The sequence below is a fragment of the Mobula birostris genome, chromosome 2 (assembly GCF_030028105.1).
Source record: "Mobula birostris isolate sMobBir1 chromosome 2, sMobBir1.hap1, whole genome shotgun sequence".
Classification (NCBI taxonomy): Eukaryota; Metazoa; Chordata; class Chondrichthyes; order Myliobatiformes; family Myliobatidae; genus Mobula; species Mobula birostris.
The window spans coordinates 41,521,961-41,594,049 of record NC_092371.1 but is presented as its reverse complement, the minus strand read 5'-3'; the positions used below and the strand labels follow the sequence as shown (position 1 = coordinate 41,594,049).

The 72,089-nt window shown below is 41.0% G+C and overlaps 1 protein-coding gene across 1 annotated transcript; it reads right to left on the bottom strand.

The window, feature by feature from the left end:
- Positions 1-35,179: 35,179 nt before the first annotated feature.
- kcng1 (potassium voltage-gated channel, subfamily G, member 1) lies at positions 35,180-61,339 on the bottom strand. The gene is made up of 3 exons (XM_072276845.1): positions 61,251-61,339; positions 58,532-59,329; positions 35,180-35,890 (listed from the first exon to the last, which is right to left on the bottom strand). Exons 2-3 carry the CDS (start codon positions 59,288-59,290, stop codon positions 35,180-35,182), a joined length of 1,470 nt encoding a protein of 489 aa, XP_072132946.1. The 5' UTR covers positions 59,291-59,329; positions 61,251-61,339.
- Positions 61,340-72,089: the final 10,750 nt, after the last annotated feature.

Here is a 72,089-nt window from a genome sequence, read left to right as displayed (position 1 = left end):
AGTGCATGAAAAATTTGCCCCTCCAGTCCCTTTTAAATTTAAGCACAGAACTTAACAGGGACCAAGCTTTGGCTGCTGTCCATGCCAGCCTAAAACCCAGAAAAAAAGCATGTCTATCCTCATCTATACATTGCCAAGAAGGTGTCAGTAATTAAAAAGCTGCTGTGATGAAAGATTATCAACCTGAAATGTTGACTCTATTTCTTTCTTCATTGATGCTGCTTGACCTGCTGAATATTTCAAACATTTTCTACTTTCATTTCGGACAGCACTCGTTCTCTTAAGATGTCAAGAAAAAAATCTGTACAGGTCATGTTTTTTTAAGACAGAATCCTCCTGTAACTTTTTAAAGGATTATCAGCTTGGCTGTGTACTTGTTGATGCATCCAGATGACTGGAATGCAGGAGGGACATATGAATTGGTGAGGAGCTTGGTGTGCATAAACAATTAGTCAAATAACTGGTTCAGATTGACACTAAGAAATCAATCAGATGGTCAAAATGTCATATACTTCCATTATATTTTTGACTGCTCTATATATGCTTTGTGGATATCAAACCAGCAGCACCTCAACATCACTTATGTCAATGAGCCTATCAAGAATTTGATGAAGAGGTAAGGAAACTGGATACAATGTATAAAGCAACACACATCAAAGTTGCTGGTGAACGCAGCAGGCCAGGCAGCATCTCTAGGAAGAGGTACAGTCGACATTTCAGGCCGAGACACTTTGTCAGGACTAACTGAAGGAAGAGCTAGTAAGAGATCTCTTACTAGCTCTTCCTTCAGTTAGTCCTGACGAAGGGTCTTGGCCTGAAACGTCGACTGTACCTCTTCCTAGAGATGCTGCGATCACCAGCAACTTTGATGTGTGTTGCTTGAATTTCCAGCATCTGCAGAAGTCCTCGTGTTTACAATGTATAAACTTATAAATTGTAGCATAGGGGTCAAATTGACTACTGATTCACAAATGGCCAATACAATACTCATTGTTCTTTTCCTTCAAGTTTTTTTTTGATGTCCTGGATTTCTATTATAGTAAATGTGAAGGAAGTCCTAACTCACACAGCTGAAAACTTCTAAATGCATCTAATTGCTTAGAGAATCAGAAGGCCTAATCCTTGTTTGTAGATAACATTGATTGGTTTCAATTGAATCTTTGTGATACTATAGACCAATGTCATTTAGATCTTCCTGTCTTCTAAATAAACCGAGAAATATTTTTCTGTCAATTATTTTCAGCTGTGGAATGACTCAATGAAGAAATACTGTAATAAGATGAAATGATAAATTAAAACTTATGATAAATACCTTGCAGATTTACTTGTGATATTGCCCCTGTACATTACCTTATACTGTCCAACTGTGTGTATGATGCAAATTTCTTTAATTAGACAACTTCTAAACCCATGTACGGTTTTTCAAACTATATGCAAGAGTCATTTTTGGAAAAGTGAACTATTCTTATTGAATAAATTGGAAGTGAAATTGTACAATATTTCATACTCCTGATTTGATAACAACACTATTTGTAGCCATGTTCCAGACTGCGACAAATGTTGGTACAATCATTTCTACTGATGTCTTAAAATGTTTGCTTGAGTCCTCCAATTTAGAAAACATATTGATTCTTGTTTGCTGTAGGGGTGGGTGTGAAATTGTTACTAAAATAAATTTAATGCATTTTTAAAGAAAGGTATTGATTTATTTTAGATATTTCCATAGCAGCATCTTTAGCTTTTCTCTTTCTAAAAATCTATTCTACTACCTTTAAAAATAAAATCAGGCAATGTCACTTTAAGTTAGTTACAATTGAATATCACAACCAACCTTAAGAGCCAGTCTTTATTTATTGTTAAAAGCTGTGTTCATTTACAGCACTGAGTGTACTTAAAATGGTTCTGTATTTTAGAGAATTAATGCACTTACTTGGCAATATGATTGTTGCTGAATTACATAACACATGAAAAGGCATCTCAATTGACCAAATTTCTTCCTGCGAGAGGACTAGGTGGGGCTGGTCTAGGATGAGCTGAGCAGGTATAACCCACCCTTTGAATGTTGCCAAAATAAACCTTTCATGAATCAAGGCCAACGTCACAGTGTCATCCATGTATAACATATTGTGACTCTTTACCTCTGTTCTCTGTAACACACATTTACCAATTCTCTGCATAAAAGACAATTGGTAAAAATGCAAGTTAGTCAGCAGAATTAACAAATTCATTCATTAAAAACTTTTTCATCATAAATTGTGATTTATTTTAGGGTTTTTTGGCTTAAATTTCTCAGAAATAATGATTCTATTTAGAAATGCTCGACCTATTCCACTAAGTTATTTTTAGTTGAATCTATTCCTCTACAAATAAATCCATTACAACTATCATATTATGTTTTACATAAGTTATTTTTCAATTAAATTTGATACCTGATATTTGGCAAAAAATAATATATCCTACCAATATATTTTCAGGATTTCAAATGGTTTTCTGTAGATTTTTACTGTAGGTCACTCTGCTGCACATAATCTCTAAGCAACAGTGTGAAAGAGGGAAAGATATGTAACCAATAATTTACAATTTGGTTGTAATTTGAAAAAAATCTAGAGAACAAAATAGTTTCATTAGATTGTTGGATTATGGTCTCAAAATATTTAAATTCGAAATTCGAGCCTGTAAGAATAAAAGATTATTCAGAGAGGACTTAGTGGTGGAAGGAACTTAGAGTGAGAAGGTGTAAGTCAGTCATTATTTTACTATTTTGCCTTGTACTCTACTTACAATCACTGTGTATGAATATGTCTATTTGTTTTAATCTCTGCTGTGAGTTTCATCTTTTTTCATGCTTTCATGTTGCCTCTGTAGCAAACGCTGTTTGCGTACTACATGATTGATTTCCAAAGTACTCTGCATTATTATGTGCGAATATATGTTGTGTTAGCTATACTGTCTGTCCTTATGAGAAGAGTGGAAGTGTGGAAGATGATTGTGTGTGCCAGAAGAATTCATATTAGGCAGAATGTAGCTTCAGTTCTCGTGCAATACTGATTTGATAACAGTGTTTCCAAGATGCATAATAATGAAACAGTTATTTGATTTCACATACCACAGAGGATCCAGAACTTAGCTGCAGCATGATCTCTCATATGGAAGAGCTGATGACTTGGTGACTTGGTGTTTTGTTGTGTGTTGGTTACTGGAAGCCAAGGGTTAGCTTTTTCCCACACTTTCTGCAGCTTTGGTACACTGCAGTACATTGACCTGTTATGCAGGAGGAATTGATTGTGTGTGCTGATTTCAACAGAATGCCAGCCCTCCCACTCTGTACTTAGGGTACTCAGAGACGCTTTCCATTCCAGGAGAGCTCAGTGCATTTCCTTTTTCTTTGTCAAACAACAGCAGCCAAGAAAACCATGCAGCACTAGGGGCTTCCTAATGGGACAGGCTGCCTTTTACTGTGCTCACATGGCAATAATGGTACCACAGTTAAATGCCAACATATTCTTTCAATGCAAAGGCTTCCCTTTCTGAGCCTGCAGTTGGCCTGTAACCAAACCTAGGCCATTCAATCAGGATCATTTAATGTTGTGCTAATCCACTAACCACGGCCTTTTGAGCTACTGTGCCAGACCAAAGGGAACCTACAGTGAGATATCAATTATCCCTTTAACACATTGCTTATGACTCTGGTACACTATCCACATGAAAGCACAATATGTTCAGACAGAAAGCCATGCTGCTGCCCTTGACCTCACTGTAAAGACTGCAAGCATATTTAGACAATGCTTCCTTTGCCTGGAACTGTTGGAGTGTACATACCAATTTGCCATACTTGTAGCCCTTTGTTGTCTGCTGAACAAGTTGGCAAGTTGTGAGAGCACAGCCTTTGCTGCTTGTTTTAGGGGAGGAAAAGTAGGCAACTTCAAGAGCTGATCTCTGGCCAGGCAGTTAGAATCTCCATTACAATACATTTCCCATTTTATCTTTGCTCTGTTACTGATCTTTACAAAACACAATTAATAACAAAGACAGATTATACAGATTCATAATGAAATGGTGCCATGAATAGCATATGCAATGAATAAGCAGCCCATATAAATCAGACATTATTAAATAAAGATAAAAGTACTGAATAATAAGTTAAAACATGAATCACAAAGTAGATTTTGATGTAATTGAAGAAGGAGACAAAGCCTAAAGTAAATATTTGATCACAGGTTGCATAGAAAGTAAATTGCACATAAAATAAGATGGATTGTGAAGATTTATTTGTTGTCCATATTCATTTATTCCTGGAAAAGTCCCGAATTAAAGGTCCAAAAAGGTGTAGCTTTAATGAAAATCTGATCATTTTGGATCGATTACACATGGGATAACAGCTAAACTCAACAGTCTATGATTTGGGGCCCTTAAATCCATTGAGGCATGTTAAGCTAAATGAATAGATTCCTGTTGGAGTATGGGACAGAATATCCACAGAACCAAGCTCAGTCACAAACACGAGGAAATCTGCAGAGTGATTGAATTAAAAGCAAGGTGAAGTCTGAAAGAAAATACAGTGCAAATAACTGAACGAAGAACAGAATTAGAGTACTATAAAATTGTTTTCAGAGATGAAAATAGTTGGGGTCAAAATGGTCAACTTTTATACCATTATACAATATCATTCAGCAAAATCCTGTAAACCAGAAAGCATTTTACAAAATTATGGGTTTGAATATGTTGAATAAATGATGTGAGTTATCTTTCATTGTAAAAGTTTACTCCCGAGATCATGGTAACCTCATGTTGATTTATGTTTATTATGCTAAGAATATACTGTACTGCTTCTGCAAAAAGCTAATTTTCGTGGTATTTATACCCTCTGTATGTACATCTATGATACCAATAAACTTGAACTTGAACGGGAAGATATAACTTGTGTGGTAAAATTATTCATCCAGAAATTCATTGTTCGAGTTAATTTTGTAATTTCTTACCAGTTATCATTTGCCTCCTTCTTGATGTTCCAACCATAGTTTCTGCAATATCCAGAATTTTATTTTTCTAAGTGAAAGCTAGACAAAAAATCAATAGAGCACTATTGATATATGTATTTGATGTGAGCCATGAAATCGATAAATATGTTTATTATTGTCACATGTACTGAGGTACAGTGAAATCATTGTGTTGCATGCCATCCATACAGATCATTTCATTTCAACAGTGCATTTGGGTAGGATATGGGAAAACAATAATCAAATGCGGATAAAGTGTTCCAGTTACAGAGAAAGTGCATTGTAGGCAGGCAATAAGACGCAAGGCCATAACAAGGTGGATTTAGAGGTCACAAGTCCACTTTTTTTGTACCAGTGAATGGCTTAATAGTCTTGTCACAGTGGGAGGGAAGCTGTCCTTGAGCCTGGTGGTATGTGCTTTCAGGATTTTGTATCTTGTGTCTGATGGGACGGGGTAGATGAGAGAATGTCAGGAGTGGGTGAGGTCTTTGATTATGTTGGTTGCTTTACCCTGTTGAGCAGAGCAGTTGCTGCAACATGCTGTGATGCATCTGAATAGGATGCTTTTGATAGTGCATTGATAACAATTGGTGAGGGTCAAAGCGGACATGCCAAATTTCTTCAGCCTCCTAAGGAAGCAGAGGTGCTGGTGTGCCTTCTTGGCTAAGATATCTCTGTGTTTGGATCAGGACAGGCTGTTGGTAATGTTCACTCCTACGAACGAGAAGCTTTTAACCCTCTCAGCTCTCTTAACTGTTGTAAGTGGGAGTGTGTGCACTACTTCCCTTCCTGAACTCAACAACCAGCTCTTTTGTTTTACTGATATTGAGGGAAAGTTTGCTGTAATGTCACCATATCACTGGACTGTGTAGTCCGACAATATTATTTGAGATTCAGCCCACTACGGTGGTATCAGCTGCAAACTTATAGATGGAGTTAAAGCCCAAGAGTTAGATGGTGAGTGCAGGGGGACTTGAGTCGGGGGCTGAGATGGCAACCTTGTGGGTCACCAGTGTCGAGGATACTCATGGCAGATGTGTTGCTGATTATTCTCACTAATTGCAATCTGTTGGGTAGGAAGTCAAACATCCAGTTGCAAAGGGAAATGTTGGGTACCAGGCCTAAGAGCTTGGAGATGAGTTTGCTTGGAATTTCTATGTTCAATAGTTATTGAAGATTGAGCTGCAGTTGAAAAACAATAGTCTAACGTGGGTATCTTTACTCTTCAAAAGCTCTGGAGATAAGTGCAAGGCCAGGGATATGTTGTCAGTCTTGTTTGGACAGCAGGTGGATTGCAGTGGGTTGAGGTTGCCTGGGAGGCTGAAGTTAATACACGCCATGACCAGCTTCTCAAAGAACTTCATGATGGTGGATGTCAGAGTGAATCGGCAGCAGTCATTAAGGTACATTACCTTATTTTTCTTGGGTATTGGAATTATAGTGGCCTTCGTAAAGAAAGTGGGAACCTCAGATTCAAGTAGAGAGAGGTTAAAAATGCCCGCAACACTCCTGTCAGCTGATCTGCACAGGGTCTGAGGACATGGCCAGGGTCTCCATCTAACCAGACGCTTTCCGCATGTTCACTTACTGGAAGACTGACCTTACATCTGCGATGGTTGCTGTGGATTCCTGTGCATTGGAGGTGGTGGCAATCTATTCCCCTTCTGCTAAAACATGCATCTAAGGCATTAAGCTCATCAGGAAAGGGTGCACCATTGTCAGCTTGGATTTTAATGCTGATTGCTTGTGAGGAACTCATTCACATTGTGCTGAAATTTATGGCATTCAAAGGAGGGAAGGAGAGAGGTGATTCACCGAGAGACAGCACCAACTATCATGTAAAGGAGGACCTATGACAATATATTTGATAATTAACTGGCATGTCCCATTCTGGTGTTCCCTGTCAGCCACTCAGGCTTCTTTATGACAGTGCAAGATTTAAAATAATCACTCTTGCAATGTGAAATTCATAGAGGACATATCAGACAACATGAGGACCATGATTTAGTGACCATAGTGAGGATGAAGATAAGGAGGAGGAGAAAATGAAGGTGGCTTTCTTCTCCTTGGATAATTGGGGAAACAGGGAGTTGTAGATAACTACTCTCAGTAATTGCTCCAGACAGCAGTGGAGGCCAAGTCATTGGAGGCATTTGAAGTAGAGACTACCAGGTTCTTGGCTAGTGAGGATGTCAAATGTAACAGGGAGAAGACAGAAGAATGATGCTGAGAGGGAAAATAAATCTGCCATGATTGAATGTCAACACAGACTCGATGGGCTGAATGGCTTTATTCTGCTCCTAGTGTATGATGGTCTTATGGTAATTTCCAGATGGAGATTTAACTGCAGCTTAGCTGATACCTTCCAACCCTAATTTATTTCCTTATTTGGCCCATCTCACTGTGAGGTTTACTATTAATGAGAAATACAAAATCTTTCAAATTTATTAGCTGATACTTAAATAATGATGTGCTCTTGCAATCAACTTAAATAAAGACGTGCTCTTGCAGTCAACCACCATGTGACCCATTTCACAAATTTTGAACTGCTCGCTCTGTTACATCTTCAAAAGGTGGAGAAGCCAGCTCTAAGCCAAATTCCAAATTGCTATTTTCCAATATAGAGCTAGACCATAAGACCATAAGACTCAGGAGCAAATTTAGGCCATTCAGCCCATTGAGTCCATTCTGTCCATTCTGTCATTCCATCATGGCTGATTTATTATCCCTCTCAACACCATTCTTCTGCCTTCTCCATGTAACCTTTGACCCTCCTCACTAATCAAGAACTTATCAACCTCTGCTTTTAATATACTTCTTAATTTGGCTTCCACAGCCGCCTGTGCCAATGAATTCCACAGATTCATTACCCTCTGGCTAAAGAAATCCCTCTTCATCTCTGTTCTGAGACTGTGCCCTCTGGTTCTAAACTCAGCCACTATAGGAAACATCCTCCCTACATCCACTCTATCCAGACCTTTCAACAGTCAATAGGTTTCAATAAGCTCACCACTCGTTCTTCTAAGCTCCAGCAAGTACAAGCCTAGAGCCATGAAATGCTCTTCATACCTTAACTCTTTCATTGCTGTAATCATTCTTGTGAACATCCTCTGGACCCTGTCCAATGCCAGCACATCTTTCCTTAGATAAGGGGTCCAAAACTACTCACAATACCCTGTGTGTGCTTTGTGCGCTGTGCTCTGTCCAAGTCTCGACAAGCACTACGACGACAAGTATGGAGTTAAATATTATCATGATTAAGTAATAATTTGCTGACAAGTGCAAATTCACAAGCACAATTGTCATACCTACTGCGCTACCGAATCCATGGTTGCGACACTTTCAGATATATAAAGAGTAAAAGAGAGGTAAGAGTGAATATCTGACTGTTGGAAAATGATGCTGGAGAGGTAGTAATGGGGGACAAAGAAATGGCAGATGAACTTAATAAGTATTTTGCATCAGTCTTCACTGTGGAAGACACCAGTAATATGTCAGCAATTTGAGAGTGTCGAGGGCAGAAGTGAGTGTAGTTGCTATTTCTAAGGAGATGGCACTTGGGAAGCTGAAAGATCTGAAGGTATATCAGTCACCTGGACCAGATGAACTACACCTCAGGGTTCTGAAGAAGACAGCCGAAGAGATTGTGGAAGCAATAGTAATGACCTTTCAAGAAACACTACATTTTAAAATGGTTCTGGAGGACTGGAACATTTCAATTGTCACTCCACTCAAAGAGAGGAAGGGAAAAGAAAATAAATTATAGGCCAGTTAACCTGACTTGGACACCACTGTAATGTAGCAGTTAGCATGACACTATTACAGCTCGGAGTATTAAAGTTCAGAGTTCAGCCCCAGTATTCTCTGTAAGGGGTGTCTCTACGTCCTCCCCATGGAATGCATAGATTTTCTCCAGGTGCTCTGGTTTCCTCCCACATAGTAAAGACGTGGCAGATAGGTTAATTGGTCATTGTAAATTGTCTCGTGATTAACCTTGGGCTAAATTGGGTTGTTGGAGTTTGCTGGGTAGTACAGCACAAAAGGCCAGAAGGACTTGTCTCTAAATAAATAAAAATAAAAAATAATCAAAATGTCAGTGGTTGGGAAGATTTCCATTATTAAGGATGCATTTCTGGCTTTCTGCTAGTATATTTCACAGTGAAGACTGGCACAAAATACTTATTAAATTCATCCGCAATTTATTAGTCCTCCATTGCTATCTTTCCAGTGTCATTTTCCAGCGGTCTAATACACACTCCTGTCTCTCTTCTACTCTATGTATAATCTGAAAAAAATGTTGTATCGTCTTTTATATTATTGGCTAGCTTACCATCTTTCCTCTCTTTATGACTTTTTTAGTTGCTTCATGTTGGTTTTCAAAAGTTTCCCAATCCTCTAATTTCCCACTAATTTTTGCAATATTATATGCCCTCTTGTTTACTTTTATGCTGCTTTTGACTTCCCTTGTCAGCCATGGTTGCCTCATTCTCTCTTTAGAGTACTTCTTCATTTTTGGGATGAACCTTTTCTGCACCTTCCAAATTTCTAGCCATTGCTAGTGCCCCCTTCCAATCAACTTTGGCCAGCTCCTCTCCAGTTCCCCTTTAAAGTTCAAAGTTCGAAGTAAATTTATTATCAAAGTATATATATGTCACCATATACAACTCTGAGATTCACTTTCTTGCAGACATACTCAATAAATCGGAGCAAGAAGGCTGCGAGTGGAACGGCTAAGGATTTCTGGAGCGAAGTCATTTTACTACACAGGGTAAAAGAGAGGTAAGAACGTGCAGGCACGTGACGTCAGCCAGTAGAGCGGAAAAGGTTTAAAGAGAAGACCGCCATATCCAGTGGGCAGCGGAGTGAGAGGTAGCAGAGTGGTAGGGCTTTGGCTCAACAGGCTAAGGTGGCAATGAGGCGAGGTAAGTTTACCTGTGTTAATTGTGAAAAGGAAGTATGTGTGTGAGGCCGGTGTTCTGTGCTCAGTGTCAGATGTGGGAGGTCCTGGAGTCTCCCAGCCTCCCGGACGGCCATATTTGCACCCGGTGTGTCGAGCTGCAGCTCCTAATGGACCGCGTTAGGGAACTGGAGATGCAGCTCGATGACCTTCGTCTGGTCAAGGAGAGCGAGGAGATGATAGAAAGGAGTTATAGGCAGGTGGTCACACCGGGGCCATGGGAGACAGAGAAGTGGGCCACAGTCAGGAGAGGGAAGGGGAAGAGTCAGGAACTAGAGAGTACCCCTGAACAATAAGTACTCCTGTTTGAGTACTGTTGGGGGGGGGACAGCCTACATGGGGGAAGCAACAGTGGCCGTGCCTCTGGCACAGAGTCTGGCCCTGTGGCTCTGAAGGGTAGGGAAAGGAAGAGGAAGGCAGTAGCTATAGTTAGGGGGTCAGACAGGCAATTCTGTAGACGCAAGAAAAAAACTCGCATGGTAGTTTGCCTCCCAGGTGCCAGGGTCCGGGATGTTTCAGATCTTGACCAAGATATCCTGCAGTGGGAGGGAGAACAGCCAGAGGTCGTGGTACATATTGGTACCAATGACAGGTAGGAAAAGGGAAGAGGTCCTGAAAAAAGAGAACAGGGAGTTAGGAAGGAAGTTGAGAAGCAGGACCGCAAAGGTAATAATCTTGGGATTACTGCCTGTGCCACGCGACACTGAGTTTAGGAATAGAAGGAGGTGGAGAATAAATGCGTGGCTGAGGGATTGGAGCAGGAGGCAGGGATTCAGATTTCTGGATCATTGGGACCTCTTTTGGGGCAGGTGTGACCTGTACAAAAAGGACGGGTTGCACTTGAATCCCAGGGGCACCAATATCCTGGCGGGGAGGTTTGCGAGGGCTACTGAGGAGAGTTTAAACTAGAAGTGTTGGGAGTGGAAACCGAACTGAAGAGGTGGTTGGCTCACAAATAGAGAAAGCTTGGAGACAGTGAGAGAGGGAGGATAAGCAGGTGATAGAGAAAGGATGCGCTCTGATGGTTTGAGATGTGTCTATTTTAATGCAAGGAGTATTGTGAACAAAGCAGATGAGCTTAGAGTGTGGATCAGTACTTGGAGCTATGATGTAGTGGCCATTACAGATACTTGGATGGCTCAAGGACAGGAATGGTTATTTCAAGAGCAGGGTTTTAGATGTTTCAGAAAGGACAGGGAGGGAGGCAAAAGAGGTGGGGGCGTGGCATTGTTGATCAGATATAGTGTCACGGCTGCAGAAAAGGTGGACGCCATGGAGGGATTGTCTACGGAGTCTATGTGGGTGGAGGTTAGGAACAGGAAGGGGTCAATAACTTTACTGGGTGTTTTTTATAGGTTGCTCAATAGTAACAGGGACATCAAGGAGCAGATAGGGAAACAGATCCTGGAAAGGTGTAATAATAACAGAGTTGTCATGATGGGAGATTTTAACTTCCCAAATATTGATTGGTATCTCCCAAAAGCAAGGGGTTTAGATGGGGTGGAGTTTGTTAGGTGTGTTCAGGAAGGTTTCTTGACACAATATGTAGATAAGCCTACAAGTGGAGAGACTGTACTTGATTTGGTATTGGGAAATGAACCTGGTCAGGGGTCAGATCTCTCAGTGGGAGAGCATTTTGGAGATAGCGATCATAATTCTATCTGTTTTACAATAGCATTGGAGAGAGATAGGAACAGACAAGTTAGAAAAGCTTTTAATTGGAATAAGGGGAATTATGAGACTATCAGGCAGGAAATTGGGAGCTTAAATTGGGAACAGATGTTCTCAGGGAAAAGTACGGAAGAAATGTGACAAATGTTCAGGGGATATTTGTGTGGAGTTCTGCATAAGTACGTTCCAATGAGACAGGGAAGTTATGGTAGGGTACAGGAACCGTGGTGTACAAAGGCTGTAATAATTCTAGTCAAAAAGAAAAGAAAAGCTTACAAAAGATTCAGAGAGCTAGGTAATGTTAGAGATGTAGATGATTATAAGGCTAACAGGAAGGAGCTTAAAAAGGAAATTAGGAGAGCCAGAAGGGGCCATGAGAAGGCCTTGGTGGGCAGGATTAAGGAAAACCCCAAGGCATTCTACAAGTATGTGAAGAGCAAGAGGATAAGACGTGAAAGAATAGGACCTATCAAGTGTGACAGTGGGAAAGCGTGTATGGAACCGGAGGAAACAGCAGAGGTACTTAATGAATACTTTACTTCAGAATTCACTATGGAAAAGGATCTTGGTGATTGTAGTGATGACTTGCAGCAGACTGAAAAGCTTGATCATGTAGATATTAAGAAAGAGGATGTGCTGGTGCTTTTAGAAAGCATCAAGTTGGATAAGTCGCCAGGACTGGATGAGATGTACCCCAGTCTACTGTGGGAGGTGAGGGAGGAGATTACTGAGCCTCTGGTGATGATCCTTGAATCATCAATGGGGACGGGAAAGGTTCCGGAGGATTGGAGGGTTGTGGATGTTGTTCCTTTATTCAAGAAAGGGAGTAGAGATAGCCCAGGAAATTATAGACCAGTGAGTCTTACTTCAGTGGTTGGTAAGTTGATGAAGAAGATCCTGAGAGGCAGGATTTATGAACATTTGGAGAGGTATAATATGATTATGAATAGTCAGCATGGCTTTGTCAAGGGCAAGTCATACCTTACGAGCCTAATTGAATTTTTTGAGGATGTGACTTAACACATTGATGAAGGAAGAGCAGTCGATGTAGGGTATATGGATTTCAGCAAGGCATTTGATAAGGTACCCCATCGCAGGCTTATTGAGAGGCATGGGATCCAAGGTGGTATTGCTTTGTTGATCCAGAACTGGCTTGCCCACAGAAGGCAAAGAGTGGTTGTAGACGGGTCATATTCTGCATGGAGGTAGGTGACCAGTGGTGTGCCTCAGGGATCTGTTCTGGGACCCTTACTCTTTGTGATTTTTATAAATGACCTGGACGAGGAAGTGGATGGATGGATTAGTAAGTTTGCTGATGACACAAAGGTTGGGGGTGTTGTGGATAGTGTGGAGGGCTGTCAGAGGTTGCAGTGGGACATTGATAGGATGCAAAACTGGGCTGAGAAGTGGCAGATGGACTTCAACCCAGATAAGTGTGAGATGGCTTATTTTGGTAGGTCAAATATGATGGCAGAATATAGTATTAATGGTAAGATTCTTGGCAGTGTGAAGGATCAGAGGGATCTTGGGGTCCAAGTCCATAGGGCACTCAAAGCAGCTGCGCAGGTTGACTCTGTGGTTAGGAAGGCATACGGTGTATTGGCCTTCATTAATCGTGTAATTGAATTTAGGAGCCAAGAGGTAATGTTGCAGCTATATAGGACCTTGGTCAGACCCCACTTGGAGTGCTGTGCTCATTTCTGGTCGCCTCACTACAGGAAGGATGTGGAAGCCATAGAAAGGGTGCAGAGGAGATTTACAAGGATGTTGCCTGGATTGGGGAGCATGCCTTATGAGAATAGGTTGAGTGAACTCGGCCTTTTGTCCTTGGAGTGACGGAGGATGAGAGGTGACCTGATAGAGGTGTATAAGATGATGAGGGGCATTGATCGTGTGGATAGTCAGAGACTTCTTCCCAGGGCTGAAATGGTTGCCACAAGAGGACACAGTTTTAAGGTGCTGGGGAGTAGGTACAGAAGAGATGTCAGGGGTAAGTTGTTTTACGCAGAGAGTGGTGAGTGCGTGGAATGGGCTGCCGGCAACAGTGGTGGAGGCGGATTTGATAGGGTCTTTCATGAGACTCTTGGATAGGTACATGGAGCTTAGAAAAATAGAGGCCTAGTAATTTCTAAGGTAGGGACATGTTCGGCACAACTTTGTGGGCCGAAGGGTCTGTATTGTGCTGTAGGTTGTCTTTGTTTCTATGTTTCTATAAATCCATAATAGAATAACAACAGAAATAGAATCAAAGAAAGACCTCACCAACTTGACGTTCAACCAGTGTGTAAAAGACAACTAACTGTGTAAATAGAAAAAGAAAGAAATATTAATATTATTAATAATAAATAAGCAATAATTATCAAGAACATGAGATGAAGAGTCCCTGCAGGTGAGTTCTTAGGCTGTGGGAACATTTCAATAATGGGGTAAGTGAAATTAGCTCAAGAGCCTGATGGTTGAGAGCAAATGACTGTTCCTGAGCCTGGTGGTGTGAGTGCTAAGGCTTCCTGAACCTACTTTCTGATGGCAGCAGTGAGGAGAGAGCATGACCTGGGTGCCAAGGGAGACGGGTGGTCCTTGATGATGGATGCTGTTTTCCTGCGACGTTCAATGTAGACGCGCTCAATGGTGAGGAGAGCTTTACCTATGATGGGCTAGGCTGCGTCCATTTCTTGTTGTATGATTTTCCAGTCAAGGTCATTGGTAGTTCCATGCCAGGCCGTGATGCAGCCAGTCAATATACTCTCTACCACACATCTATAGCAGTTTATTAAAATTTTGCATCTCATGCCCAATCTTTGCAAACTCCTAAGCAGAGGTACTGCCATGCTCCCTTTGTAATTGCACTTACGTGCTAAGTCCATGACAGGTCGTCCGAAATAATAACACCGAAGAATTTTAAGTTGCTGACCCTCTCTACCTCTGATCCACCAATATATACCGACTCATGGACCTCTGGTTTCCTCCACAGGTTGTTGTAGTGGCACTACTCAGCTAGATTTTCAGTCTCCCTCCTATATATTATTTGTCACCACCTTTAATTCAGCCTACGACAGAGGTGTCAGCAAACTTGAATCTGGCATTGGAGCTGTACACACAATCAGTACACTACTGTAATACTGATACATCCAATTTTAGCTTCTCTTTCTCAAACTGCAGAGTGAATTCTATCATATTATGATTACTGTCTCCTAAGGGTTCCTTTACCTTAAGCTTCCTAATCAAATCTGGGTCATTACATAACTCCCAATCCAGAATTGCTGTTCCCCTAGAGGGCTCAACTACAAGTTGCTTTAGAAAGCCATCTCATAGGCATTTTTTTTTTTACTATGGAATACACTATCACTACTACCTGCTTCTCTCCCCTTTCCTTCTGAGCCACAGAGCCAGATTCGGTGTCAGAGGCCTGGTTGTTGCAGCCTCCCCTGGTTGGTTGACACCACCATCAGTATCCAAAGTGGTATACTTATTATTGAGGGGAACGGCCACAGGGAAACCCTGCACTGACTGCCTATTCCTCTTCCCTCTCCTGACAGTCACTCAGGTACCTGCCTCTGGCAACCTAGAGGTGACCCATAGCTCCCTGTAGCTCTCATCTATCACTTCCTCATTTTTCTGTATGAGCTGAAGTGTGTCATGCTGCAGCTCCAATTCCTTCAATTGGAACTGCAGCTCTTTTGGGGCACTTACTGCAGATGTAGTTATCAGGCCATCCTGAATGTTCCTCTTTTCTTTTACGTGATTATGGACTAAGGATACATGAGTTAGTTGGCAGTTATGATGAAGACTTTGAGGTGCCTACTGTAGGTACTTCACATCTCCAAAGCATACATGACTTTGACTATGGTAGCATCTATGGTAGTTAAGCTCCAAAGGCTTTTCGGTGTACCTCCCACAGTTCCACTCTCCATCACCGTGAAGAATAAGTATCTTCACCTATGTTCTCTTGAAGCTGCATATGATCCTAATTTGGTCATTGTTGCTGGGTCAATTGTACATTTCTCAACCAACAGCACTGTGGCTTTCCTGGCTATAAATTTATAATTTCACAATAACATTGTGTATTTTTAAAGCACTTTGATTTACTTTGAAATTCATACTTAATAATGAGAAAAACATTCACATTTATACCAGTAATAAACTTCAGGAAGGTAGCTCTTTGATGTCTGAGCAAAAGAAATGTAAGTGAGGCATGAACAACATTCTGCTCTATATTTTTGTGCCAATTTTTTTCAATGAAACAGAACATTTTAACTATATCTCATCAAACAACAAAGCAGTTTTTATATGAATTTATGATCTCATAAAAATACAGAACATTCATATTTGAAGGATTACAAAATTTGTTTTGACTCTCTTTCTCTCATTATAGTTGTTTTGCAATTTATTAATATGAAGTCTAATGGTCTACCAAAAGCATAGGTCAATTTATTTACATGGGGGAACATTATTCTCATGCTCCCTCAAGTAATAAAACCAAAATGCTCCTGGGATAAAGAGGGAAAAAAGGCCACCATCCAGTGACATTTGATGGATATGCAACTGAGGTGTGTGTGGTGGATTCAGCTTTGTTTTTTAAATGATCCAGGGGCGTAGCCTAAAAGATCATCAATCTTTTATCTTTGTGTCCAAGTTCACAGATCTAATTCTGTTTTCACATCCTCCACTAGCTTGACCCATTCTATCCAAAGGAAGTTTCTCATGTATTTATCCAGTAGCTCATTCATGTGTTGGGCACGTGGCCAAGTGGTTAAGGCGTTCGTTTAGTTACCTCAAGGTCGCTAGTTCGAGCCTCAGCTGTGGCAGTGTGTTTGTGCCCTTGAACAAGGCACTTAATCACACATTGCTCTAGTCCGTGCAAGGAGTGTCGCTCCACATAGACTTCCAATCCGCGCCTTGTAAGGCATGAAAATGCCCGACACAGGCCTCTCATGGTCTGAGTTGACGTCCCCTCCCCCTCCCCATTCATTTTATGTCTCAAATGGACATTCTTATTAGTTTTGTTCTGATTTTGTCTGAATTCCAAACTCTTCTTCATACAAAGCAACACATGAAAAGCTCTAATTTTATATCGTCTGCAATGTTACATACCAAACAATCTATTGGTTAGTCATTGTGAAAGAATAGATTAGGGAGGGATTAAAGGAGGAGGAATGGCGTTACTAGTCAGGGAAAATGTCACGGCAAAGCTCTGTCAGAACAGACTGGAGAACTCAACCAGTAAGGCGTTATGGGTGGAACTGAGAAATAAGAAAGTTATGAACATGTTAATGGGGCTATATTACAGACCACCCAACAGTGCTAGGGATTTTGAGGAACAAATTGTAAAGAGACCGCAGACTGTTGCAGGAAACATAAGGTTGTTATAGTAAACGACTTTAACTTTCCACATATTGAGTGGGAATCCACTCAAGGACTAGATGTGATAGGGTTTGTCAAATGCATTCAGGAAAATTTCCTTCATCAATATGTAGAAGTCCCAACGAGAGAGCATGCGATACTGGATCTGTTATTAGGAAATGAGACAGGGCGGGTGACAGAGGTTTGTATAGGGTAACACTTTGCATCCAGTGACCACAATGCTATTAGTTTCAAAGTAAATATGCTAAAAGGAGGGTCTGGTCTGCAGGTTGAGATTCTGAATTGGAGAAAGGCCAGTTTCGATGATATCAGGAATGATCTGTCAAGTGTGGATTGGGACAAGCTTTATTTTGGCAAAGGTGCACTTGGAAAGTGGGAGGCCTTCAAAAACAAAATTTTGAGGGCACCAAGCTTGTACGTGCCAGTCAGAATAAAAGGTAAAAATAAAAAAGTGTAGGGAACCTTGGTTTTCAAGAGATATTGAAGCCCTGGTTAAGAGAAAAAAAAGAGGTGCATAGTAGGAATAGACAAGAACAAACAAAAGAGGTGCTTATGGAGTACAAGAAATGCAAGAGAGCACTTAACAAAGAATTCAAGAAGTCTAAACAAAGGCATGAAGTTGCTTTAGCAGACAGGTGAAGGAGAATCCAAAGGGATTCGACAGATATGTCAAGAGCAAAAGGATTCCAGGGACAAAATTAGTCCTCTGGAAGACCGAATGGTAATCTATGTGTGCAGCCAAAACAGAGGGGGGATATCTTAAATGCATTCTTTGCATCTGTATTTACTTGGGAGATGGACACAGAGTCTATAGAAGTGAAGCAGAACAGCATCAACTTCCTGGACCCTGTACAGATGGCAGAGGAGGAGCTGTTTGCTACTCTGAGGCAAATCAGGGTGGATAAATTCCCAGGGCCTGACAAAGTGTTTCCTCGGATCCTAAGAGAGGTAAGTGCAGAAATTGCCAGGGCCCTAGCAGAGATATTTTAGCATACTTCCCAACAGAAAGGTACCCAAAGATTGGAGGATTGCCAGTGTTGTTCCACTGTTAAAAAAATGCTCTAAACAGAAACCATGAAATTATAGGCCAGTGAGTCTGACATCAATTATGGGAAGGAAATTGGAAGGTATTCAAAGAGACCGAGTGTATAAGTATTTCGAATGACTTGGACTGATGAAGGATAGTCAGCATGGCTTTGTGTATGGTAGGTCATGTCTAACCAATCTTATGGATTTTTTTAGGAAGTTACCAGGAGATTGGATGAAGGCCAGATATTGGTTTTGTCTACATGGACTTTAGTAAGGCATTTGACAAGGTCTAGCAGGTTCAGTCGCTCAGTATTCAGGATGAAGCAGTAAATTGGATTAGACATTGACTTTATGCAGGAAGCCAGAGTATGGTCTTAGAGGTTTGTCTCTCTGACCGGAGGCCTGTGACTAGAGGTGTGCTGTAGGGATCGGTGCAGGGTCCTTTGTTGTTTGTCACCTTTGTCAATGATCTGGATGATAATGTGGTTAACAGGATCAGCAAGTTTGTGAACGACATCAAGATTGGGGGCATAGTGGATAGTGAGGAAGGCTATCATGGCTTGAAGAGGGATCTGCATCAGCTGCAAAAATGGCATATGGAATTTAATGCAGACAAGTTCAAGGTTTGCACTTTGGTAGGACCAACTGGGGAGGTCTTACACAATGAATGGTGGGGCACTGAGGAATGTGGTAGAACAAAGGTATCTGGGAAGTACCTTGAAATTTATTGAAAGTGGCGTCACAGGTAGATAGGGTCGTAAGGAAAGCTTTTGGCACATTGGCCTTCATAAATCAATGTATTGAGTACAAGAGATGGGATGTTACGCTGAAGTTGTATAAGGTGTAGGTGAGGCCTAATTTAGAGTATTCTGTGCAGTTTTGGTCACCTACCTACAAGAAAGATGTAAACAAGGTTGAAAGAGTACTGAGAAAATTTACAAGGACATTGTCAGTTCAGGAGGACCTGAATTATAAGGAAAGATTGAATAGGTTAAGAGCATATTCTTTAGAATGTAGAACGTTAGAAGGCCTGAACAGATTAGATATGACAAAATTATTTTCCATGGTGGGGGAGTCTAGGATAAGAGCGCACAATTTCAGGATTGAAGGATGTCCATTTAGAACTGAGATGCGGAGAAATTACTTTAGTCAGAGGATGCTAAAACTATGGAATTTGTTGCCACGAGCAGCTGTGGAGGCCAAGTCATTGGGCGCATTTAAGGCAGAGATAAATGGGTTCTTGATTAGCCAGGGCATCAAAGGGTATGGGGAGAAGGCATGGGAGTGGGGAAGACTGGAAGAATTGGATCAGCCCATGATTGAATGGCGGAGCAGACTCAATGGGCCAAATGGCCTACTTCTGCTCCTATGTCTTATGGTCTTATGGTCTTATAGAAGATTGAGAGGAGATTTGATTGAGGTATACAAAATTATGAGAGTATAGATAAGGTAAGTGCAAGCAGGCTTTTTCCACCGAGGTTGGTGTGGGACTACAATCAGAGGTCATGGGTTATGGGTGAAAGGTGAGAATTCTAACGGGAACATGAGAGGAAACTTCTTTACTCAGAGAGTCATGACAGTGTGTGGAATGAGCTGCTAGCACAAATGGTGCATGCAAGCTCGATTTCAATGTTTAAGAGAAGTTTGGATAGGTACATGGATGGTAGGGAGGTGGAGTGCTACGGTCCCAGAACAAGTCAATGGGAGTTTAAATAGTTTAGGCATGGACCAGACAGGCCAAATGACCTGCTTCTGTGCTGTTATTCTTTATGACTCTATGACTCTATATATAGTACATCTTTCTTTGAAAGCGATTTAATAAAAACTTAAAAACAGAAAATGGTTTAAATTTGTTTTAGGGCATTATAGTCACAAATCACATGTTGCAATACTTTAGGCACAAGGTTTCTTGTTACCTTATAAAGTGCTTGATATGGAAAATTGAAAATAAAAAAATGCTATCTTTTCGTCCTCATCAAGGAAGCAGAGGGGTTAACATACATATGTTTCAGATACCCAGCAGTTGAGTGAATCACATTGAGCAATATTGTGCCTCTTTCCTCTTGCTATAACCGCTCACAACTTCAGCATTATTCTGGAGATGGAACATTTCTTTTTTCAATGGCAAACTTCTACATATGCCTCATATCTAGAGTAAAATAATGATTGAGATTGTCCTATCAGCTGCATGTACGTCTATTCATTATTTAAGCCCATAAAGACAAACTCCCCACCCTCAAGTAGCAGTGATCCTTGCATGTGTTTTCTCTCCTGTCATCCCTTTTCCAAACAAATCTTGTGATTTGTGTTTTTGCACAGCTGTACGTACTGACTAGTGCTGGATTTGTTTTTAAATTCTCCCAGCTTCCTAAGAACTGTATCCTACTATTTGAAAATAGTCATTTGCTCTTCTTTGGAAGGTGTTTAAAAGGCCAACTGCACAGGTATATTCCAATAAGAAGGAAGGATAAGGATGCCAAGATCAGCAAAATTGAATGTCAAAAGAGGTGGTGAACTTAGTCAAGAAGGAAACGGAAATATATGTAAGGTTTAGGAATCTAAAAAACAAACAGAGCCTTTAAGAATTATAAAGAAAGCAGAAAATAATTCAAGAAGGGAATTAGAAAAGCCAGAAGGGACCATGAACAGCCCTTGGCAAGCAGGATTAAAGAGAATCCTAAGGCATTCCATGCATACATCAAGAGCGAGAGGATAATTAGGTAGTGTGTATGACCACTCAAGGATAAAAGTGGAAATGTTTAGAAGCAGAGATTATGGGTGAAGTCCTAAATAAGTACTTTGCATCTGTATTTATCAAGAAGAAGGACATGGAGGATAAGGAGATTAGTGTTAATTTGTTAGGGGATTTCAAGATTAAAAAAGGAGATAGTGTTAATGTCTCTTAAGAAACATTATGATGGATAAGTCACTAGAGCCTGATGGAATATATACTTAGGTTGTGAAAGAGGGAAGAGATGAGATTGCTGAGGCCTTGTCCAATATCTTTGTGTCCTCTCTAGCCACAGACAAGGTCCTGGAGGACTGGCATGTTGTTACATTATTCAAGAAGGGAAACAGGGGCAACCCTAGAAACAATGAACTGGTGAATATCACATCAGTAGTAAGGAAGTTACTGGAGATGAATCTTATGGATAGGATTTATTAGCATTTGGAAAACCAAGACCTATTTAGGGACAGTCGGTGCCTTTATGCGAGACATGATATGTGTTAGTAACTTGTTTGAGTTTTTTGAGGAAGTGACAAAGGTGAGTGGTGAAGGTAGACTGCAGATATTGTCTACATGAATTTTAATATCTACATATGTATACGTAAGTATGATCTGGCTGCAAAGGTAGATGGGTGGGTTAGTAAATTTGCAGACCATATGAAGATTCCTGGTGTTGTGGATAGTGTAGAAGACGGGCTATGGATTACAGATATAGATCAAATTCAGATAAGGGCAGAAAAATGGAAGATGGAGATGAAACCAACCAAATGTTAAGTGTTGCACTTCAGGAAATCAAATATAAGGAGACAATAATGCTAATGACAAGACCTGTAACAGTGCTGATGAGCAGAGGGATCTTGAGGTCAAAGTTTATTGCCCCCGAAAGTGGCTATACATGTTGAAAGGGCTGTTAAGAAAGCATACATCAAGCTTAACTTTACTAGTTGAGGAACTGAGCTCAAGAGTCGGGAAGTTATGTTGAAGCTTTATAAACTCTAGTTAGGGTGCATCTGGAGGCTGTTGAGACTTTGGAGAGAGTGCAGAAGATGTTTGCCAGGATGTTGACTGGCTTAGAGGGAACATGCTATAAGGAGAGGTTAGACAGACTTGGATTATTTTGTCTGGATTGGCAGAGGCTGAAGGGATATCTGATGGAGTTTATTTGGAAATTTGATTACAATTTAATTAGTTCAGCATTGCATTGTGAGCTGAAGGGCCTGGTGCTGTACTGTACTGCTCTATCTGTTCTATATTTTAAATACTTATCCTTATAAACTCCTGCGAATTTTTGATCTCATTTTCGTAGTCATGCTGCTTCCTATATCTTTGTCAATCATTCCTCAACTCCAGGTTATAATTGCTTCAATTGAGTTTGTGTCAATACCATGATACTAAAACTGTTCTAAGGACGAACTATTCTACACATGGAGCTCTTCTAGGTGTCTTAAAATGGTCCACAGTTTGTAACACATTTAAGCAAGTAGTCCTACTTCATCATTTCAACATCACTGCTCAATTTAGCAATATAGGAAAAGCTTAATTTGATTTTAATGCTTTATCGAGTCATAAACAATCGGTTTCAGCTTTGGCTTTACGTCCCACCTTCACCTTGTGAAATGCAGCCCCCTTGCACCACCTCCTGCCTGCTGCTTTCATTGATTCTGGGTTGGCCCTGCTTCATAGAGATCATCATTCATAGAGTTGGAGGTCAACTTCCACACACACTGAAAACATCAATAATTCCATCTTTTTTATCTTTCTTCAGTCCTCTGTTGCATTGAGATTGTCAGACTGATTACCCAAAATCTAATCTTGGATGAACTGCAATTTTCTCCACTTGGGAAGACTGAACTCATGATTTGCTGTCAACAACAGTGATATTGTATTGGCTTTTAATTATGTATAAATTATACAGCGATTTCAGGCAGGGAGTTGTAGTCAAAAGTTGTGTCCCTCAGCCATTACGATGCCAGTTCTCTAAGTGCCTCATCATTTAGTATTCAACTGGCAGATTTGTCCTAAAATCTAGCAGTTTCTTTTAAACACTTAAACTGATAAATCAATCTTCTTGAAATTAAAAATGATTGCAAACATGGAGATACATTCCTTCCAAGTTTAATTAATGCTGGAGATTTCAAAAGGTCGATATTGTCTTCTTAAGTTTAGATCTCTTTCCTGAATTAATTCATTTACAGATTCACAGTATAATTCAGAATCCTTATTGACACCATCAGTCAGGTGAATTGGCAGTGGGATAGGGCATACAATTCAGATCAAATAGCCCCTTCTGCTGAAAACCAGGTTAATTAACTCAGAAAACATGGAGCAGAGAGGAAAAAGCACAGCAAACATTTTATATAAACAGTATTATACAAATGTCCCTAAGATCAGTGCAGTCACAAACTTTGATTGAGAGTGGAAGTACCATATCATCTTCACTTCAATACTGCATTGTCCCTATATGTAGCTTCTAACATTCTAATTTTCCTGTTTATATCCTCTGTCACCAAATAATTCTACACTGGCCTTGTGAGCATCTTCCCACTAACACTTTAACTCCTTCATCTCGTCCATGGATGAAATCCTTACTGTTCACACCTGGCATCTCTCCCTGTGCAAAATCCATGTCTCCTCTTCAGGCTCAATAATCATTTTGATTTGATCGCACCTCAGAGGTCACTTCTGACATCTGTAAGCTTAAAGCTTTCAAATCAGCTTTCGAAAATTAGCTTTGAAAATGGGAAAAATATATAAGAATTAAATTGGAACTTAAATATTCACCTTACAACTGCTGGCAATCTGCAGTAACGCAAAACAATTGTATTTGCTGAGCATAACAACTTAGTTTTGGAGTTATACTGATACCAACATTAGATATTTATTCCACTTCTTTTCAAGGATAAACTGCTGCTTAATACATGAGTCAGCTTGGAGGAGGAGCCAGCATCCACAGCTTTCCACTGAAATTGTAGGGTACTTCAGTTGGAACTACTCACATACAATTGCAACATTATTTAATGTAAAAAGAGTCCAGCAATTAATTGACTCCCACTCTTGACCTTTTGTTCCTTAGGAATGTGTTTTACCCAAGCACAAGTTTTGAAAATTGCCAATAATTTCTAATCTATAATCATAAATGTTGCCAAAGTTTGCTCTGTTTTACTAGAAATGATATTCTGCAGTATACAACCATTCTTAGAAAGTACGTGGAAAGCTTAATACTAGAAGATCATTCATTTTCATTGGGTTTATTTTAAGTTCCAGCGGCACAATTACAAGAACAAGTCATGTAGAATAGGTACGCAGCTCACTCTTTTGCATGCATCATTTACAGCATTGCAACAGTTTATCCATTGGCAAATAAAAAAAATTGTGCGCACAAACTATACACTTCACCTTTGAATATTAACTTTACAGTTTGTCAGTCAATCTTGAATATGAACTTGATTCATCGTTCACATAAAAAATAAGTTTAGCATTTGTGTAATCTATTATTTTGCTGGTTACCTACTGTACCTACAAAAAATGTAGGTCTGTAAGTGCTCCACAAAATATAAACTAATAATTAAGATTAAAGCTTTTGTGTTTTAAATTACGTTTACTTTCAAGCATACACAATGTGCAAATGCAATGGTTGCTCAGCAGATACATTCTTCAGCTCAAGAACCTTCACTCTATCACTATCAAAGCCGATTAAAGAGATTATATCCTTTTTGCTGTCAAAATAAAAAGGTTTAGATCTCTTGACCTAAACATGTTACAGACAAAGAACAGAAAATAATTGACTGCCTTTTTATATCTCTTGTGTGTGAGAACTACATACATTTTTTTAAAAATAGCAATATTGTAAGATTTAGATTTGGTCTTCCATAAAATGAATGAGCAGGAATTTGTTATCAATGTTATGTTATTTACAACATTACAGAACAACAATGTTAACTCTAGGCATTGTATCTGAGGAATAATTTAGTTCAGGTTAAATTCTCCTTAGTTGGAAGCTGAAAAAGTACTGAAGCTAGGTTTTAAGCTTAACAGCTTTGTGTTGTGAAAATGGAATAAATGACTGTATTGTAAATTTGTAATGTGGAGAGCCTCATGTACCTAGAAAATGCTTCATTTCATCTTGATTTATATATACGTGTTACACACTGAGCGCCTAAAATTGATACCGCTTTTCATAAAATCTCCCAGGGTGCATGTCACGTTGAAACTATTAACTAGCATTACTGAAGCACCTTCAATTACTCCAAAAGACTGAGGTTTGGTAAAATACTGAAAGGCTTTTATTCGCTGTACAATACAACCTCCACAGTGAGTGTCTGCCCCCCGACTGAGGGGGAGGGGCAAGGCGAACACCTTTATACAGGACTCTGTTGGAGGAGCCACAGGGGCAGTCAGCAGAGGGATGTGTCCAGACAGGTAACCGAGTTACAACATATATACATGGTTTACCACATTCACCCCTCCTTTTTTTAAAAAGAGTCCCGCGGGGTGAAGTGACTGACAATATTTACAAGAAGTATATTTACAGGTCAAGTCTATCAGGCGGTCGAGTCCGTCGCTGTGATCTACGTAGCACCGGCGGTGATTGCACCGGCGATGGTGGTTGTGCTGGCTCCGGCCTGACTTCAGGTGCCAGCACGTTAGGCGTCGGTAATCCCTCGTGCGTGTGCGTCGCGCCCGGTATGGGAGTGTCGTGTGGTGTCTGTGTAGGGTTTGGGGTGCACGGTGTCTCGTAGGTACATACATTGGTGAGTACGGGGTCAATAGTCACCACGGAGTGTTCAGGGTAGGGGCCTGGAGCTCCTGCGGGCGCCAGGTCGCGGATGGAGACCGTGTCCTCCCGCCCATCAGGTAAAACCACGTAGGCATACTGGGGGTTCGCATGAAGTAAGTGAACCCTCTCGACTAACGGGGAGTATTTATTGCTCCTCGCATGTTTTCAGAGCAGCACTGGCCCCGGGGACGTCAGCCAAGATGGTAGGGTGGTTCCAGTGGTCGATTTTCTGGGAAAAGAAAAGAGCCGCTCATGAGGGGTGGCATTGGTGGCTGTACATAACAGGGAGCGGATGGAGTGGAGTGCCTCGGGAAGGACCTCCTGCCAGTGGGAGACCGGCAGTCCCTTTGACCTGAGGGCTAAGAGTGTGGCTTTCCACACTGTGCCATTCTCCTTCTCTACCTGTCCATTCCCCCAGGGATTATAGCTCGTGGTCCTACTGGTTGCAATTCCCCTAGCCAGTAGATATTGGCGCAGCTCGTCACTCATAAACGAGGACCCTCATGATGTCATAGTTGTAGGTGGAGAGTTCGATTCTCCACCTCAGAATTTTATAATTTTTGATTTTGCTCCGCTGCTGAGTATTAAACATGAATGTGACTGAGCGCTGGTCAGTTAGCAGGGTGAACCCTTTGCCGGCAAGATAGTGCCTCCAGTGCCTTATAGCTTCCACTATGGCCTGGGCCTCTTTCTCTACCGCAGAGTGCCGAATTTCAGGGCCTTGAAGGGTACGGGAGAAGAACGCCACTGGTCTTCCTGCCTGGTTGAGGGTAGCAGCCAGCGCAAAGTTGGAGGCGTCACTCTCTACTTGGAAGGGAATGGCCTCATCCACCGCATGCATTGCTGCTTTGGCAATGTCCCCTTTAATGTGGCTGAAGGCCGCGTGGGCCTCGGCAGAGAGGGGGAATGTGGTGGACTTGACCAGGGGGCGGGCCTTGTCTGCATAGTTAGAGACCCATTGGGCATAATATGAAAAGAAGCCCAGGCACCTTTTGAGGGCTCTGAGGGTATTGGGAAGAGGGAGTTCCAACAAGGGGCGCATACGGTCGGGGTCAGGGCCAATGACTCTATTCTCCACGATACACCCAAGGACAGCAAGTTGGTGGTCCCAAATACACACTTGTCCTTGTTATAGGTGAGGTTGAAAGATTTGGCCGCTTGGAGAAATTTTTGGAGGTTGTTGTCGTGATCCTGCTGGTCGTGACCGCAGATGGTGATGTTATCCAGATATGGGAACGTGGCCTTCAGTTGGCACTGGTCCACCATCTGGTCCATTGCCCTCTGGAAGACAGATACACCATTCGTGACACCAAAGGGGACGCGCAGGAATTGATAAAGCCTGCCGTCCGCCTCAAAGGCAGTGTAAGGGCGGTCCTCTTGGCGGATGGGGAGCTGATGGTAAGCGGATTTTAGGTCTATGGTCGAGTACACCTTGTACTGTGCTATCTGATTGACCATATCCGCGATGCGGGGTAGAGGGTACGCATCGAGCTGCGTGAACCTATTGATGGTCTGGCTATAGTCCATGACCATCCTATTCTTCTCCCCGTTCCGAACAACCACCACCTGCACCCTCCAAGGACTTGTGCTTGCCTCAATGACCCCCCCCCCCGAGCAGCCGCTGCACCTCCGACTTAATGAAAGCTCTGTCCCCCGCGCTGTACCTCCTGCTTTTAGTTGCCACGGGTTTACAGTCGGGGGTCAGGTTGGCGAACAGCAGTGGGGGAGGGATCCTGAGGGTGGAGAGGCCGCAAGTGGTGTCGGTAGTGTGGCAGTTGGCATGATGTTGGGTGGGATGCGCGGGTCGGTGTGTGTGTGTGGTCAGTAGCAGGGTACGTGACATATCTCTACAAAACAGGGGATTTATGACAGTAATTGGTAGGAGGGGCCCATCATACTTCATTGTCACGCTTTTCAGGTGGCTCTGGAAGTCCAACCCCAACAGCACAGGGGCACACAGTTGAGGCAAGACCAGTAACGTAAAGTCCCGATATTCTGTGCCCTGCACCACTAGTGTCGCTACACAACCCCCCCGGATGTCTGTTGTATGCGACCCGGAGGCCATGGTGACCCTCTGACTTACCGGCCGTATCATGAGTCCACAATGCTGCACAGTGGCCGGGTGGATAAAACTCTCCGTGCTGCCTGTGTCAAACAGGCAGCTTGTCCTGTGCCCCTCCACCAGGATGTCCATCATTGACCTTGCGAGCTGGTGGGGAGCGCTTTGGTCGAGGGTCACGGAAGCCAGGGTGGGGTCGCTGTCTTGGTCCGGCGCGGTGGGGTGGCCCGTGAGCACCCGTTGGTTGTAGGCGGTGGGAGGTGGCGCCGACCAAGATGGCCGCCCCCATGTCTCGCACGTGGTGGCGTTGTGCAGGGAAGATGGCGGCCCCCATGTCTCGCACGTGGTGGCAGTGTGCAGGGAAGATGGCGACCCCCACGTCTCACGCGCGGCGCTGCTCGATCCCGCTCGCGGTTTTGACTTACAGACCTTGGCAAAGTGGCCCTTCTTTCCGCAGCTGGAACAGGTAGCTTGTCGGGCCGCGCAGCGTTTCCGGGGGTGCTTCTCTAGTCCGCAGAAGTAGCACTTCGCGGACTCACGACTGGCTGCAGCCGAGGTCGATTCGCCAGCGGGTTGCGGGGTCTGCGGCGCCCACGAGGCCATCGGGGGATCGCGTGCCTGGAGAGCCTCGGAGTTATGCAGAGCGGCCTCCAACGTATCAGCCAGCTCGATCGCCGAACTTAGGGTAAGATCCGCTTTTTCCAGCAGCTGCTGGCGCACGTACACTGACCTGGTCCCCGTAACGAAGGAGTCTCTCACTAGGAGTTCTGCATGCTGCGCCATCGTCAGCTCCTGGCAATTGCAGGCCCGCACGAGCGTCCGTAGGGCCTGGACGAACTCAGCACTCGATTCCCCGGGGCGTTGTTGCCGTGTTGCTAAGCGATGCCGAGCATAGACGCTGTTTATCGGCCGCAGGTATTGTCTTTTGAGTGCGTTCATCGCGCTGTTGTAGTTCGGCTGGTCTCTGATCAGCGAATAAACCCGTGGACTGACCCTGGAGAGTAGAACTCTGCACTTCGCTATGGGGTCGGTCGCTTTAATCTCCTCTAGATACGCTTCGAAGCAGGCCAGCCAGAGTTCGAAAGCATTTCCAGCGTCAGGCATTTGCGGATCGAGGTCTAATTTTTCTGGTCTCAGGGCTTGTTCCATGTTTTGAAACATACAGCGAATAAAATTGAAGCACCTTCAATTACTCCAAAAGACCGAGGTTTGGTAAAAATACTGAAAGGCTTTTATTCGCTGTACAATACGACCTCCACAGTGAGTGTCTACCCCCGGCATGAGGGGGAGGGGCAAGGCAAACACCTTTATACAGGACTCTGTGAGAGGAGCCACAGGGGCAGTCAGCAGAGGGGTGTGTCCAGAGGTAACCGAGTTACAGCATACATACATGGTTTACCACAATTACCAACTGAACAATGAATTCATTCACACCTTCAGTATTCTCCACCATTGAACATAACTGGGAATTACAAACACTGTGTTATCTGTCGAGATTCACAATAAAGGTTATCTCCTCCCAAACTTGGAGTAGTAGGATGTGGATCCAGTTGCTGCAGTTTACATGGGAAGGAGCAACAGACATGCAAACTGCTGAGAGAGTTCGAGGATCCGATGTTAAAAATAAAACGAAAACCTGAGTTGATATTTCTTGCATCTTTACATGAGCCACGTGCCAAGATAGTGATGTATAGAAGCCAGAGCTTTGGAGAAAAAGTGAACTGTCATGAAGGGTCATTGACTTGAAATGTCAAGTCTGATTCCTTTCCAGATACTGTCAGACATGCTGAATATTTCCAGGGTTCATTATTTTTAGTTCCTATTTCCTAAATCAACAGTTTTTCTTTTGTCAGTTCCATTCACATGGGCTCCAACGGATGTCTTGCTGAATCATAGAATAGGGCAATACTTTTAATCAGGTGAAGGGCAAAGCAGGTGGTGAGAAAGGAAGATTGGTGGTTCTGTCTGCAGTGAAGTTTGAGGATTCAGGGAAGGTTAAAAGCAGATTTTACTGGAAGTAACGACAGGAAAAAAAATATAAATTCTGGCTATAAATTCAACTGACCAGAGGTGAATTTTTAGGTTCAGAGTTTCTGCTGCAATTATAGAGTGTCCTGATGAGACCAAATCCGGAATATTATGCACAATTTTTAAGAATAAGGATGCCTACTGGAAAAAAATCGCAAATCTGCTGGTATTTCCTGAAGAAGAGTAACTTTATATTTCCCTTGGAGATTGGAAGATTGAGAAATGATCTCAGCAAAACAAAATTCTTAAGGAATCTGAAAGGGTAGGTGTTGAAAGGATGCTTCCCAGTCTAGAGAATCAAGAACTAAAGAGTCACAGTATTAGAATAATTTATCAGAGTCAAAACAGGATGATAGGCAAAGCTGCTACATAAGACTTGTGTAGACATCCCACATGCATTATTCTATCACTAAATCAATCCACATACTCAGAGTCCTCTCTTGAGGAGACTGAGGTCCTTTGGAATATGCAGGCATCTCCATCATATGTTCTACCAGTCTGTTGTTGCCAGTACAATCTTCTATGCAATGGTGTTTTGGGGCAATGGCATCAACATGGGTAATGCCAACAGACTCTATAAACTGATTAGAAAGGCTGGCTCTGTAATAGGAGTCAAACTGGACACACTGGAGGCTGCGGTAGAACAAAGGACCCTACGGAAAATCTTGACAATTCTGGATAATGTTTCTCACTCTCTGCATGCCACTTTGTCTGAACAGAGGACCACTTCCAGTAATAAAATAAGACAATTGCGCTGCCTCAAAGAGTGCTATATGAGGTCATTCTTACCCTCAGCCATTAGGCTCTATAATGAGTCAACGTATAGTTAGGGAAGTGATGACCCCCCTCACAGAAAACACTGTGCAATTGATTTTTAATCATGAAAATTAAGTTCATTCATTTTGGTTAGCAATGCTACATGTGACTTTCCAAATGTCCACATACAGTAGATAGAGAATGATCTCATCTGTTTGTGGGACATACTTGTTTGTTGGAAAGTTGGATAACTAATAGTGGCAATTAAATAAAGTACATAAGAAGGTATGTAATATCATAAATTAAAACATAAATTTGAAGATGTATTTAAGGTGAAATTTGTGCTCACCTTCACCACTCATTATTACAAATGTGAATCTGGTTGCACTTTACAGGTACAAAATATGTGAGTTTCATTTGCATGAACTTTCTAAAATAATGAAAAATATCAATTTCACTAAACTCCAATGAAAATGGAAATATCCTTGAACTGAACCACAATATAAAAATGAAAGAAAAGTAAAATTCAATGACAGATTCTGACCTCAGATTGGAGAATTAATTACATAAAGGATATTTAATTCAGTGTGTATATAGTCTAGATTCATCTCAGTTGTTCCAAGGACAGGAAATTATAAGTAGAATGAAACAACTGAGCTACCAATAGTATCTTCAATGGAATTGAGAAAGCCAGAGAAAATTTAGTAAGGATTTTGATTTGAGGCTAATTACTGTCTGGAGAGATAGTTGAAAGATATTTTCAATATAAAGTTGTCAAAAAAGAAGAATATTCTTTTTAAGCATAGATTATGTTGGTATATGTGATAGCGCAGATACTGGGTTCATTTAATGCAAAATATGGATAAATATTTGAACCCAAAGGTATTTGAATTATTGATATGAAGATTATAGGACTGTGAATTAATTTTGAATTTCCTACAAAAAGTTGGCAAACTTGCAAATATCTTCTATGGCACTAAATATAACATAGATATCCCTTTGACAATAACTTCTTTTATTGCACAATGTTGCATTGTATTATGTTTTCATAACATGAACTGTAGTTATTCTGTATTGTGTCTAATTTAATATCAATTCCCAATATCATGTTCTAAAATGAAATCCAGAGCATGTTCTCCTAGTTCAGAGTGTCCCTATGGGAAACCTGCAGCAATGAGTGTACACTCGAACAGATTACAGGTTATATATAGTATTGCACAATACAGCATCGGTGTTCAAATGCAATTTGGAAAGCTAGTGTCAGTTTCATGCAGCTCTCAGTGCAAAGCATTATTTCATCACACATTCTTTACATAACAGATTGTGCATTCCATTGCCTTCATATCAATGCTACAGCAGATTGGATTAAATAGATTTAAAATTCATTTACAAGCCAATGCCAGCTAGAGAAGTAATATTAATCAGGGAAGAACACCAAATTGAAGTACTTTCTCCAAAATAGAAAAGACTGAACAGTGACCTCATGGAAGTGTTCAAGATTGTGGAAGGATCTCATGCGGTACATGCAGAGAAAGCAGTTCCGTCTTGGAGAAGCCATAATTGGGAGTATGATAAAAATCCAAGTCTAACAGCTTTACTTAAGCAATGGGTAAAATTTATAATTCCTTTTTATAAGGAGTAGTTGATATAAATATCAGAGAAGTATTCAAGGGAAATCAGATAAGTACATGGAGACAGATATAGAGGGTATACTGACAAAATTTGCAGGGGAGTCAACTTAAATGCTGCAAGTATGTCATACTTACAGCAAAATTCCTTGCCAGAGCTAAATCCCAAGCACAATTGTCATAGCAAAAGTATGGTCAAATTTGCCTTAAAGTTTTATCTTTCAACTGTAATAGGGAGCTTGAGATTAAAATCAGGTTGGAAAGCGTGAATGTCATAATCATCCCAAGAAACAAAACATTAAGAATTTTTTAACAATCAACATTAATAGTCTTTTGAATAGGTCATTTAATGAGATTTAACTACTGATTTAGAGCCTCAAATGTGTTATGAGGATTCATCAGGACTTTGTTATTAAAACAAAATTGGGTTCTAATAATTGTCACATTGTTGAATTTAGTAGCATTAGGTGCAAATTCACAAGTAATTTTAATGGTACCAGCTCCCTATGAAGAGTGGAACTACTGCTCTGTGGAATCCATCCAAAGATCTTTACCATATTGGGTTTTGTTATAATCTCAATTTACCCTTTGGCTGTTCCAGACATCCTGTAAATATCAAATGTACCCACAAAACACTAACATTTAGAGGATGAGTCAACTCAATATTCATTTGAATCAGGGCAACAATCTGCAACAGTTCTCCAGCTGTACTTTTATTTATTTCAATGCAGTTCAGCAAAAACAATGACACTTATGGACAGTAAATGGCCCAATCGGAAGATATCCCCAGGGGCCCATTACAATTAGATAACTATCTCAAAAATGCTCCCAGGGTCAAAAGCAAGTTATTTGCCATTTAAACTATTGCACTACAGTTTGTCAGCTATCTGCTTTTATCCCATCTCCAACCAGAGCAAGGATAGGTATCCCCCAGTCTTCACCCAAAAGCTCACTGGTCTCTACAATCAAAGAATCATCCTCTATAATTTCCCGAATCTTCATTGTGACACCCTCCCTTCCCCTTTCATCATTCTGAAGGAACCATCCTCAGTGTGACTCCCTGGTTCTTTCTTCCATTTTCACTAAACCCATTACCCTTCTCTTGGCATCTTCTTAAGCAACCACAGGAGATGCAACAGTTGCTCTTTTATCTCTTTCCCTGTCACCATCCAGTGATTTAAACATTGCTTCCAGGAAATAAATGAGTCACTAGAATTTCTTACAATTTAGTATATCACATTTGCTTCACACTGGAGAGAACAATGGCAAATTTAATGACTGCTTTGCAGAATACCAGTATTTAGTCTGCAAGGGTGACTCTAGGCTTCCAGCTGCTTGCCACTCTGTTCTCTGGCTTTGACTTCTCATACTGGTCCATGGAAGCCCAATGCAGGCTCAAGGAATAAGATCTGATTCCCTGACTAGGCACGTTTACAGCCTTCATGATTGAACACTGAATTCAAGACTTTTACAGAACTGTGCAAAAGACTCGGGCATATATATCGTATATAGCTAGAGTGCCTAAGACTTTTGAACAGTACTGTATATGTATTATGTCTTTCCAGTTACCAAATAACATTTAATACTGCTGAGCTAATACAAAGTTAAGTATTCTTATTTGTTTCCCAACCTCCTTTCTATTTTAACCAATATATAATACCATACAAAAGTCTGAGAGATTCTAGCTAATATATATGCCTAAGACAGTACTGTATATAATCAACCTTTCCAAATTGTGTCAGAATGAAAAGCTGTTAGCCTGTATTAATAAAGTGGGGTTTCTTTCTCCTAACCTGCTGCATACTTCAAACATTTTTATTAAATTTCAGATTTCCAGTCTTTGCTGTATTTTGTTTCTCACAATCCCAGCATTGTCTTTGTTTCCTCTCTCCTCAGTTCTTTTATTTCATTTTCCTGCATCTCTCTCCCATTCAGCTTCACCTTCATAGCTCTAACAGCACCACAACAAATTTCTTATGTTAGAGCCGAGCACAGACGTTCACTTAGTACTCCCCACCTCTCCTCTACACTGAAAATTAAAACATATTTAATTTCTAACCTTTTCTTGTTTTATTGAAGGATAATCAATCTAAAATATTAACTCTTCAAGTGTTTCCAGCATTTATTGTTAATATTTGTTTCATTTTAATTTATTATGTAATAAATTAAATATAATTATGTAATTAACTTTTACCAATTATATGACAAAAATGTGCTTGGGAAGATAAAGAGTTTTAAATCTTAAAAGAAATCTTCTAATGGGAGGTCAAGTGGAAACATTTCTATTAGATAGCATATTTATGTAGGATAGTTGTACATGGTTACTTGTTTATTTTGATGGGATTTCATGTGACTTGTTTAAGAATATTACATTTATTCTCCATTATAAGTAAAAAAAAATACTGCTAGTACTGGAACTCTGAAAGAGAAATGAAGTGCTGGAAAAGCTCAGGAAGTACGGCAGCATCAACAGAACAAGAAACAGATTTAGCATTTCAATTTGAACTTCCTTTGTTTGGGCTCTCGCATTCGACCATCCCCTATTTCATAGCTTTTGTCCTATGTTTATTTCTCTGTATGACCTCATTAACCCAATTGATCAGATGACTTCTACAATTCATTCTCATGGCAACCTGTCCTTGATATTGTCTTTGTCATGTCAATCTCCCACTTACCAACTCTGCAAATTTAACTTTTTTTCTTTCTTTCCTTGCACACCTGAAACTCTCTCTTTCATCTGATGCTGCCTGACCTGCTGAGTGTTTCCAGCACTTTTTTTTATTATCCATTGTATAGCTAACCATAATAAATCTTGAGCTGGCTCAGTGTAATATCTAGTGCTGTAAAAATAACTATCACTTTCACTCAAAATTTTACTGAAATTCAAGATTTCTGTTGACCACATATCACATTATGTTGCTGATAACTCCAACCAGCCTCTATTGGGTATAATAATGTATAGTTATAATGCACATTTAAATATGTGTAGTATCTAGATTTTCAAAAAATAATCACAATCTGAAAACTACTTCTCTATCAAACTGCTTTTGAAATATCTTTTTCTATGCAAAACACAATTATGCAATGTTTTAGAAATGAAGATTGTCTCTAATATCTGCTGCTCAACTCAAAACAATAACTTATCTGGGATCTGAAGAGTGACTAAGAAATATACTTTCAGTTTATCATCATATGTTATTTATCTGTGATTTAGATTTAACCATGATGTGTAATCTCCTTTGATCTCTTTGCTGTTCTTGCTTTAACTCCACATATGAGCGAGAGAAAGTGTGAAATATGGAGGTTACAGGGAAGGCCATGAGGAGAATGCCACTTAAAATGCTGCTTAGAGCCACCACTTGACCTGGGATACTTCGTGGCACCATGTCTCCATAGCCCACAGTTGTCATGGTGATTACTGCCCACCAGTAACATGCTGGTATACTTGTGAACTCCTGAGAGCTAGCCATTTCATTTTCAATAAGGTATAGCAATGGAGCGAAAAGCGCAATGGCCACACACAAGAACAAAAGGAGTAGACCAAATTCACGAGTGCATCTGCGAGCTGTTAGTCCCAGTGTCTGTAGTCCCAAGGAGTGCCTGGCAAGGCGCATGACATACAAAATTCTTAAGGCACGGAGGACTCGCAGAACCAGCCCCACCTTGTCAAGGTAACTGCTTCCTCCTCCAGGTTTTCCATTCTCCATCGAAGTGGTGTCCACCAGGAGCGTAATGTAATAGGGTAAGATAGCTACGATGTCAATGATATTCAGAGGAGTCCTTAGGAAAACAAATTTGCTGCGGGCCTGAATGAAACGTAACACAAACTCTACAGAAAACCAACCTACACATACAGTTTCCACGATGAAAATGTTGTAACACTTCTGGGAGCATATACCCTGGAGATAAAAAATATTAAATAAATCTGTGAGTAAATTTCCACTATTTCTATATTTCAATACACAGTATCTCTTTTAACAGACTCAGTCTAGCTTAATGTATGGTGCTCTAAATAGTTTACAAATTTCACTATCAGATTTATTCCTAGTGAGGTATGTCAATATGCTCCAAACAATAGGATTGATCCTTTATTTTTTCACAGTTTGGACTAATAGGATTTTATTATAGTAACTCATTTGTTTAAACTGATAGGCAGTACAAATTGCATAATTTTAGTATCAGAATGCATCAACTTATGATCTCTGTTGTAAAACATTTCTGCAACTGTAATTACAAATCATACAGAGGTGCCATATATTCTATTTAGTGGAGAAAACCAAACAAATTGATGAGACAGAAACCTGTCGCTGAAATTATGATGAAATTCCAGCCAGATTTACAAAGATAAGTCCGATATCTTTGAAAATTCTTTAAGATTATCATTCAAAATTTCAACCAGAATAAATTCAGAGAACTGGAAACATTGTTTTTTTAACCTATTAATCTGTCTGTGAATGTAGATGCACAGCAAGCAATTGATAGTCAGTCCTGAAAAATTAAGGGATAAACAGTCACCTTCACAATCTTCATGATAATATCAAGAAGTTTCCTTTTTCTGCAGAGAGGCCGAGGCAGTTGAAGATAGCAGTGAAAACGAAAGCATTGTGTGTCAGCTACGAAGAAAATGTGTTGTAGGTTGTAGATGTTACACCGTTAATTTGAGATATGGTAATATATTGAATGAAATCTAAATCAACTATTATTAAAGGCACAGAAACATTATTAAATTGTAACTGGAAATATATTACCATGAGAGGTCATAAGTGATTTTATTGTACTATACAGTCTCCTGTGATTTTTGACAATAGGTAGTTGAAGTTGGTCTCAGATTTAATATTCTGAGTGAGCTTTACATCTCACTTCTCAAACTTGCCACAATTTCAGTGAAAGCAAATTTCAAAATTTAACAGTAATATGCAAATACAGCTGTGTCCCGGTAGACAACTGCAGACTCTAATGCAAAACAAAACACGCAGGTAGGTGCCAATGATAGAAAGGCCTCAGGATCACATAAGAATACAGGGAGCTGTATTTTAAATTACAACAAACTGCCAAGTGAGTCACCTCTAGGAATATAAAAGCATCAAAGAAGAAAAAAAACTGGAAAGAGTGCAGAGAAGATCTAAAAGGATATTGCTGGGATTTGAGGGACAGAGGCTGAGCAGGTTGGGTCTTTTCTCACTGGATTGTGGGAGAATCAGGGGTGATTTTAAAAAGATGTATAAAGTTATGAGGGGCATATACTGTACAAGGTGAACATACACAGGACTGGAGAATCATGAACTACAGATTATAGGTTTCAGGTGAGAGGAAAGGCATTTAAAAGAAATCTAAGGGGCAATATTTTCACCCAGACGGTGGTCAGTACGTGGAGTGAGCTCCCAGAGGAAGTGCTTGAGACAGATGCACCCAAACATTTAAAAGTTACTTGGAGAAGTACATAGATTGGAAAGGTTTTGAGGGATATGTGCCAAAAGTGAGCAAGTGGGATTGGCCTGATGGGGATCTTCATTGGCATTCAGCAGTGGGACCAAAGGACCTGTTTCCTTTCTGTAGAGTCCTACAGCAAGGAAATAAAAATTCTGGTAAACACGAGGAGATCTGCGGATGCTGGAAACTCAAGCTGGAAAAAATGCTGGTGAACGCAGCAGACCAGGCAGCATCTACAGGAAAAGGTACAGTTGACATTTAGGGCTGAGACTCTTCGTCAGGACTAACTGAAAGAAGAGATAGTAAGAGATTTGAAAGTGGGAGGGGGAGGGGGAGATCCGAAATAATAGGAGGAGACAGAAGGGGGAGGGGGATGGAGCTAAGAGCTGGAAAGTTGATTGGCAAAAGGGATACCAGGCTGGAGAAGAGAGAGGATCATGGGACAGGAGGCCTAGGAAGAAAGAAAGGGGGGAGAGCCCAGAGGATGGGCAAGGAGTTATAGTGAGTGGGACAGAGGGAGAAAAAAGAGAGAAAAAAAATCATCATAATAATAAAAAGTAAATAAATAAGGGATGGGGTACGAAGGGGAGTGGGGCATTAACAGAAGTTAGTGAAGTCAATGTTCATGCCATCAGGTTGGAGGCTACCCAGACGGAATATAAGGTGTTGTTCCTCCAACCTAAGTGTGGTTTCATCCTGAAAGTAGAGGAGGCCGTGGATAGACATATCAGAATGGGAATGGGATGTGGAATTAAAATGTGTGGCCACTGGGAGATCCTGCTTTCTCTGGCAGACAGAGCGCCATTATTTATTTATCCTTATCCCTTATTTATTATTATTATGATTTTCCCCCCTTTTTTTCCTCACTCTTTTTTCTCCCTCTGTCCCTCTCACTACAACTCCTTGCCCATCCTCTGGGCTCCCCAGGCCTTCCGTCCCATGATTCTCTCCCTTCTCCAGCCTCGTATCCCTTTTGCCAATCAACTTTCCAGCTCTTAGCTCTATCCCTCTCCCTCCTGTCTTCTCCTATCATTTCAGATCTCCCCTCCCCCTCCCACTTTCAAATCTCTTACTATCTTTTCTTTCAGTTAGTCCTGACGAAGGGTCTCGGTCTGAAATGTTGACTGTATCTCTTCCTATAGATGCTGCCTGGCCTGCTGCGTTCACCAGCATTTTTTGTGTGTGTTGCTTAAAAATTCTGGTGTTGCACTTGTCAATTCAAACTAAGACAGTTTACCTGGCAGATAAGGTTAGGGGGCTGGGTAGCAGTACCAGGATGAGTCACCCTCCTTAATCACCTCCCCCATTTCTGGACGACTCCCAGGTGCCATGCATTTTGGCTGATTTGATCTGGTGAAGCCCAGAGAGTAATTTTCTTTGGTCCTCATGCACAGCCAATTCATGCCTGGGTTGAAGCAATGAGGGATGATACCTCTCTTCTCATTGCAGCATATTCCAGCCTTACTTTATCATATCAATGTCTGGAACTGGTTTCAGCTCTGAAATATCAAATTTCCGAGTGTCTGAAATAACTTTGTAGTCTCTGATTTATTTAATTTCATTTACTACTTGTTTCCAAATACTAAGTATTTTGGTTGTGATTTGAAAAAAGTTATCTTATGATTTTGATTGACATGGTTAATTAATTGCAAAATTAACTAATTCTCTCAACAACTTCTCTGGATCCTGACAGGACATGTGATGTAATTATTATCATAAATCAGATGATGTCATACAAGACAATTCAGCAAATGTATGCATCGCTAATTTCAATGTATAGCTGGGACATGGCATTGCATATTCCAATACAAGCTATGAGAAAAAGACAAGACAATCCACATGGAGAGCAAAATATAAGTGAGCTGGAAATGAGTGATCTGGAATTATAAATTGCACTAAAATGATATTTTGTAGAATGACTAGACCCTAAATATGTCAAGTGACAGATGTTTAAGAAAAACAAGTAAATTAAGGATGGTACTGAGAGAAGTCGGATGCCTAGAAATGTGACCCTGGTCATAGTGTTGTCAGTACTGCTTCTGCAATCCATTCCAATGAATGCACTAATACCAATATGTAGCAGGTCTGGAGCTTTAGGGGATGATTTCCAAGGCAACAGATGCCTCAGTAGAAACTGTTAGTGTGGATGAAGGAGCAGTGGAAACTCATAAATGACTGAAGCTGACACCCTTTAAAATGTGCAGAGTCTGAACCTGTTGTACAAAACTTTGCGCTGCCCTCTGATTGGAATAGTTTTGATATGCATTCATGGCATATCACATTGGTGATGGGTTAGGTGCATCAGCAGGGACACAATAAGTGGCTACCTCAAAGCAATGAAAATTGACATATTGTTGAAAAGAGTGTGCCCCAAGTTTTCTAAACACTCGGGTCCCTGGTTAGGACGAATAGAGGCTACAAGTGCAGAATGCTGGGCTCAGAAGGCGCTGGCATGGAGTGACTTCTGAGGCAAATCCAATAGATTCGGAGATCAATGGTACGAGTCCAACTTCGGGGACCAAGAGGTAATGCCATATGAAGTTCCATGACCTTGAATTGTCACTGAATGCATCTTCAAATTCTATATGCTGCCGACTGCACCATTAGTTTTGGGTGCTGATCAATTCACTACTGAGCTGCAAGTGTCTCATCTGTATCCATTTGCTTTTATTCCTTTACTTGGCCACTGTCGCTCCCTATCATCTCTTATCTCTTCCATCATTCAATCTCTCCTATAGTTTATACTATTACATACCTTTCCTTCTGTTTTCTCCTCCTTGTCAAGTTAAAGCAAATTGACTTCTTTTCTCTAACCTTTCCCAGTACTGATGAAAGGTCACTGATTGTAAAATTAACCATTCCGACTTGACAGACTGAGCATTTCCAAAGGATTCTCGCTTAATTTCAGGTTTCCAGCATTTCAGACTTCTGCTTTACTCTCAGCCATACTGTATCTCACAGCTTGCACCCACTGCTAGTTTTTCAAATGTGTGCCCAGAATGTGTGACATTCGATAACATACCTCCCTCTCTAAGTGATTGGGTGCCAGAGACAACATGGCTGGTAATTACTGAGCAAGAGAATATACTACACTAAATCCTCCTCCTCACATCCCAGTACGTCTTACAGTCTTATCTCCTCCTCACCCCAGCATCTCTTTTGCTTCACAAACTGGCAAAAATGTAAGCATCTACATCCCAGCCCTTCCCATACATATTCTTGCCTTTAGGTCTTTCTCCTTTTAGATATTTAAGTAATAAAACATGATGAATTGATACAGGAGCAGTGAGGGATGAGGGTATGCTCAATTTCACATTTGCTGCTCTTCACTCAGATTCTGACATCATGCACAATGTAGAAGACAGCACTTGGGTATGACTGTACATCATGAGATGTGCAGAAGGGAAAAGAAGTCAAAGGTAGCACAGCTAAAAGATTACTGGAGAGTAGCCACATGCATTATGTTCCGAGGATTTAGGTAAGGGCTACAACGGAGGACCCTTTGAAAGAATTTGGCAGGTGGAATGATGTGTACTGGTACATTGCGAAACCAACCAGAAAGGCAGAGTTCAGTGTCAATAAGCACAGAAGAGCATAACATCAACTTGGCACAGGGTTTTGTGCAAAGATGGGAACCCATCCATGCATACAGAGCCAACTCTATTCACACATCAGTGAATTTGATCATGATGGCGGCCTATCCCTCTGGTGTTACCAAACACAGAATCTGCTTAATCCCAATTCAAAGGTTTGTACCACCAAAACTGAATGCTCCTGTCGAAACCCAGGTCAATGCCAAATGTCAACTGTGGGCACCTAATGTCAACCTTACATCACTTAAGATTATAACGTGCAAAGGGGGCTTGTAGTCTATCACAGCAATTTGCATGTTTCTTCTGAATCAGATCACCAATATTTTTTGATGGTGCTACTATAGTTGTAGTGGTACAAGGTCATTTGGCAGGTCCATCTACTGGTCCCTCCATAGATGGTGAGCTCCTTTCTAGCAACCACAGGACAGCAGGGAAGATTCTATTGTGAGAAGTGTGCTGAAGCCGTAGCTCGTCATTGTGCAAGGCCACTGAGAAGATACCAGTATAAAAGGGAAACATTGCCTAGTGGAGCAGTTGTCGGAGTTGTGTGAGTCAGAGTAGTAGAGCTTTGGTAAGGATGGGCCTGGACGAGGTAAGGAGGCAAGGTACTTTCATATCTCTTTTTCACCCTAACTTAGGAATAGTGGGTATGATTGCAAGGCCAGTTTTCTGCTCTGGGTGTCAGATGTGGGATATCCGGGAGACTTGGCTACATCTGCACCAGGTGCATTGAGCTACAACTCTTTAGAGACTGGATTAGGGAACTGGAGCTGCAGCTCGATCACCTTTGGCTTGTTAGGGAAAGGAGGAGGTGATCGATAGGAGCTACAGGCAAGTAGTCACAGGAAACAGATAAGTGGGTGACTGTCAGGAGAGGGAAGGGAGAGTGTCACCCTTGAGGCTGCCCCTTTAACAATAAGTACTCCATTTTGAGTACTGTTGGGGGGGGGGAATGACCTACGTGGGGGAAGCAACAGTGGCTGTGCCTCTAGCACTGGGTCTGGCCCTATGGTTCAGAAGGGTAGGGAACAGAAGAGGATGGCAGCAGCAATGTTTCTGAATGCGTTGACAATATCCTGAAATGGGAGGGTGAGCAACCAGAGGTCGTGGTACATATTGGTACCAATGACAGGTAGAAAAATGGAATAGGTCCTAAAAACAAAATACAGGGATTTAGAAAGGAATCTGAGAAACAGGACCTCAAAGGTAGTAATCTTGGGATTGCTGCCTATGCCATGTGACAGTGCGTATAGGAATAGGATGAGGTGGCGGATAAATGTGTGGCTGAAGGATTGGAAAAGGGGGCAGGGATTCGAATTTCTGGATTATTGGAACCTCTCCTGGGGCACATGTGACCTGTATACAAAGGACTAATTGCACTTGAATCCGAGGGGGACCAATACCCTGATGGGAAGGTTTGTTAATGCTATTAGGGAGGGTTTAAGCTAGGTTTTCAGGGGGGTGGGAACTGAAGTGAAGAGGTAGAGGATGGGGTGGTTGGTGCATGAGTGGAGACAGTTTGTAGGGAGTTTGTGAGGAAGGATAGACAGATGATATAGCAAAGATGCACTCAGCAAGATGGTCTATTTTAATGCAAGGGGTATCATAAACAAGGTGGATGAACAGAATGTGGAACTATGACACTGTGGCCATTACAGAGACTTGGATGTCTCAGGGGCAAGAATGGTTGCTGATTGTGCCAGGCTTTAGATGTTTCAAAAAGGACAGGGAGGAGGCAAAAGAGGTGGGGGAGTGACATTGCTAATCAGGGATAATGTCACGGCTGCAGAAAAGGAGAAGTCATGGAGAGATTATCGACTGAGTCAGTGTGGGTTGAAGTCAGAAACAGGAAGGGGGCAATAACTCTACTAGGCGTTTTTTTTAATAGATCCTCCCAATAGCAACAGGGATGTTGACGAGCAGAAAGAGAGGCAGATTCTGGAATGGTGCAACAATAATAAGGTTGTTGTGATGGGAAATCTTAACCTTCCTGATGTTGACTGGCATCTCCCCAGAGCAAGGGGTTTAGGTGGGGTGGAGTTTGTTAGGTGTGTTCAGGAAGGTTTCCTGACACAATATGTAGATAAGCCAACTAGAGGAGAGGCTGTACTTGATCTGGTGTTGGGAAATGAACCTGGTCAGATGTCAGATCTCTCAGGAGAGCATTTTGGAGGTAGTGATCAAAACTCTATCTCCTCTACCATAGTGTTGGAGAGGGACGTTGTCAGTGTTGTTAAGAAGGCGTAAGGTGTGTTGGCATTCATCAGCCGTGGGATTGAGTTCAAGCCATGAGGTAAATTACAGATATAGAAGACCTTGGTCAGACTGCACTTGGAGTACTGTGTTCAGTTCTGGTCACCTCACTACAGGAAGGATGTGGATACTATAGAGAGTGCAGAGGAGATTTACAAGGATGTTGCCTGGAATGGAGAGCATGTCTTAAGCGAATAGGTTGATTGAACTTGGCCTTTTCTCCTTGGAGGGATGGTGGATGAGAGGTGACCTGATGGAGATGTATAAGATGATGAGAGGCATTGATCGTGTGGATAGCCAGAGGCTTTTTCCCAGGGCTGAAATGGCTAACATGAGGGGTTATAGTTTTACGTTGCTTGGAAATAGGTACAAGGGGGATGTCAGAGGTAAGCTTTTCCACACAGAGAGTGGTGGGTGCGTGGAATGCACTGCTAGCGAAGGTGATAGAGGCGGATACAATAGGGTCTTTTAAGAGACTCTTAGATAGGTACATGGAGCTTAGAAAAATAGGGAAATTCTAAGCAGTTTCTAGAGGAGGTTACATGGTTGGCACAACCCTTGTGGGCTGAAGGGCTTGTAATGTGCTATAGATTTCTATGTTCTATGTTCCATAAGCACCTTGGAAATGCAGAAGAGCGAAGAGTTAACATTTGCACTTCCTCCCTGACTTGCCTCCCCCCAGACAAAAATTCCTCCTGACACCCATACCCCTTATTGTCCTGACACCACTCACCCCCAACTCCTCTCACTACACCCCTCCACCAATTCCCCTCACACTCTGACTCCATCTGGCAGAACTCAAATGTTCGCTGGAATAATTATTTTTGATGGTTCCTATTTTTAAATTAAATTGAATTGTGTTCAAGTAGAAGGCTTTGTGATAGAGGCAGACTATGGTACTGGACAGTCTGTGAATCAGAAATCAAGGTTGCCATTTCTCAAACAAATTTTCTATGGGGGGGAGGAATCTGAGCAGGAAAGGACACTTAAGTTTGGTTTCTCCATCCCACTTGCTTAAGCTAAGCTTCCTTTTTCTTTTCACTTACCTGCTCACTACATGAGATACTATTCTTCATTTGGCAGTCGTATAACATATATCATTAGGACTGTTAAAACACTATTTACTAGACCACCAGCGAATGCTGAATGCAGGAACTTTGTAGCAGGCCAGTGGTCTGTGCTACCAATATAACGTGATTAGGTTTTCATCTTACCCATGCTGAGCCCTTCTGCATGGTGTTTCCTGAGAGACATCAGCAAGTAAATGATGTTGGCCAGTATATATCCTCTAGTGTCCGCAACAGCTCAGACAATTAGTGCGACCAATTGTTACAAAATGATTATACCATGAATGCCAAGAAACTAATTTTGAAACTTGAAATAATTGGAGGAAATACAAACAGGAAATACTTTATAGATGCTGGAAATGCAGAGTAACACACACAGAATACTGCAGGAATTCATCAGAAATAAAGAGTTGACAATATGGTTCAAGGCCCTTCATCAGGACTGGAAAGAAAGGAGGACAAAGCCAGAATAAAAAAGTTTTGGGGTGGGGCGAGAAGAGAAGGAGTACAAGTTAGAAGTAGATAGGTGAGGAGGAAGATGGGTGGGTGGGGGAGGGTGTGTGAAGTGAGAAGCTGGGAGATGATACGTGGAATAGGAAAAGGGTTGAAAAAGGAGGAATCTGATTGGACAGTGGACCATGAGCGAAATGGAAGGAGGAAGGGCACCAGAGGGAGGTGATAGGCAGCTGAGGAAAAGAAAAGAGGTGAGAGGAAGCCAGAAAAGGGATTGGAAGAAGAAAGAAGAGGAAGAGGGCAGAAATCACCAGAAATGAGAGAAATTGATGTCATGCTGTCAGGTTGGAGGCTACCCAGACAGAATATGATGCATTGCTCCTCCAAACTGAGAGAGGCTTCACCTTGGCAGTAGAGGAGGCTATCGACTGACATGTCAGAATGGTAATAGAATTGGACTTAAAATGGTTGGTCACTGGGCGATCCCGCTTGTTGCAGATGGAGTTAAAGTGGAAACACAAGTAATTTGTACAATTGTGGCGTATGATAGATATTCACTATCCAGGGCCAGGGCGCCGCCTTCTTTTGCAAAGCACAGCTTTCTAACAAAGCAGCTAACACTTGTGGAGATCAAAGGGTTGTTTTGAGTAAGTTAAACTGCCAATCAATATTCTTTGTTCAGCTTCTTTTTGTAAACCGGAGCCAATCTTCAATTTTTAATGTAAATGGCAAGCAATAATCAGTCTGAAGTTAAAAGGACAGCTTTGCAAACAAACAGCACTATCATAGACCAATGGATGTTGGCCCACAGCACCTGGGCTGCCCTTTCAAGAGATGCAGTGTAAAATAATAGGGTTATGTTAATTAGTTTGTTTCAAACCAGATAATGTTGGCAAAGTTATTTAGTTCAAGAAAGTTTGCTGACCAAATTGATACCATCACTTAGCACATTAAATAGCTGATCTGTTAATAGTTGGAAGTTTTATTTTTGTGCTCAGAGAGTCAGCATTAATCTGGGAATTGTTGTCTCCAGAAGCTTTTAGACCATTTGTGTAAAATGGTGTCTGAAAAAATTATCACCTGTGTGAAGTCACCTAAGTGGCAAAAAATCAGTATAAATGAAAGAGAGTAATTAGCCTTGTTAGGAATAGTCACAGAACAGCAAGAAGAATGACAGAAAGACAGGATGAGCAGAATGCATTCCTCTGCCTTCGATTTCTGTAACGGACAATTCATTTGTCTGAAACCTGTTGATATGTCTTTGTAGCTCATGGAAATTGTATCCATGTTTGGGAAATCCTTTTGTTTTAGAAATAGTTTGTAATTTGGAAGTATTTTTATAAGATAGAAAAACTCTGAGCTTTAATTATGTTTAAGAATTTTGTTTGGATTTAAACGTGTATCATTGAAAATAAATGAAATATGTTTAAACTAATTTATTAGCTGGAATATCTCCTCCTTGGTAGGAAGAGGAGACCCACCACTCAAACAGTGGGTATTGGCAGCTAATCTTGCCATGGAGGATAAATAGGGAAGAGAACTAGTCTTTGAAGAGTAGGTAGCTACGGTATAATTCCCCTTTAATGCTACTCATAGTTCTCTCTCTCTCTGATATATATACACACCCACATATACAGCACCTCTAGTCCTTGCCAAACTATTAATCTGCCTAGTCCCAGCAACCTCAACCTGGACCATAGCCCTGCATATCCCTCCTACACATGCGCCTATCTAAATTTCTCTTAAATATTGAAGTCAACTCGGCATCCACGACTATAGAGTCAAAGAAATTCATAGAAAGTGGTGGAAGATCCTTTTAAATTGGGTTCAATTTTTATCTATTAAATTTAAGAGAGATAGCTTTGGATGAAACACTACATTTCAAAATGGCAGCACCAGTGCCAATTCAGCATCACATGACTGTCCTCTGCACATTCCCAATTTGGCAATGGCATGATTCACCTCACAAATATGTACCATACACAGGAATAAAACCTTGCTATCATTGTTTTATATCATTACCTCTATCTCAGAATTGAAGCTCCTCAATTCATGTTTAACCATTAAAGATAATGCAGAAATCATAACTTGAGGAAACAAAGGGAAAAGAAACTTCAGATATTATTGGAATCTATTTATGCTCTTATCTTAATTAAATTAAAATATATTTTCATCATATCATAGTGATAACATCCATTTATTTTTGTAAAATAACTCTCTTTAAAAGGGTTGCTAAATTAACTTATTATCCATGGATCACAGCCTTTGAAATGATAAAGTGGCTCCATAAAGCTAGCTTTCAGCCTTTCATTAATCTTTTGTGTAATACAAGGTTTTGGTCTGTGTTAACTATCAACTGTCATTAGGTTGTTCTGTTTAACCTCAGTTATAGACAGGATTATTAAAACAATTATTGAAGCACCTGTTAACATCGTAAAATATAATATCAAAACAGAAATTGCTGGAAATACTCTGCATGCCAGGCAGCATCAGGGGAAAATTAAATGTTTCTAGAGAAATTAAAATAAAACTTTGGAATGAACACAGGGAGGTGTGGAGGAGTCACAGAAGCTCTGATAATAACTGTTACGTTATTGCATTATGTCTGTTTTATGTAGATTCTGAAGTTGCAAATTCTGTTCACTGGAGAGAGGCTACCTTGGGAGTGAACTTCAGTTTTGATAATCCCAGAATTAGGCCCAATTCATTCTGCAAGCAGACTGTAGACTGAAATGCAAGTCTACATGCAATCTAACTGACTACCCCTCCAGGGCTACTGTAGATGCTGATTAACTTGACTCTGACAACTTGCACTCGTTCCTCAATCACATTTTATTTACTAGTGCACAAGGAGAGCAGCATGGCACCCACACTGCTCTGAAATTTGAACAAAGAAATGCTACTTTCTGACTGGCTGCATCATTGTCTGGTATGGGGGAGGACTACTGCACAGGATCGAAGTAAGCTTCAGAGAGTTGTAAAATTAGTCAGCTCCATCATGGGCACTGGCCTCCATCGTGTCCAAGACATCTTCATGGAGCGGTGCCTCAAAAAGGCAGTGTCCATTATTAAGGACCCCCACCACCCAGGACATGCCCTCTTCTCATTGTTACCATTGTAATTCACAGTTTTTTTTCTATATGTATCATGTATTACATTGTACTGCTGCTGTACATTAGCAAATTTCACGACATTTGCTGGTGATATTAAACATGATTCTGATTTATACAGAAATTGACTAGTTGAATACAAACAGGGATCCAAGAGAAACATTGTGCACTTCTGAATCCCATCATTTGCATATTTGAGTCTAATCATAATACATAATCTGTGTTCATTAGCAATTAAATCTACATGTTAAAGGCCAATAATACTTGAGAAGTAGTAAAATAATTGTCCAAGAGTCATTCTAGAATCCTTTGTTTGCATCCTTATCTTGTCTTGGTATGCTCAGTGACTTCGGTTCCCAGGCTTGAATAGAAAGGCTGTACAAGAGTTAGGCTTTCAAAGACAATGTTCAGCCTGGGTGACTGTACTATGTCTGTATTGATATTTCAATGGTGCTTTAAAATGGTATTTTCAGTCGATCACATGAAGAAATTTGGAATTAAAGTGGGAGAATACAATTTTCTACGGTACTCTAACTTTTATACACCAGTGGCAAAATTTGCTTCAGGTTTCTTTATGTAGAAATGTAGTACAGCCTGCAGAACTGCCGCCTCACAATTCCAGTGATCCAGGTTAGCTCTGACAACTAGTGCTGTTTGTGAGGAGTTTGCAGAGATTCTCTGGGATTATTCCAGGTGCTCTGTTTTTCTTCCATAACCTAAAGGCACTTGGGTTAGCAGTTCAATTGGCCACTAGAAAATTATCCCTTGTGGGTGGGTGACTGGTAGAATCTGAGGGGATGTGAGGAAAGTAAAATTGGATTACTGTATGATTATTGCAAATGAGAGCTTGATGGTCAGTGCAGGCTTTGTGGATCGAGTGCCCCGTTTCCATGATGAGTGAGACTGACTCTCATGAAAGATTGCAAGGAAAATAAGGATGCGATAGTAGGTGATTTTAACTTTCCTCATATTAATTGGAACTCCCATACTGTAAAAACGCTGGGGGGATAGAGTTTGTCAAACATGTTGAGGAAAGTCTCCTTAAGCAACATAAAGAGGTCCCAACTGGAAAGAGTGCATTAGACTCAGGTATCTGCTGTTTATTATGTTTGCCTTAGGCCAAAAGCTGGCAGTAAACAACAAGCAGTCGAGATGTTCAACAATTATTCATCAATAATTTTTCTGTTCTCAAGTGCAGCTCTGCCACAGACTGAGAACGAGAAGCTTCATTCAATACTTCAAGGACCCAATAAGAATAAAACCTACTTCTATTTTTTTCACCTATTTATTTTGTAGCTGCCCTGGCATAAATTGGAGACATTTCTGGCAAAGGATCGAATGTGTGAATGAATTAAGAAAATTCAAATTTGATCCAGCTCATCCTTACAACTTTCTCCAGCCTACACTGTTATTTTAACTAAAACTAATTCTCTCATCAATAGTCTTTGAATCTATTTATGACCTTCTAGCTTCTGTACTTTCACCTCGTCTAGCAGCATGAGTGAGATATTGGGAATTCAGATCCTGTTTAAATCCATCTCATGGCAGAGCTCAGTCAACACCATTTTGTCTTATCTTTTCAAAATGAATAATTACCTTAATTTATACTGCAGAGAGGCAATTATAGTTAAGTTCAAATAAAGCTGCAGTGGTGAGAAAAGAATTATAACTGGAATGGAGCTGGGATGCCATAAAAGTATCTGAAGTAGTTTGATGGGGGTAAAAATGTATAAATAACTGCAGCCAACAAAATGTAAATATTGGTTTAAAAATACTCTGAGGGCTGGACAGTATTCAGTTCCAAGATTATTTATATACATAACAGACAAGATTTAACGAAAGGTATTTTTTTCCAAAAGCAGTACACCTCAATAATTTTTTGCTTCTACCTATAAATCCCACCATTGATCTATTTGCCTCTCCCAAAGTTACCATTAAAATTGATGATTTGAAGCAAAATTGGATCACAGTACCTTTATGGGGTGTCATCTAACCTGTTCTTGGAACTTCCCTGACGGCAAAAAAAATTGCTTTGAACTTACTGCCTAATTTCAAGCATAAACCAAAGGATAAATTCATGTTCCTCTACCAACCTATTTCCACTGAAACAGCAGGATTTAAAAAAAGTGATGGATAAAATAAAGGAACTTAAGATCAATTATACTCTATGATCTGATGGTTTTTAGCCCCAGGTAGTCAAATAAATAGCTAGGGAACTGCAGCTGTGTTCAGACTCATTGTTCAGAACCCTTTGAATTCAGGAATCGTTCCTTTGGGATAAAAATATCATTCCATTACTTCAGAAGGGAAAGGGAAACAATAAACCCAGTTTTTCATCAGTTGTGGAGAATATACTGAAACCAAGTATGCAATAAAGATTTACAAACACTTGAAAAAGTATGAGCCAATGAAAGAATTAACATAAATGTCTGACTACCCATGACAAGCCAAGCTGTGTTGTTTTCTGAACTTTGACTTTATAGCCTTCCAGAGAGTATTGGATATTATCTGTTGGCAAACCTTATGAGCAATAATGAAAGTGCACGGAAATCAAAGTGCTTTCTGACATGGGTTTGTAATATATTGGGAGAAGTAGTTGATAAAATTTAAAATATTCCATGCTCTATATGAATATTTCCATAAAAGCTTCCTCCATTCCACTTTATCAGAATCTATAATCTATGATGAGTATGAAGTAATAATGAATTCTATGCATAAATTCATAGATGTCACTGTAAGGAGGTACAGTAAATTGTATAAGTGACTGTGGAGTTTCCAAAGTGACATAACTATACTAACTGATAGATATAACTACAGAACTTAGGACTTATTGTGGGAAATTATGAATCTATCTGCTTTAATTCTAAGAAAGGTATATGAAAGTAGGTTCTTAGTGATTAAGCAAATTGGTAGTCTACACACAAAAATCAAAAACAGCAAGCTTACAGCTAAATTTAGTCTAATAAACTGCTGGTTTTTAATAAATGGGGATGAAAATACAAAAATGAAGGAAATACATATACTTCTATTTACCACTTTGCCTCAAATCCATTTGCAATGCATTTTTCAGTTTTGTGCTTTGTGCCTTCAATCAGATAAATACAAAATTACCAGAATGATTCATAGGGTTAAATTGAGGAAAGGCAACAGAATACATTTTGTTTTCCTTTGAATTTTGAAGGTTTGGGGAAATTAGTCTTTAAAATGCCAAACAGATTCTGTGGCTTAAGTAATAAGGAGTTTCTTCTTTTGTTGAGGAAACCCAAAACAAGGGTGAACAATTTTAAAATTAAACTTTGGGCATTAGATGTGAAAATCAGGAAGAAGATTTTCATTACAGAAGGGGTGATTAAAATTTTAATCTCTTTTTCCTAAATAGGCATGGAAGGTATCAAGGGAGATGAAACTAATGCTAGTTAAAGGATCATAGGCACAGGACATCCATGATCTAAAAGCATGATGAAACAGGCTCTTTGGTGTTAATGTATTCTCATAATCCTCCATTGAAGATTCTCCCCCATTTTATGGGGAAAAACTGTGTACACTAGCCTAGATTTTGTTGTGTTTAGATCAAAGCGAGCATTTTTAATACTAACAAAGTAGCACTGATGATTCAGGTCTTCTTTCCCTTGCATACAAACATACATATTAGGAGCAGCTGTGAGCCCCTCATGCAAGATTCAGTAAAAACAATGTTGAGGCTTTATAAAGACTGGTGGGGCCTCACTTGGAGTATTGTGAGCAGTTTTGGGCCACTTATCTAGGAAAGGATGTGATGACATTGGAGAGAATTCAAAGGGGGTTCACAAAAATGATCGAAAGGCTTATCATATGAAGAGCATTGGATGGCTCTGGGCCTCTACTCATTGGAATTCAGAAGAATGAGGGTGACCTAAATGAAACCTGTTGAATGTTAGAAGGCCTTGATAGAGTGGGTGTGGAGAGAATGCTTCTGATGGTGGGGGAGTTTAAGACCAGAGGGGACAGCCTCAGAATAAAGGGGCATCCTTTTAGAATGGCTATGAGGAGAAACTTATTTAGCCAAAGAGCAGTGAATCTGTGGAATTTGTTGCCACAGGTGGCTAAGGAGGCCAGGTCATTTGGTATATTTAAGGCAGAGGTTGACAGATTTTTGACGAGCCAGGGAATGAAGGGATACAGGGAGAAGGACGGAGATTGAGGCTGAGAGGAAAACTGGATCAGCCATGATGAAATGGCGGAGCAGACTCAATGGGCCAAATGGGCCCAAGTTCTGCTCGTATATCTGATGGACTTATCTTATCTGACTGTAACCTCAGCTTCATATTCTCAATACTCCTAATAACCCATGGCTCATTGGTTATCAAAGATCTATCAAATATCTACCCTAAAAATATTCAAAGATTCTGCTTCCATTTTCCTCATCTGTTGTAAATGGGTAACCGATTATCTTTAAACAGTGACTTCTAGAGCAATGCAACACAGATACAGTCTCTTCAGCTCAACCCATTCATGGCAACCACATGCCCACCCAGCTAGTCCTAATTTTCTGTGTTCGGCCTATATCTTCAAAGCACTGTCCCTCCACACACCTACTTTCATCTGCAGTTCATTCCAAATCCTCACTACTCTGTGTGTGAAAAGTTGCCTTTTAAATCCTTCCCCTCTCAACCTAAAACTACGCCCCATTAGTTATGGACTCCCTTACCCTGGGGCGGGTGGGGGGGAACTGTTATTGTCCACCATATCTATACCTTCAATGGTTTAAACCATTCCTATAAAATTATCCCTCATTTCCTGATATGCCAAGGCATAATGAACTAAATTGGCCAACCCCTCCCTATATCTCAGGCTCTCTAGTCCTGGCACCAGCCGTATAAATCTTTTTAGCACTCTTTCCATCAGTTCTACATTCTTCTATAAGAGGAAACATTTTTTTCTTATCCATCCTGCCAAGAACTCTCAAGACCTGATAGGTTTCTTGAAATATTACCGTTGCTTCCTTCTCCATAGATGCTGTCTGATCTAAGTGCTAGTTGCAATTTTTGTTTTTACCACAATGCCTGTACTCAACCAGGACCAAGAGCAGGGAACACCCAAATCTGTAGCTTCCCCTCCCATAGGCACACCATCCTGATTTTGAGATAATCACACTAGCAATTGCCGGGTCTAAATTCTGAAATTATCCGGCCAACAGCATTGTGGGAGAACTTTTCCTAGAAGGACTGTAGAGGTTGAAGACTGTGGCCCACCATCCTATTGTCAAGGGCACTTAAAGAGAGGCAATAATGTAAGCCTTGCCAGTAATTCCCAGATCTCACTTAAAGTGTCTTTGAAATGGGTGAAGGCTATAAATGGAAAAAAAATGTTGATCCAAACTACATAGCCTCAATTAAATATAATTTCTCAGAATCAGTTGACTCTAGATTGTCTCTCAGGATGGGGTAACATTCTTTCTACAGGGTGCAGTTGCTTGTCTGAATCTCAATTTCTCTTTTTGAAGATGCAAGAGAAGACTAGCAGGCATTCTAGTTCCATACATTCAAATACAATCACTCATCTAGATATTGGCACTGATATTTAAATTAGTAAGTGTAATTTCAGAGTCAGCCTTGAGCAGGTATAGGAATAAAACCAACCTGGAATCTCAAATGACTTAAATTGGAATTACAGTACAGCTAACTCAAATTAGGTTCTGATGTTTATGTTTTTAAGACATCATTCATGTGTGCACGCACAAAATATTTGGTGATGGAATGTGTGGTGATCACAAATGCTCTGTCCCAGATCATCATATGATATTGTTTATGCCTCATCCCTGATGTGTAATTTTGTAGGTTTTCCTTTCCATGTGAGTGCTCGTCTGAGTTTTCCAAAGGATCAGTGTTACCACTGTTTTCAATCGTCTGATTGTCAATTCAGTGAGTGCTAATACACATAGTTGCAACTGTTTTTTTTGGAAGGTTCACGTTCACCACCCCATCCCCCAGTGTTTTGTGATGATTGTCTATACTATTATCTTTTTATTTAACGATACAGCATTGCATAGGCCCTTCCAGCCCGTTGAGCCACGCCGCCCAACAATCCCACAACCCTGATTAACCCTGACCTATTGACGGGACAATTTACAATAACCAATTGAACAGCCCGGTATGTGTTTGGACTGTAGGAGGAAACCAGAGGACCCAGGGAAAAACCACACATTCCCCGGGGAGGACGTACAGAGGCTCCTTACAGAACTGTACCAGAATAGAACTCCAAAATGCAGAACATTCCGAGCTGTAGTAGTATCACGCTAATTGCTAGGCTCACATGGGACTAGTTTTGGAAGTAAGCAATCTCAGAATCAGAAACAGGTTTAGTATCACCGGCATATAGAACATAGAACAGTACAGCACAGTACGGGCCCTTCGGCCCACAATGTTGTGCCGACCCTCAAACCCTGTCTCCCATATAACCCCCCACCTTAAATTCCTCCATATACCTGTCTAATAGCCTCTTAAATTTCACTAGTGTATCTGCCTACACCACTGACTCAGGCAGTGCATTCCATGCGCCAACCACTCTCTGAGTGAAGAACCTTCCTCTAATATCCCCCTTGAACTTCTCACCCCTTACCCTAAAGCCATGTCCTCTTGTACTGAGCAGTGGTACCCTGGGGAAGAGGCGCTGGCTGTCCACTCTTTCTATTCCTCTTAATATCTTGTACACCTCTATCATGTCTCCTCTCATTCTCCTTCTCTCCAAAGAGTAAAGCCTTAGCTTCCTTCATCTCTGATCATAATGCATACTCTCTAAACCAGGCAGCATCCTGGTAAATCTCCTCTGTACCCTTTCCAATGCTTCCACATCCTTCCTATAGTGAGGTGACCAGAACTGGACACAGTACTCCAAGTGTGGCCTAACCAGAGTTTTATAGAGCTGCATCATTACCCCGCGGCTCTTAAACTCTATCCCTTGACTTATGAAAGCTAACACCCCATAACCTTTCTTAACTACCCTATTCACCTGTGAGGCAACTTTCAAGGATCTGTGGACATGTACCCCCAGATCCGTCTGCTCTTCCACACTACCAAGTATCCTGCCATTTACTTTGTACTCTGCCTTGGAGTTTGTCCTTCCAAAGTATACCACCTCACACTTCTCCGGGTTGAACTCCATCTGCCACTTCTCAGCCCACTTCTGCATCCTATCAATGTTTCCCTGCAATCTGTGACAATCCTCTACACATTCCACAATACCACCAACTTTTGTGTTGTCTGCAAACTTGCCAACCCACCCTTCTACCCCCACATCCAGGTCATTAATAAAAATCACGAAAAGTAGAGGTCCCAGAACCAATCCTTGTGGGACACCACTAGTCACAACCCTTCAATCCAAATGTACTCCCTCCACCACGACCCTCTACTTTCTGCAGGCAAGCCAATTCTGAATCCACCTGCCCAAACTTCCCTGAATCTCATGCCTTCTGACTTTCTGAATAAGTCTACTGTGTGGAACCTTGTCAAATGCATTACTAACATCCATGTAGATCACATCTACTGCACTACCCTCATCTATATGCCTGGTCATCTCCTCAAAGAACTCTCTCAGGCTTGTTAGACACAATCTGCCCTTCACAAAGCCATGTTGACTGTCCCTGATCAGACCATGATTCTCTAAATGTCTATAGATCCTATCTCTAAGAATCTTTTTCAACAGCTTTCCCACCACAGACATAAGGCTCACTGGTCTATAATTACCTGGACTACCCCTACTACCTTTTTTGAACAAGGGGACAACATTCGCCTCCCTCCAATCCTCTGGTACCATTCCCGTGGACAACGAGGACATGAAGATCCTAACCAGAAGCTCAGCAATCTCTTCCCTTGCCTCATGGAGCAGCCTGGGGAATATTCTATCAGGCCCCGGGGACTTATCCATCCTAATGTATTTTAACAACTCCAACATCTCCTCTCCTTTAATATCAACATGCTCCAGAACATCAACCTCACTCATATTGTCCTCACTGTCATTAAGTTCCCTCTCATTGGTGAATACTGAAGAGAAGTATTCATTGAGGACCTCACTCACTTCCACCGCCTCCAGGCACATCTTCCCACCTTTGTCTCTAATTGGTCCTATCTTCACTCATGTCATCCTTCTGTTCTTCACATAATTGAAGAATGCCTTGGGGTTTTCCTATACCCTACTCATCAAGGCCTTCTCATGCCCCCTTCTTGCTCTGCTCAGCCCCTTCTTAAGCTCCTTTCTTGCTACCCTATATTCCTCAATAGACCCATCTGATCCTTGCTTCCTAAACCTCATGTATGCTGCCTTCTTCCACCTGACTAGATTTTCCACCTCACTTGTCACCTATGGTTTCTTCACCCTACCATTCTTTATCTTCCTTACCGGGACAAATTTATCCCTAACATCCTGCAAGAGATCCCTGAACATCGACCACATGTCCATAGTACATTTCCCTGCAAAAACTTCATCCCAATTCACACCCGCAAGTTCTAGCCTTATAGCCTCATAATTTGCCCTTCCCCAATTAAAAATTTTCCTGTCCTCTCTGATTCTATCCTTTTCCATGATAATGTTAAAGGCCAGGGAGCGGTGGTCACTGTCCCCTAGATGCTCACCCACAGAGAGATCTGTGACCTGACCCGGTTCGTTACCTAATACTAGTATGGCATTCTCCCTAGTCGGCCTGTCAACATACTGTGACAGGAATCCATCCTGGACACACTTAACAAACTCTGCCCCATCTAAACCATTGGAACAAATCAGGTGCCAATCAATATTAGGGAAGTTAAAGTCACCCATGATAACAACCCTGTTATTTTTGCACCTTTCCAAAATCTGCCTCCCAATCTGCTCCTCGGTATCTCTGCTGCTACCAGGGGGCCTATAGAATACCCCCAATAGAGTAACTGCTCCCTTCCTGTTCCTGACTTCCACCTATACTGACTCAAAAGAGGATCCTGCTACATTACCCAAGCTTTCTGTAGCTGTCGTGTATGTTGTGAAGTTTGTTGTCTTTGCAACAACAGTACAGTGCAATACATAATAGAAAAACGTATTACTGTAAGTATATATATTAAATAATTATATGACCTGGGTGATGGGGGTCCTTAATGATTGATGTTTTGTGTTACCGCTCCTTGAAGATGTCCCGGATACTATAGAGACTACTGCCCATGATGGGGATGACTAAGTTTAAACTCTGCCACTTATTTCTGTTGTTCTAAATAGGACTTAAAGGTACATTTGTAAGATTTTTAAAAAAATCTCAATTATAGTTAATATGATCAAACAACTGTACTAACAATGAAGGAACACATTTGTGTGCTCTTTATTTTCTGTTTTTTTAAAATAGAGAAACCACTTCTCAGTAAGATAGCAGTATCTTTACTTTTGCAGGAGATTAAGAGGTCTGGCTGGTCACTGAAAGCTCCAGCAAACTTTGACAGAGGTGCTTTTGAAAGTGCCCTTACTAGTTGCACCATTACTAGTACATTATGATAATTCCAGTGTACTGAAATGTACTGTGGGCAGCTGCAGAGATTAGTATACTCTGTCCAATGTACCATGCGGACATCTCTCCCCACCATTGGTAGTATCTACAGATGATGCTGCCTCTGGAAGGCAGAACCCATCATCGAAGATCCCCACCATCCCACTCATGGCCAACTTTTTGTAGCTGCCATCGGAGAAGAGAATCCCACGCCACCAGGTTCAAGAACATCTATTTCCCTTCAACCATTCGGTTCTTGTACCGACTGCCAAAACCCTAGTCAACACTTCTGCATTATGACCACTCTGATCACTTTGCACTAAATTGGACTTTGTTGTACCCTTTTTCTTGTAAAAATCTGTGTATGTTTCATGTTTTTTTTTTGTGAATGCTTATATGATGCTATGTACCTATGATAGTACCGCCGGTCAGTTTTTCATTGTACCTGTGCATGCATGCACTTGCGCATATGACAATAAAATTGATTCAATAGCTAGGGTTATTTTCTTTTGAGCAGACAACATTTTTTCTTGGTGGTCAGAAGTATGAAACATAATGGGAATATAAATAACATAATAAAATGTTTTTAGTAGCAGAAGCATTGGAACCAGTTGATCTAGATATGAGATGATTGGCAAAAAGAATTAACGGTAATGTGAAGTTAACATTTCCTTGCCCAGTTTCTTTTGTGATCTGCAATGCAGTGCCTGAAAGCATAATGGAAGCAGATGTAATACAATGTTCAGGGGAATTGGATAATACTTGAAAGGAAAGTTATAAGGCCATAGGGAAAAAAGTAGAGGAGCTGAGTTAATTGACTAACAATCAAATAGCCAGCACAAACAATTGGTCAAATGACTTTCTTCTAATTTGCATCAGTCCACAACTTTATGAAACTTGCTATTATATAATTAGTGAACTTTAAGAAAATAAGCTATGACTGTATATAAATATGCAACAACTATATTGCCACAAGCTTGCCTGAGCTAAGTTTCTATACACTATTTTTAAATAATTGGTTAGAAAAATACCACTGAGCACTGGAGATAAATTATGTCTTGCATTTTGAAGGTAACAGTTGTTTATAAATGTGGTTTAACTGTACACTATTAAGCCAAATTTAATTTACTATGACGTATAAAAGCAAACTTACTTTATCCTCTTCTGCTCTGAGGTCAGGCATGGTACTGATGGATAGATTAACTACAGTAATCGTCACAAATATAACAGAGAGACAGGCAAAGATTTTTCCTGGAAGCCCTGACTGGGGGTTTTCCACCATGTCCCTGAGCTTTGTCATGAATTGATTACATTTCGATGACTCTACCAAATCAACCAACTTTTCACCTTCTACCAGATCTTCCTCAATAGCATTCATTTCTGCAAATTCCTCAATTTTTTGCAGGTATCGGCGACGGCAGCACCACTCCAGGTTGTCGTCTTCGATGCCCCAATATAGCAACTCTTCTTGGAAAGAAAGGGCACACATTTCCCTCAAAAGTCTCAACTTCCCAGCCCTTAGGAAAGTCAGTATGGTTTTAAAGGCACCTGGATTTCGATCAAAGAAATATTCATTGGATGTCACATCATAATCATCACAAATTTTCATTATTTCATCAAAGGTATGACAAAATCGAAGTTGTCCTAGGCGTGTTAAAGGAAAGTCATCCAGTGTGGTCCATGGTAATAAGTACTTTATTCCCCCAACATTTATTACAACATGATGTTTGCGATCCCCTGGGAGTGCACTGCCATACAAGTCTTCTTGAGGAGAAATGAGGTGAGCTCTATTATAAAAAACACCTTTCAAAGTTTGTGTTTCATTGTAGACGGTTTGATTAAAAGAGGTGTCGGAACCACAGCTAAGGGCGCTGTAATCATAGTCCGAACTGTCACCTGCCAGCAAAGTCATCCTGGATGATCTCCTCACATCACTATCACCAGGCGCAAACTATAAGAAAGAGAAGAGGTTGAAAGTACCATGAACATTCATCTATGTGAGGACATTATAAACTGTGGAAAGTTAACTCTAGGTGGCCCTTTAATCTTAAAAAATATCACAAACAGGTCTTATCAGATTATTTGTGTTATCATTATCACCTGTGGAGAAGATGAATTCTACTCCACTGAAGATTATCCTGGGATTCCACAACCTAGACAGGTTATTTCCCATATATGGAAAAATATTTTAACTTTAACCACTTCAAAAGTCAATAAATGATCATGTCCACAACATCATGACACAAATTTAATCCATTGTACCCGTACATCCCTTGGATTTATCTTCTACAGCATGAAATGATTAACTCTTACAATTATTTTATTGCATTATTGTATTGATTTATGGGGCTAATTACTCAATATGGGCACAATGATTAAGGTCAATTAATGAACAATAGATTAATGAAGGACTCAGTGCTTGGCCATTTATTTATTCATGTTGAATAAAAGACTTGGACAAAGGCAGCCTTTACTACATTAAGGGGTTATTATATTTTCAATTTTGTTCACTACCAATAATCTATTTGCTGCCAGGTGAAAGGTGCAGAGTTCCACCCTCCAACTATATCTGGACTGCATTGTAAACACTTCTTTAAACAAAATACCAGACAACAACAAATCAGTTTGAAATCTTTGAAACAACCAGAGAACTGAATTTGTTTTATGTAAGACTTCTTCGAGGTGAGTATTCTTTTTTATTTTACAGAGCAGCTGCTTCTTGCTGAAGGTTTTGGTGAAACCACCCCATGCTCAGAAGAGGGTTCTACTCTCTATCAGTAGGTAATATAGCAGAAATTGACTTGCAGTACCATGAATAGATACAACATTCCGCTGGGCCTGCCCACTCCACAAAAAAAAAATACTGAATCACAAATCATAAAGGAGTTGCAAACTGCCCAACTTAGAATGCTCGGAATTTACCGCTAAACATACAATTTCAGTCTAATGCAAATGACAGCTAGTGGATTAAACTACACGTTGAACAAACATTTTCACATGCGTTATATCGAGAAGACAATATTGGGCATCTTTAAACTTTTCAAAGACAACATAATCTTGTCAAATTGACCTTTGAACTCAGCGTAGTCTCATGATGGCATCAATAAATGTAACTCATATACAATCCAGGCAAAACATCTTTTGCTGCATCTAAATTAAATTTTAAAGAACATTTTCATCCAATGCTTATCTTTATAATTCGAGACAAAGCACGAATATATACACACATACCTATCTTCACCTGTTGCAGACGTTTGTCTTTTTACGAAGGATTGGCTCGTGATTAAACACTATTCATTACCATTTGCCACTACAAGCTGCCACGCAACAACATTCAAAATTAGCATCGCCACCATATCAGGAATACGCTGTGGTTGTGCAGATTCTGTAAATAGCTTTAACATCTTCGAGAAAAAGGGTGAAACGAACTGGACAGTCCGTATCTCAACTAAACAAAAACAGCCAACAAGACGGTGGTTCTGACAAGTTCCTGGTGTGGAGCGTTTGTACTTACTGGAAACTGAACGAAATGATTACGGTTTAATCGAGTTACATCGCTAGGGAGTCGCACGCTGGACACTAAACACGCATTTCACTGGAAGTAGAAAGCTAAAAGCAAAACGAATGCACGGACCAAAAATTCAGATATCTCACTTGGTCAGCACCCAGAACTAAGACCAATCTAAAGTTTCAAAAATGTGTTGTGCTCCCTTTTTGACCCTGTAATATCGATCTCTTTGAATTATCCCCACCGTGGCTGCCACTGTAACACTAATTCACAGGAAACAACAAGGTCTGATCTCAGTTCATCCTTAAACACTTATAGCCATATCATGGATAAAAATGTAACGAATTAATATGTGAACACTTACACTTATGCTAATCTAATATCACGCGGAGAAAGTTCTTCGGATCTCCAGCAGAGATTAAAGTTACTTTTAACTGCGGGGTTGTTACTCGACAACTCGTTGCAACTACACCTTGCACCAGCGTCTACCCATATAAAGTATAACGAGTGGGAATGGTATGCAAAGTACAAGAGCATCAGAGCCAACAGGCTGCAATCTCATCGCCTCCAACAGACTGTTCTGACGCCACTCGGAGGACGTGCTCGGTGATTGAGAAGGTTTGAGTGAAATCCATGGCAACCAGCGCTTTCAGAATGAAGGATTCCCCCCCACCCCTCCTTTAAATGGAAATCATGAAGCTGAGGGGAAACAAATCACAGTGAACATGCACAGTCTAATAAAAGGGACAGCTCTCCCACATCTTCTGATTGATCTAAATGTAAGTTATCTTGTAAATAAGCTCTCAACTGCACTCAAAAATATAAAACCCGAACGTTTTGTTTGACTGTATTGTTTAGGATTTCTAACAATATCGACTCCGAGTTATACTGCAACCCGTCCGTGGAGCAGTTCATTTTAACCTTGACGTCCTCAAGGTGTTAGCTGTGAAAGAAATACACTTCATCCACGGAAGAGCCCGTTCTTTTAAAAATGGCAAAGCCAAGCCAGAGAATATCTACTGCTTGTCATGGTGGGTAATAATTATCAGGGAACAAAGTGACATCAAGTAAAGCGACACAACTAGTTGTATATTGTCCTCATTGTGTTATAGTGGATCAATTAATCTTGTTGGCTCTTCCTCTGTATTTAATATTTACATTTTAACTCAGTTTAATTTCCATCTCTTGATCTTTGTCTTTTCTTACCTATTTCGTTAAATGGAAAGTGAGATCCGCAGTAGTCTGATCTGCCAGTAAATATGAACTTATTACATCAAATTATTGTTCAGCTACATCAGAGGTGCGCTAAGTGTGGATGAATTCCCTTAAAACCCTGCTGTATTTTTAGTTCCTTTCCAGCATTTGAATATAATTCCCGATCCGGGTTCACTCAGCTAGAAGCAAATACCCATCAGCGCGAAGAGAGCCTAGGACAGAAAACCAGCTACAGTTTTTGTTCTTAGCATATGCTGATTTGACCTAACAAGCTAGAGCATAATTGGAAACTCCTAGCAACCTGTAGTTGAAAATGCTAGCGTTTCAAACAAGTATGAGCAAGAGCAATCAGTAACAACAGCTGGTCTTTGACTTAACACTACAAAATCCCGCGCTCCTTTTCCCATGCAAATCGATCATATCAGAACTGATTTGTAATCAGAATTTCTATGGAGAAGAAATAATAATTAATGAAATAATGCCATTAATATATCGTCATGTGGCTTTAGTAGAGACAGAAATTATTAGAAAAGTATATTTATTAATACCAAAAAAACTAAAGAGTTTTGCATTTTTTAAATAATTTTTTTATTGAGTTTTCAAACTTAGTTACATGGAATAATAATATCTACCCTCTCCTCCTCCCCTCAACCCTTCCCCCGATACATACCTCTACCATAGAACCATAGAAACTACAGCACAGAAACAGGCCCTTTGGCCCTTCTTGGCTGTGCCGAACCATTTTCTGCCTAGTCCCACTGACCTGCACACGGACCATATCCCTCCATACACCTCCCATCCATGTATCTGTCCAATTTATTCTTAAATGTTAAAAAAGAACCCGCATTTACCACCTCATCTGGCAGCTCATTCCATACTCCCACCACTCTGTGTGAAGAAGCCCCCCTTAATGTTCCCTTTAAACTTTCCCCCCCTCACCCTTAACCCATGTCCTCTGGTTTTTTTCTCCCCTTGCCTAAAAGAAAAGAAAAAAAAGAAAAAAGAAAGAAAAACTGCCTGGATATTGGAAGGTCTCCACATGCTCCATGGGATTCGAAATGAATTTAATATATTTATTTGTTTCTTTCCCCAAAGGACCAACATCTTTATCATCGGAGCACCTATATATGCCAACCTATCTTTTGTAAATAAGGGCGCCAAATATTCAAAAATGTATCATATTTATCTCTTAAATTACAAGTAATTTTTTCAAGTGGAATACAGCTAAAAATTTCATTATTCCAACGATCCATACTTAAGTACGAATCTGATTTCCAAGTAACTGCAATAGCCTTCTTGGCTGCTGCCAGTTTTGCATTTTAAACATTAGCATTTCATCAGAATATCTCACATGTCCAATTCTGGCAAAACGTCTATTGCGAGTTCTAGCTAGGAAAGGTGATGCCAGTTTTGTGTAGTAGCAGCATTTTGTAGTTTCATTTCAGTTTTCAACATCTGTGGGCTCTTATTTCTCTTTCCAATGAGAGTTATGTCAGCAGATAGCACCATCTGTCTCAGAAGTAAATGGTTATGTACTTAAATCTGGCACCAAAGCCAGGGTGTGTAATATCTGTTGACAACTAAAGATGGAACAAAGTGGATGGAAAGTTATAAGGAGCCAGTTCCAGATCTTTGTGTCCAGACAGTTGAAAGGAAGGCTGCCAGTCCCTGGACATGTGCAAGAGGTCAGAATTAGCGGAGTACAGAGATCCTAGATGGTTGCATCACTTTAGATGGTTAAAGAACTAGGACCAAGTTAAGCCATATGGGGATTGAAATTGAGAGTGGGAATTTGAGGAGGTAGTGACCATAATATGATAAGTTTTAATCTATAATTTGAGAGAGAGAAGGGAAACTCGGAAATGTCAGTATTACAGTTGAACAAAGGGAACTGTGGTCCTATGAGGGAGGAGCTGGCCAAAGTTCAATGGAACAATACCCTAGCAGGGAAGACAGTGGAACAGCAATGGCAAGTGTTTCTGGGAATAATGCTGAAGGTGCAGGATCAGTTCATTCCAAAGAGGAAGAAAGATCCTAAGGGGAGTAAGGGGAGGCCGTGGCTGACAAGGGAAGTATAAAAATAAAAGAGAAGTATAACATAGCAAAGACGAGTGGGAAGCCGGAGGACTGGGAAACTTTTAAAGAGCAACAGAAGGTAACTAAAAAGGCAACACGCGGAGAAAAAATGAGGTACGAAGGTAAACTAGCCAAGAATATAAAGGAGGATAGTAAAAGCTTCTTTAGGTATGTGAAAAGGAAAAAAATAGTTAAGACCAAAATTGGGCCCTTGAAGACAGAAGTGGGGGAATTTATTATGGGGAACAAGGAAATGGCAGACGAGTTGAACAGGTACTTTGGATCTGTCTTCACTAGGGAAGGCACAAACAATCTCCCAGATGTAATAGTGGCCAAAGGGCCTAGGGTAATGGATGAATTGAAGGAAATTTATATTAGGCAGGAAATGGTGTTGGATAGGCTGTTGGTTCTGAAGGCTGATAAGTCCCCGGGACCTGATGGTCTGCATCCCAGGGTACTTAAGGAAGTAGCTTTAGAAATCATAGACGCATTGGTAATCATTTTCCAATGTTCTATAGATTCAGGATCAGTTCCTGTGGGTTGGAGGGTGGCTAATGTTGTCCCTCTCTTCAAAAAGGGAGGAAGAGAGAAAACAGGGAATTATAGACTGGTTAGCCTGACGTCGGTGGTGGGAAAGATGCTGGGGTCAATTATAAAAGATGAAATTACGACACATCTGGATAGCGGTAGCAGGATGGGTCCGAGTCAGCATGGATTTATGAAGGGGAAATCGTGCTTGACTAATCTTCTGGAATTTTTTTGAGGATGTAACTATGAAAATGGACAACGGAGAGCCAGCGGATGTAGTGTACCTGGACTTTCAGAAAGCCTTTGATAAAGTCCCACATAGGAGATTAGTGGGCAAAATTAGGGCAAATGGTATTGGGGGCAGAGTACTGACATGGATTGAAAATTGGCTGGCTGACAGAAAACAAAGAGTAGCGATTAATGGGTCCCTTTCGGAATTGCAGGCGGTGACCATTGGGGTACTGCAGGGTTCAGTGCTGGGACTGCAGCTGTTTACAATATATATTAATGATTTAGATGAGGGAAGTTAAAGTAACATTAGCAAATTTGCTGATGACACAAAGCTGGGTGGCAGTGTGAAATGTAAGGAGGATGTTATGAGAATGCAGGATGACTTGGACAGGTTGGGTGAGTGGGCAGATGCAGTTTAATGTGGATAAATGTGAGGTTATCCACTTTGGTGGTAAGAACGGGAAGGCAGATTATTATCTAAATGGAGTCAAGTTAGGAGAAGGGGAAGCACAACGAGATCTAGGTGTTCTTGTACATCAGTCACTGAAAGCAAGCATACAAGTACAGCAGGCAGTGAAGGAAGCTAATGGCATGCTGGCCTTCATAACAAGGGGAATTAAGTATAAAAGCAAAGAGGTCCCTCTGCAGCTGTACAGGGCCCTAGTGAGACCACACCTGGAGTAGTGTGTGCAGTTTTGGTCTCCAAATTCGAGGAAGGACATTCTTGCTATTGAGGGAGTGCAGCGTAGGTTCACAAGGTTAATTCCTGGGATAGCGGGACTGTCATATGTTGATAGATTGGAGCGAATGGGCTTGTATACTCTGGAATTTAGAAGGCTGAGAGGGGATCTTATTGAAACATATAAGATTATTAAGGGATTGGACACGCTGGAGGTAGGAAGCATGTTCCCATTGATGGGTGAGTCTAGAACCAGAGGCCACAGTTTAAGAATATGGGGTAGGCCATTTAGAACGGAGTTGAGGAAAAACTTTTTCACCCAGAGAGTGGTGATATATGGAATGCTCTGCCCCAGAAGGCTGTGGAGGCCAAGTCTCTGGATGCTTTCAAGAAAGAGATGGATAGAGCTCTTAAATATAGTGGAATCAAAGGTTATGGGGATAAGGCAGGAACTGGATACTGATTGTGGATGATCAGCCATGATCACAGCAAATGGCAGTGCTGGCTCGAGGGCTGAATGGCCTACTCCTGCACCTATTGTCTATTGGCTATGGTCTATTGAATTTCAAAATAAAAACATTACTAGGTTAGGATGCAATCCAGCTCAGCAAACCCAGGGACTCTGCAGGTGCAGGAAATCTTGAGCAACACACAAAACGCTGGAGGAACTCAGCAAGTCAGGCTGCATCTATGGATGGGAATAAACAGTTGATGATTTGGGAAGGTTTTCAGCTTGAAACATTAACAGTTTATTCCCCTCCACAGATGCTCCCTGAGTTCCTGAGTTCCTCCTGCATTTTCTGTGTATTGCTCAGAGCACCCAGGGATTGTGGTGACCAAGATTCAATGCAAGTTAGGGTACAGCGATCAGAATGATGCAATGATTGTGCTGGGAGAAAGGACAAAGGCTGGCCTGCAGATTACTGAAATCATTGAGTTTTGAGATAACAAAAGCATTCTTCAGAGATTTAGCAGCAGGTGTGGTAAATTGCAAGTGGAGTTTGGGTATTTTATAGCGGCAAAAGGCTCTGGTGTTGGTAATGTATATGGGATTGAAGGTTAATTTAAATGATGTGCAATACCTTCACCATTCCCCATTTCTGTTACCCCGTCTCACCTTTTTCCTTACCTGCCCATCATGCTGTCTGGTGCCCTCCTCCTTCCCTTTCATCCGTGGTCTTCTACCCTCTCCTGTCAGATTCCCCCTCCTGCAGACCTTTATCTCTTTCACCAATCAACTTCCCGGATCTTTACTTCACCCCATTCCCCCTCTCCTGGCTTTGCTTATCTCCTACCACCTTGTACTTTTTCCTCCTCTCCCCCCAACTCTTCTTTCTCTGACAGCTCATCTCTTTTCCCAGTCCTGGTGAAGGGTCTCGGCCCAAAACGTTGACTGCTTATTCCTTTCCATAGATGCTACCTGACCAGCTGAGTTCCTCCAGCATTTTGTGTGTGTTGTTTTGGATTTCCAGCATCCGCAGATTTTCTCGTGTTTGTGATATACAGTGCCAATCTGATAAGGGATGCTTTCAGGCATTGTGGCAGGAACTGAAGGCAATGGCTTAGACTTAATAAATATGAAATAATTTCAGTATTCATTTCTGTTGTTCTAAGCACAAATTTTGTGACTTCAATCTTAAATGAAGTTGATGTTAAGATGTTTAAACATGACAACATTAAGAATGACGAGTGCTGGAACCTGAAAAACACTAGTATGGATAATTCCCCAGAGTTAGATGGGTTATACCCCAGGATACTGCAGGAAGTGAGGGAAGAAATTGCACCACCTTTGGTGATGATCTTTGCATCCTCACTGGCCACAGGAGTAGAAACAGATTATTAGAGGGTGGCAAATGTTATTCCTTCATTCAAGAAAGGGAGTAGGGGTAACCCTAGGAACTATAGACTAGTGAGTCTTACTTCAGTGGTGGGAAATAATTGGAGAAGGTCCTTAGAGACCAGATTTATGAGCGTTTGGAGAAGCATAGTCTGATTAGGAATAGTTGGCATGGCTTTGTCTGGGTCAGATCATACCTCATGCGCCTGATGGAATTATTTGAGGATACTTGGCAGCGTAGCAGTTAGCATGACGTTATTACAGCTTGTAGTGCTGTTGGAGAGGGTTCAAACTAAGTAGGCAAGGGGATAGGTCAGATGATGGAGCAGTTGGTGTAAAGGTAGGTAAAAAGTGTGGAGAGACTATGAGGAATGATAGGCAGTGGATAGGGCGTAGGTTCAAGTCTGTCAACATTAATGTGCTAAGTATCAGGAACACGGTGATGGACCTAGAGCATGGATCCGTATGTGGAACTTTGACACTGTGGCTATTACAGAGGCTTGGCTGTCACAGGGGCAGGAATGGCTGTTGGATGTTCCAAGGGTTTAATGTTTCACAAGGAACAGGGAGGGAGGTAAAAGAGATGGGTGGGGTGGTGGTGGTGTGGAGTGGCATTGCAGAAAGGGAGGAATTTGTGGAGCAATTGTATACTGAGTCAGTGTGAGTGGAAGTCAGAAACAGGAAGGGAACAATCACTCTATTGAGAGTAATCTATAACCATCCCACTCCCCCATAGCGACTGAGGAGCAATTTTGGAAAGGTGCAAAAATAGCAGGGTTATTGGCATGGCTGACTTCAACTTTCTAATATTGATTGACACCTTCTTGGTGCAAAAGGTTTAGATGGGACAGAATTTGTTTAGTGTGTCCAGGAAATATTCCTGACACAATATGTGAACAGGCTGATTAGAGGAGAGGCCATACTGGATCTGGTACCAGGCAATGAACCTGGACAGGTGTCACATCTCTTGGTGGGTGAGCATTTTGAGACAATGACCACAACTTCCTGACTTTTAGCATAGCCTTGGGCAGGGATAGGAGCAGATGATATGGGTAAGTATTTAATTGGGGAATGGCAAATTATGATGCCATGAGGCAGTAACTAGGATGGTTTCAGGGAAGTGTGCAATGGGAATGTTAATGTTGCCTAGGGAGCACTTGCATGGGGTTCTGGATATGTTTGTCCCATTGAAGCAGGGAAAAGATGGTTGAGTGAAAGAACTGTGGTTGATTGGGGAAATGATACATCTAGTCAAGAAGAAGAAGGAAGCATACTTAAGGTTTCGGAAGCAAAGATCAGACAAGGCTCTAAAGAGTTATAAGTTAACCAGGAAGGAGCTTAAGAAGGGAATTCGGAGAGCTGGAAGGGGACATGGGAAGAAGGGCATAATGCAATGCTGGGTTGAGTAGTGGCAGATGGAGTTCAATCCAGAGACGTGTGAAGTGATACACTTTGGAAAGTTGGTGAAGTCAGAGTACGAGGTTAATGGCAGGATTCTTAGCAGTGTGGAGGTTCAGCGGGGCCTCATGGTCCACCGACACAGAGCCCTCAAATTTGCCGCATAACTTGATAGCATGGATAAGTGTGTTGGCCTTCATTAGTCAGGGGAGTGAGTTCAAGAGACATGAAGTAATGTAGCAGCTTTATAAAACTCTGGTTAGATCACATTTGGAGTATTGTGTTCAGTTCTGTTCGCCTCAGCATAGGAAGGATGTGGAAACTTTAGAGCGGGTGCAGAGGAGAATTACCAAGATGCTGTATGCAGTAGCATGCGTGTCTTATGAGGAAAGGTTGAGCAAGCTAGGGCTTTTCTCTTTGGAGCAAAGGGGGTGAGAGGTGACTTGGTAGTGGTGTATAGGATGATAAGAGGCATATCCAGCACCTCTTTTTTTCCCTACAAAGAAGTGGCTAATACAAAGAAGCATAATTTTAAGCTGACTAGAAGAAAGTGTAAGGAGAATATTGGAGTTTTTTTTATATAGGGATTGGTAAGTGCATGGAACCCCCTGCCTAGGGTGCTGATAGAGGCAGATACATTTGGGAGATCTAAGAATCTCTTAGATAGGCACATGGATAAAAGAAAAATTAAGGGCTATGAGGGAGGGAAGGCTTAAGTTGACCTTGGAGTAGATAAAGAAAAATTCATGACAGCATGGTGGGCTGAAGGGCCTGTGAGGTATTGATCTATGTTCTATGTACTATGTTCTCTGTTACTTCCCGAAGTCCCAGTGGATAATATGGGGTTTGAAAATTGCTCACACATGTCAAACAGAGCACAATGCTTGCTGTTGCAAATTGGTGTAACCCAGAGTAGAACAATTTTATATCCATCTTTAGGTATCTTGGGCTGAATTGGGTTATTCACCCTTTGTGATGAAGGCTCGTCACTGACTACGGACAGCACATGGCACACTCGGTAAAACACTCATCCCCAGCAGTAATAGTGACTGGGTCTGAACCAGAGCTGTCTCATATAGAGGCAGCAGCAACCTGCACAGGTGTGCTGATGGTGGAGGATACCATCTTTAATTGGATAATTGAGTTAATTAGCTTTTGGTTGGTCTAGGGGGAGGGGCTTAGCAGTTATAAGCCTCAGGTTACGAAGGCTTTGGGGTTAGTTTTCTTTTGTGTTTAGTCTGAGGGTAGCTATATATATTGATTTTTTTTCCAGTTTTTGTCTTGTTTTTAGGTAGATAAAAGCACCTCAGTCTAGTTTTGCAACTCAAGCCATCTTGTTATTTTTCTTAAACAAGGGACCCTCAGTTTTTTGTGACACCCTTTTATTTCTGGGGGGATTTTTTCTTCTTAGCAAACTGTTTTCCAAGGTAAAACTCACCCAAATAACATCAACAATGGGAACCTTGCAAGATTTGAAGTAAGATTTCTGACCTAACTGGTGCATAAAGTGGCAGCAATTTGTTCCTATAATTAGATCTTATAAACTTCATTGGACGTGATTAGGAAAGAGGAGTTAGAATGCATGTTAATTATGGGGAAGATTGAAGGGAAGAAAACAAAAGGAAGGCAAAGACAAATGATGATGGAGACAGCAGCCAGAGAACTGGAAATGAATACCAATGAATTGATCCACTTGACCCGAAACAGTCAAAAGCTCAAACTGGGCATGGTACCTGATGATGATAAACCCTATATCCCTGATACTATGCTATTTAAAGGAAGCAAATTTAAAGTGTGATTTTCTCACTGAGATCTGTGATTGTAAGCACAATCCCACATGTACACTGACCACTCTCCCCTTAGATGTCAAAATTAGAGTTGCTTCATCCTTGGGATCATTCCAGGCAGCTGGCTTCAAATCTGTGGCACACTTTGTTCCCTGCTAGTTAATGCAGGTTACCTAGACTCCAGATTCAAGGACAAAAGACTTCATTTTCTTTTTCTTCAGTCCAGAGAACCAGGAATAGCAGCTATGGTTACCTGCCTGCTTTCACAGAGTGCACACATTCAGAGACTGTACTCATTCATATCTTTCGGAGGTCTGCCTGACCATCCTTTGCCAGGAGCACTTGGTGGGAAGATCTCCCTTGCCAGTAGCAAAAATAACATTACTCCTTTGGGCACTGTTCTCTATTAGCCTTGTTGTGACTGTGATCTTGTCACCAGAGAAACATTCATATTGGTGCTATAATAGTCTTTATCCATCGTAAACAGGCATTCTGCTGGAGATCCTCTCCTTAGAGCCTTCCAGACTCAAAGTACATTACATTTTTAATACTATTGTGATCAAAGATAACAGCAGGTGCATCAATACAATTTCAATACTTACAATGACATCATTTATTTCAAATTTTAGGGTGACATTGCCTCCTTTGAGTTACACATCTACAATGGGATAAACCTTTGAAAATTTATATACCTTTGCTGGGACAAAGTAATACACTAGATGGTCTAAAAGCTGCTGAAGACAGAGTACCCAGATACCCTAAATTAATGAAAGTGAGGACTGATTTTCTGAGTATACAAATATTTCAACTATTGATAGAGCAACTATGTCTGTGACCATGTTTGATGTGCTAAGTGACAGTATCTGTCTGATCTGCAAGTTCTGATAGAACTTGCCTAAATGGTGTAATAACTTAGCTATGTTCCCTGCTTTGATGGAGGCCTATTAACCTAACCACATTCTCTTACTTTTGGTTGATGCATTCAAGAACATCTCATGGTCATTTGACTTTGCAAAACATATCTCTTGAGCAGCCTGTGCTCTGCAGACAGTGCTGTTTGTTTGTAAAAGTGTCCTCTTAACTTCAAACTGATGATTGTTTGCAATTTACATAAGAGCCAATTTACATTAAGATTGTTTGAATTAGTATCGGTAATATTCACATAATTCAATAACTCCTGAATCTCCAGATTTCTCATATCCTTTGGAAGCACTCTTCTCTTATCTTTCAATGAAGGATCCCCTGTAGCTGGGAAGTGTTGCTTGTATTGTGTTATGCCTCTTTAGGCTGGCTGTGAAAGAATCACACCTGCCGTGGGTTGCATGCAGAGAACTGTGAAAACTTGCAACACATCGATAGGGAACATTGCGCTGAAACTGACAATGTCAATTTCAGTACTTCATGACACAATGCTGTTCTGAGACCCTCACTGCTGAGGATCTTGCTCATTCT

Bases quoted from the DNA above. Each gene is read 5' to 3' on its own strand.
- kcng1 (XM_072276845.1), bottom strand. From the start codon at position 59,290: ATGACTTTGCTGGCAGGTGACAGTTCGGACTATGATTACAGCGCCCTT. The intron at 35,891-58,531 runs GTAAGTTTGCTT...TTTTATCTCCAG, and splicing joins TCAGAGCAGAAGAGGATAAA to GGTATATGCTCCCAGAAGTG.